This window comes from Phasianus colchicus, chromosome 30 (assembly GCF_987193195.1).
Source record: "Phasianus colchicus chromosome 30, bPhaCol1.hap1.1, whole genome shotgun sequence".
NCBI lineage: Eukaryota > Metazoa > Chordata > Aves > Galliformes > Phasianidae > Phasianus > Phasianus colchicus.
In genome coordinates this window covers 588,623-654,937 of record NC_143465.1, presented here as the reverse complement: position 1 = coordinate 654,937, position 66,315 = coordinate 588,623, and the positions used below count along the sequence as shown (strand labels likewise).

General features: G+C 49.2%; 2 protein-coding genes across 3 annotated transcripts; both read left to right on the top strand.

Moving 5' to 3' along the window:
* The first annotated feature begins 9,712 nt into the window (after nucleotides 1-9,712).
* VPS45 (vacuolar protein sorting 45 homolog) lies at nucleotides 9,713-36,509 on the top strand. Its single transcript, XM_031608726.2, has 15 exons — nucleotides 9,713-9,904; nucleotides 9,978-10,112; nucleotides 10,188-10,248; nucleotides 12,149-12,228; nucleotides 12,675-12,743; nucleotides 13,038-13,175; nucleotides 13,566-13,676; nucleotides 14,954-15,088; nucleotides 15,442-15,555; nucleotides 16,582-16,749; nucleotides 20,267-20,425; nucleotides 21,130-21,237; nucleotides 22,009-22,130; nucleotides 28,594-28,725; nucleotides 35,931-36,509. Exons 1-15 carry the CDS (start codon nucleotides 9,812-9,814, stop codon nucleotides 36,016-36,018), a joined length of 1,713 nt encoding a protein of 570 aa, XP_031464586.1. The 5' UTR covers nucleotides 9,713-9,811; the 3' UTR covers nucleotides 36,019-36,509.
* A 4,401-nt stretch (nucleotides 36,510-40,910) lies between these two features.
* PLEKHO1 (pleckstrin homology domain containing O1) lies at nucleotides 40,911-56,462 on the top strand. 2 transcript variants are annotated; one of them, XM_031608729.2, is made up of 7 exons: nucleotides 40,912-41,368; nucleotides 42,041-42,187; nucleotides 48,000-48,140; nucleotides 49,083-49,187; nucleotides 50,206-50,307; nucleotides 50,893-51,644; nucleotides 54,008-56,462. In XM_031608729.2, the coding sequence occupies exons 1-6, from the start codon at nucleotides 41,342-41,344 to the stop codon at nucleotides 51,640-51,642; spliced, it is 1,272 nt and encodes a 423-aa protein (XP_031464589.1). In that variant the 5' UTR covers nucleotides 40,912-41,341; the 3' UTR covers nucleotides 51,643-51,644; nucleotides 54,008-56,462. The 2 variants fall into 2 exon arrangements, with proteins under 2 accessions (XP_031464590.1, XP_031464589.1); XM_031608730.2 differs by lacking the exon at nucleotides 54,008-56,462 and having other exon boundaries at nucleotides 40,911-41,368; nucleotides 42,050-42,187; nucleotides 50,893-54,001.
* Nucleotides 56,463-66,315: the final 9,853 nt, after the last annotated feature.

Below are 66,315 nucleotides of genomic sequence, written 5' to 3'. Positions count from 1 at the left end.
AACCCTATAAGAGCCCCATGTCCCAGCCCTGTGCCCACATATAGACCCCTATAGGTCCCATAGCTCCCTGAAACCCCTATAGCCCCCCTATCATAGAATGGCTTGTGCTGAAAGGGACCTTAAAACCCATCCAGTTCCAGCCCTCATGCCACGAGCTAGTTTCCACCCCCTAGATCCAGGTGCCTAGGGCCGCATCCACTCTGGCACTGAACACCTCCAGAGCATTCACAGCTCATCTGGGCAGACTGTTTCAGTTCCTCACCACCTTGAGTAAATTTCTTCCTAACATCTAACTTGAATCTCCTTTTTAGTTTAAGGCTGTTATTCCTTGTCCTGTCACCATCAGACCATGTAGAAAGTCACTCTCCCTCTTATAAGCTCCTGTTAAGTACTGGAAGGCCACTGTGAAGTCTCCTCATCCACCTCCAGCCTGAACAAGCCCAGTTCCCACAGCCTGCTCCTCATCAGAGAGGTGCTTCAGCTCTCTGATCATCTTCTTGGCTCTTCTTTGGAACTGTTCCTAAATCATAGAATCATAGAATGCCTTGGGTTGGAAGAAACCTCAAAGATTATCCAGTTGCGAGCCCTCATAGATCAGCCCATGTTAATTCTCATCAGGAGGTCGTAAGCTTGCTCTTTGTTTACACTGGGAAGGATTTTTTTTCTTTCTTGGAAAGGTTTGTTCAAAGAGCTGCTAGCTCTGTTCTGTTCTGTTGTCCCTTAGGACTGTTTCCCAGGGAATATCATTCAGTAATTCTTTTAAAAGATAAATGTTTGCTCTTCTGAAGTTCTGGGTTCTGTCTTGGCTTTTTTGCAGGTCTGTGAGTTCACAAATTCATCCAGGCCATTGGTGCTACAGCCCAGACTGTCTCCAGTTCTATAATCCTCAACGAACTCCTCTACATTGGTGAGCACCAGGTGCAGTAATGCTTCACCTCCAATACCTGGGCCAGGAGGGTATCCTCAGCACGCTCCAGGAGTCTCTTCAATTGGCTGCAGCCCGTGTTGCTTTCCTAGCATATATCTGGGTGCCTGAAATCTCCCATCAGCACGAGAGCGTGCAAGCTTATAGCCTCATCCACAGGCTCCCCTTGATCAAGTGGCCTGTAGTAGACCCCCACCACCAGACGTCCTTTATTGGGCTTCTCAACCTGATCATGGCTATATTTCAGAGGCAGCTCTTTGCAATCTATCTACTCCTTAACTTAGAGGGCAATTCCCCACGCTTCCTGCTCTGCCTATATCTTCTGAACATCTTGTAGTCCTTATCATCATGCTTCAGTCATGTGAATCTTCCCAGCATGTTTCTGTGACTGCATACCACCACTAGGATATGGAGACACATGTGGTCATATCACCACTAGGATATGGAGACACATGTGGTCATATCACCACTAGGATATGGAGACAAACAGAAGATGTGAGTAAGGCTGGAGCTGGAACATACTGGTTTGATTGAGGTGCCTTGGAAGAATCTCAGAATCATTCAGGGTGGAAAAAACCTCTAAGATCATCTAGTTCAACTCTCTAACGCTGAGGATAATACAACAGCTGGTTGCTGTTAGGACTCCTGCTACCATAATTAAAGATGTAAGCATGAATGCTGCCACTCCTTTCCATTTACCAAACCAAGACTCCAACCATCCAGCAAGTGAAGTGTCTATTCCTGAAGTCTGCTGCCCTGGTTATGGAGCCATCTGGGCCGGTATTGTTGGGAACAGTGATTGCCCAGCATCACACATGCTAATTGTGGGGAATGTAATGTTGTTTTTAGTTGTGACAGTAAAAGGTCCAAAGAGGCACCACGGAGTTCCGACACAAAACAAATTTCTGCTTGCAGAAAGGAAGACCTGCATTTCTGAGTAATGTAAAGAGATGTACTGGTACAAACAGTTCAGTGGTTTGAATGATAGCCAGAGGGGAAGGTTAACTATGAGAGGTTATGCCAGCATACTACAATGGGTAAAAACTAAGCAGAAATGGGAGGAGGATGTGGATAGACTGTGAGGAGCTTCCTCTGAGAAACAGTCATGATCAAGTTGAGAGCCTGTGGGTTAGAATTAGGGATGGGTCTAACAAAGGCCAGCTGGTGATAGGAGTATACTATAGGCCACCTGATCAAGGGGAGACTGTTGACGAGGCTTTCCTGCTTCAGAAGCGGGAGGCTTCGTGCTCGCAGGCTCTTGTCCTGACGGGGGACTTCAACCACCCGGATATCTCCTGGATGGACCACACGGCGAGTTGCAAGAGGTCCAGGAGGCTCCTAGAATGTGTTGATGATAACTTTCTGGTCCAGGTGTTGGACAGACTGACCAGAGGTGAAGCGCTGCTGGACCTGCTGCTCACCAATGTGGAGGAAATAATGAATGGTGTTAAGGCTGGAGGCAGCCTGGGTTGCAGTGACCACGCTCAGGTTGAGTTTGTGATCTCGAGAACTGTGGGCCTGGTGAAGAGTGGCATCAGGACCCTGAACTTTGGGAGAGCAAACTTTAAGCTGTTCAATGGACTGTTGGCCGAGATCCCCTGGGATGCTTTCTTTAAAAACAAAAATGCTGAGGAGAGCTGGTTACTCTTCAAGGACGCCTTCCTGAGAGCGCAAGAACTCTCTGTCCCACTGAATAAGAAAGCGGGCAGAGGAGGGAAGATGCCGGCGTGGCTCAGCAAGGACCTGCTGAGGGAGCTGAGGGCGAAGAAAGGTGTGTACAAACTCTGGAAACAAGGGCATGCCACCTGGGAAGAATACAGGGATGCCGTCCGGACTTGCAGATGTGGGATCAGGAAAGCCAAGGCGCAGGTGGAACTGAACTTGGCGAGGGACGTGAAAAACAACAGGAAGACTTTCTATAGGTACATTGGCCAGAAGAGACAGGCCAAAGCAAGTTTACCTCCTTTGGTAAATGTAAAAGGAGAACTGGCTTTAACGGATGGAGAGAAGGCTGAGGTACTGAATGAGTTCTTTGCCTCGGTCTTCACTGGCGGCCAGGACTCCAGTACTCCTCCCGTCCCTGAGCCCTGCATCCCTACACCTCTGGGTGGGGACTGGGGTGGTAAATCCCCCCCGCTGTGAGGACAGAGCAGGTCCGAGACCGCCTGATGAGACCGAATGTGTACAAGTCTATGGGGCTGGATGGCGTGCATCCCAGGGTTCTGAAGGAGCTGGCTGAGGTGGTTGCCGAGCCGCTCTCCATCATATTTGAGAAGTCGTGGCTGTCTGGTGTGGTCCCGGATGACTGGAGGAAGGGTCACGTCACTCCCATTTACAAGAAAGGGAGCAAGGAGGACCCCGGGAACTACAGGCCAGTGAGTCTCACCTCTGTGCCTGGGAAGATCATGGAACAGATCATCCTGGATGACATGCTTGATCACATGAGGAAAGGGCGTGTGATCCGTGACAGCCAGCACGGCTTCACCAGAGGAAGGTCATGCTTGACCAAACTGGTGGCCTTTTATGATGGAGTGACGGCATCGGTGGACAAGGGAAAGGCGACCGATGTCATTTACCTGGACTTGAGCAAGGCCTTTGACATGGTCCCCCACCACATCCTTATCTCCAAACTGGAGGGATGTGGATTTGATGGAAGGACCACTCGATGGATAAGAAACTGGTTGAAAGGCCGCAGACAGAGGGTGGTCATCAATGGCTCCATGTCCAGGTGGAGGCTGGTAACGAGCGGTGTCCCCCAGGGATCTGTCTTGGGACCGGTGCTCTTTAACATCTTTATCAATGACATCGATGACGGAATCGAGTGCACCCTCAGCAAGTTTGCTGACGACACCAAGCTGAGTGGTGTGGTTGACACGGTGGAAGGAAGGGATGCCATTCAGAGGGACCTCGAGAGGCTGGAAAGGTGGGACTGGGTGAACCTGATGAGGTTCAACACGGCAACGTGCAGAGTTTTGCACTTGGGCTGGAGGAATCCCAGGCATCCCTACAGACTGGAAGGAGCGGTCCTTGAGAGCAGCCCTGTGGAGAAGGACCTGGGGGTCTTGGTAGACGAAAAACTTAACATGAGCCAGCAGTGTGCCCTTGTGGCTCGGAAGGCAAATGGGATCCTGGGCTCCATCAAAAGAGGGGTGGCCAGCAGGGACAGGGAGGTGATTGTTCCCCTCTACTCTGCTCTTGTGAGGCCCCATCTGGAGTACTGTGTCCAAGTGTGGAGCCCCCAGTACAAAAAAGACAGGGAGCTGTTGGAGAGGGGCCAGAGGAGCCCCAGAGATGAGCAGGGGACTGGAGCACCTCCCCTATGAAGACAGGCTGAGGGAGCTGGGCTTGTTCAGCCTGGAGAAAAGAAGGCTGTGGGGTGACCTCATTGCAGCCTGCAGTACCTAAAGGGAGCCTACAGACAGGAGGGGAATCAACTCTTTGAAAGGGTGAGTGACAGTAGGACAAGGGGAAATGGTTTTAAGTTGAGGGAGGGAAGATTTAGGTTGGATGTCAGGGGGAAATTCTTTACAGAGAGAGTGGTGAGGTGCTGGAACAGCTGCCCAGAGGGGTTGTGGATGCCCCATCCCTGGAGGTGTTCAAGGCCAGGTTGGATGGGGCCCTGGGCAGCCTGGTCTGGCATTAGGTGGATTGGTCGGTGGCCCTGCATGTGGCAGGGGGGTTGGAGATTCATGATCCTTGAGGTCCCTTCCAAGCCTGGCAATTCTGTGATTCTGTGAAAACATCTCACCCGAGCTCCACACCAGGCTCTCCACAGCACCAATCCAAGCCCAGATGAAACATCTGCCATCTTTTCAGGCTCGCAGACCCCTGCAAGCTTCCTAGTGCGGGTGCAGGCTGACTGGGGGTCAGAAACCCAGCAAGACACCCGTCCTCCTCCCTGCCATTTGCCCGCCCCAAAGCGGTGTGCACCTGTGCAACTTCAGCCCCGCAGCCCCGCGGAGGAGCTCGTGCTGCCTGTGCCCACTGACTGCACGTGGCAGCTGCCCCTGGGGCTCCTGCAAATGCTCCTGCGTGCAGATCAGGTCTGAGACGCTTAACACACGGCCCAGATCCTGTTCTCTCCCTTACACACATGCATACACGCATATTTCTGGCAGTCCTCTCTCATGCCCTTCTTCTGTTGTTGCTTTGAATCATTTCAAAGATCATCCATCTGTCAGATCACTCACGCAGGCAATTAAAGCAGTAAATAATGAAGGGGAGGGAGCAGGGCTGGAGGAAGCGGAGCTGGCGTTGCTCAGGGGCACTTGTTGCACCTACAGCCTTTACACCGCGCTCCCCATCCATCACGAGGACCCCACACACCTTGAATTCATCCCTAAAACAGTTTAGCATCCAGAGCTCCGCAGTGTCCTTAAGTAGACAGCAGTTCACCGCACAGGAGCTAAGCACAGATTCCGTCCTTCTTTACACAGGAATTCGCGAACAATTAACATAGCTTTCCTGGGTTTGGCGAATTTTTCTTTTCTTCCTTTATTTCCCCCTCTTCCAAACACTGAATTCTTCACCCGAAAGCTGAAGGAAAACGAACGGAGCGCCCGACGCGGAGCTGCGGCCCCCTTCAGTCTCTGCTGCCCCCGCGTGGCCAAAGCGCGGAACTGCAGCGGGAGCGTTCTGTCTCCGCTCTGCGCCGCCCGTCTCTATGGTTAAAGGTCCTCCAGGCACTAACACGCATGCGTTCAGAATCCAGACGTGTGCGGGCTCTTCGCTCTAACCGCTCTGCGCAGCCAGTCCTCCAAGCTCTATTGTGCTTAGTCCTCCAGAGAGTGACTCCCAAACGCTCGGAGGCATAAAAAGGGCAGAAATTTCTACTGACCACCCAGGGGCGGACGAGCAGTGCACTCGTGGCCCGTCCTTTCCCTCTCGCCTTTCCCTTGCTTTCCCCATGCGTTCTCCTTTCCTTGCCCCGTTATTCCCATTGCGTTCCTCTGCGTTGCTCAGGCGTTGCACTTCATTCAAATCCAAAAAGCAGTCGTTACAGTAACTACAACCTTAAGCCTAAAAGTAACGTTAATCGTAATCCTACTGACCCTAAAATAATTGTGATAGCCCTGACCCTAAAAATCCATTAAAAACCATCACGGTATTGCATTGTATTCAACAGGTAGCAGCAAACTCCACCTCAAGACCCCCCACCCCAATAAAACGCCCTCTAATAATCTCCTCCCTCCTAATAACCCCCTCGACCCCCCCAAAAACCCACCTTATTAAAATTTCCACCCCAACAACTCCTCCACTCCAACCACCCCCTTCCCAGTAAACACCCTCACCCTAATAACACCCACCAAGAAACCCCCCATCCCAATAAACCCCTTCACTCCAATAAAGCCCCCAGCCTAATAAAACTTCCTCTAATAACCCCCTCTGTCCCAATAACTGCCTCACCCCTAACCCCTCCCACCCTAATTAAACCTGCACCCCAATAACCCCCCACCCCAAAAAAACACCCACCCCAACAACCCCCACCCTAATTAAACCCCCACTGATAAACCCCTCCATCACACTAACCTCCCTAAAAACCCTCCCTAATTAAAGCCCCATCCCAACAAGCCCCCCGTCATGGTTTTATGAGTTTTGTTACAGGTATTCCACATCATAACATTGTGTAGAGCATGGGGAGTTAAAGAGTTAATGCTCCAGCACCAAGGGCTGCAATTTTCTGGGTACCCGGTTCTCAGAAGAGAAGAAGAACTGCACACCCCAGGGGACTTTGCATTCAGAGGAAAAGATAAAACTCCTTGCAAGTTACACGACTCTCATTTCACTGCTGGCAGTGTGTGGTTGGGTTCCCCAGCCATCTCACCTTCAGTTTTAGAGTAAGGCCTTTAGTTCTGGAGCCTCTCTCTCCCTTTCAATTTGTTTTATTAGCCTCTATTCCAATTATATATTATACTATATGGTTTTATCTCGCATTCTAAAATCATATTTAATCAATTTTATTTCCTCCTCAGATCACTGCTGCCGTTCTGTTTCCCACCTCCTCTCACCCTACACTTTCCCATTTTTTCCCATCCCCCTTTGCCATGGTGTGGGTCTGTGAGCCCCTGCCCCATTGCTCACAGAACTGGGCCAAACTGCCAGTGAACAACTGACACACCAGGCATCCCATTTCTTTTCTTTTTTTTTCCTAGGGCTGGTGGGACTGTGGGCCTGCTGTCCCACTGTCAAAGGACTTGGACGGGTCTAGAGATAACTCCATCAGACATTCCAGGCCAGCTGGCCACACTGCTTCTGAGAGGAGCCTATGAGGAAAGGTTGAGGGAACTGGGCTTGTTTAGCTTGGAGAAGAGAAGGCTGTGGGGAAACCTCATTGTGGCCTTCCAGTGCTTGAAGGGAGCGGATAAACAGGAGGGGAACGGCTGTTTGTGAGGGTGGATGGTGATGGGACAAGGGGGAATGGTGTTAAACTGAGACAGGGGAGGTTTAGGTTGGATATTAGGAGGAAGTTTTTGAGCCAGAGGGTGGTGAGGCACTGGAACAGGTTGCCCAAGGAGGCTGTGGATGCCCCATCCCTGCAGGCATCCAAGGCCAGGCTGGATGTGGCTCTGGGCAGCCTGGGCTGCTGGTTGGTGACCTGCACACAGCAGGGGGTTGGAACTGATGGTCATTGTGGTCCTTTGCAACCCAGGCCATTCTATCATCAGAAGGAGCAAGTTGATGAGATCCTCTGCAAACAGTTGGAAGTAGAGTCATGATAACAGGCACTGGTTCTTCTGGGAGACTTCAAATACCCTGGTATTTGTTGGGTAAGCAATGCTGCCAGGTGCACATGGTCCAGGAAATTCCTGCAGTGTGTTAAAGACAACTTTCTGATGCAGGTGGTGGAGGAGCCAGTGAGGAGAGGTGTGCTGCTGGACCTTGTTCTTACCAACAAGGGAGGGCAGACTGGGGATGTGAAGGTTGGGGGCAGCCTGGAATGCAGCTATCATGAGATAGTGAAATTCAGGATCCTGAATGGAAAGAGCAAGGTAATAAGTAGGATCACAACCTACTTTGAGAGAGTCAACTTTAACCTCCTCGAGGAATACCTAGAGGTACCCCATGGGCGAAAGCATAGCAAGGTAAGGAGGCCCATGAGAGCTGGTTGATATTTAAGAACCACTTTTTCCAAGCTCAAGATAGACGCATCCCTAAGAGAAAGAAATCAGGCAAAAATGGCAGGAGACCTGTGAGGAAGAGCAAGGAGCTCATGGAAAAACTTAAAGAGAAGAAGAAAGTCTATGAAATGTGAAAAAAGAGTCTGGCCACCTGGAAAGTAAACAGGAATGTTCTCAGGGCCTGTGGGGACACAACAGGGAAGGCTAAGGCCCACTTGGAATTAAATTTGGTGGGAGAAGTCAAGGATAAAAGGTAAGGCTTCTGGAAGTATGTCGCCAGTAAAAGGAATACGAGCAAAAATGTGGTTCTGCTGCTTAAAATGAGGTTTCGATAAAAACTTTTGAAAAAGCTTTCAACACTGTTTTCCATAACTTCCTTGTAGGTAAGCTTAGGAAGTGTGGGATAAATGAGTGAGGTAAATTGAGAACTGGAGGGTAGATAGAGCTCAGAGTGGTGAAGAGTCTAGTTGGAGGTCTGTAGCAAGTGGTGCTCCTCAGGGGTCCAGACTTGTTAAGTATCTTCATTAATGATCTGGATGAAGGGACAGTGTTCACTCTCAGCAAGTTTGCTGATGATACAAAGATGGGAGGAGTGACTGACATGCCAGAAGGCTGTGCTGCCATTTGGTGAGAGCTGCACAGAGCAGACAGGCAGAGAGGAATGTTAGGAGGTTCAACAAGGGCAAATGTAGGATCCTGCACCTGGGGAGGAATACCCGCATGCATCAGCACAGGTTAGGGGCTGGGCTGCTGGAAAAGATGTCTGTTGAGAAGGACCTGGGTGTCCTGGGAGCCAACAAGTTGCCCATGAGTCAGCAGTGTGCCTTTGTGGCTGAGAAGACTACAGGTATCCAGGAGTACATTACAAGAGGAGAGCCAGCAGGTCCAGGGAGGGTCTCTGCCCCTCTGCTCTGCCCTGGGGAGGCCACATCTGGAATATTGTGTCCAGTTCTGGGCTTCTCGGTTCAAAAAAGACAGGGATCATCTCCTGTATGAGGAAAGGCTGAGCACCTCAGGACTGTTCAGCCTGCGGAAGAGAAGGCTGAGAGGGGATCTGATCACTGTTTATAAATATCTAAAGCATAGGTATCAAGTGGATGGGAACAGACTTCAGTCCTGTGCTCACCATGCAGCCCTCGGGAGGGAGGGCAGATTTCAGTTGGGTGTCAGGGGGAAGTTCTTTGCTGTGAGAGCGGTGAGGTGCTGGAACAGCTGCCCAGAGAGGCTGTGGATGCCCCGTCCATCCCTGGAGGTGTTCAGGGCCAGGTTGGATGGGGCCCTCGGCAGCCTGGGCTGCTGTGAAATGTGGAGGTTGGTGGCCCTGCCTGTGGCGGGGGGTTGGAGCTTTGTGATCCTTGAGCACCTTCCGACCCTGGCCATTCCGTGATTCTGTGATCTCCAGAGGTCCCTCCGACCTCTACACTGCTGTGATTCTGTGATGATTACAAAGCAACGCCATCAACCCGTATCACACTGATACGCCTCGTTCATGAAAACCTCCGTGGGAGCTGCGCGTCGCACCGCCTACACGAGCGACGGCTGATGACAACGAAGAAGCGCCCTTTGCTGCCCGGAAAGCAGAGGAGCGCTCTGCGCGGCATGCCGGGAGCTGTAGTTCGGCGCCGCGCGGCGCGCAGGAGCGGAAGTGCGGCGCCGCGCGGCATGCCGGGAGCTGTAGTCCGTCCCCGCGCCGCTCCCGCCATCCCCTGCCGCCGGAGGGCTGCGCGGCCTGGCGTGGAGCGGAGCGCGGCCGAGGCGCACGGCGGAGATGAACGCGGTGCTCGCCGTCAAGCAGTACGTGTCGAAAATGATCGAGGACAGTGGGCCGGGCATGAAGGTGCTCCTGATGGACCGGGAGACGGTGAGCGGCGGGGCCGGGCCGGGCGGGGCGCGGGGCCGGTGTTCGGCGCGCGGTGACGCGGCGCTCCCCGCAGCCCGGCGCGGTCAGCATGGTGTACACGCAGTCCGAGATCCTGCAGAAGGAGGTTTACCTCTTCGAGCGCATCGACTCCCCCGGCAGGGAGCCCATGAAGCACCTGAAGGCTGTCTGCTTCCTGCGGCCCACCAAGGTGAGAGCCCCTCCCCGCGGCGAGGCGGTGGGGCCGAGCGCCTCTGATCGCCGCTCTGTCGCTGTGTTCCTTCAGGAGAACGTGGACTGCCTCATCCAGGAGCTGCGGAGGCCGAAGTACAGCATCTATTACATCTGTGAGTACGTGCTGTTTACAGCTCCGACGTTCAGTGAGGCGCCGGTGGGAGGCACTGACCACCCCCGCGGGCAGAGTGCCGCTGAGATGCTGAAAATGCCCGAATGGGAGGTTTTACGTCGGTTCGGTCACAAGATCTAAGTTTATCCTTTAATGTGTTTATGGGTGGTGCAGACGGTGGGACCGAGAGCACCCTCAGCAGTGGCTGATGGCACTGAGTAGAGCGGTGCAGTCAGCGCAGCAGAAGGAAGGGAAGGCATCCAGAGGGATCTGGCAGGCTGAGGAGTGGGCCCAGATGAACTCAGTGAGGTCCAACAGGGCTGAAAGCACACTGTTGGGTCGGGGCAATCCCAGATATGAGTGCAGACTGGGAGAAGAACTCCTTAAGAGCTGTCCTGCAGAGAAGGATTTGGGAGTCCTGATGGATGAGAAGCTGGAGATGAGCCAGCAGTGAACGCTCACAGCTCACAGCCTAGCAGGCCAACTGCATCCTGGGCTGCACCAGCAAAAGGGTGGCAGTGGGGCAGGGAGGGGATTTTCCCCCTCTGCTCTGCCCTCGTCTGGAGTAGTGCGTCCACGGCTGGGCCCCTACACAAGAAAAACAGCTGTTGGAGAGGGTCCAGAGGAGGCTGTGAAGATTGTCAAAGGGCTGGAGCACCTTTCCTGCAAAGAAAGGCTGAAGGAGCTGGGGGTGTCAGCCTGGAGGAGAGAAGGCTCCAGGGAGACCTGAGAGCAGCCTTCCAGTGCTTAAATGGTGATTATAAGCAGGAGGGAAATTAACTTTTTCCTTGAATAGATAGTGATTGGATAAAGGGGAGCACTTTTAAATGAGAGGGGAAATTTAGACTAGACATTGGGGAATATTTCACTGAGGGTGTGATGAAGCTGTGACACTGCTGCCCAAAGAAAGTGTGGGTGCCCCATCCCTGGAGGTGCCTAAAGCTGTGCTGGATGGGGCCCTGGGCAGCTGGATGGGGGGGGGAGGGTGGGGCGGGCATCCAGCCCATGGCAGAGGGATTTGAACTCTGTGATCTCTGAGATCCCTTCCAACTGAAGCCATTCTATGAAATTGTTTTAGAAAAGGTTACATGTATGTAAAATAAAACAGTTGAACTGAAACAACTGATAAGAATCTTTATACAGCAATGCCATAACCCATATTACTCTCATATGGCTTATTCCTGAAAACTTCAGGGATTTTAAAGCTTTGCGGTGCTTCATAAACATGAAAGAAGCTGGCTTTAGAGTGCCTTTATTACAGTGGAAACAGAGAGAGATGAGACACTGGCCTAAATCTTGAAGGTAAATCATTTAGAGACAATGTTAAGTTGTTGGACTAAGCCCACAGCATCTTGTAACGCCTGGTGGATCAGGCAGGTGTTCCTCACGCGTTCTGTTCGTGCTGTAGAATATTCTCTAGGTTTGGAAATGAAGCAGAATAACTACAGCGGCCTTGCTGTTGAGATGTAGCCGTCGTGCGCGGCAGGTTCTGGGCAATGATCCGAAGTGGCCTCTAGGTGCCCCTGTCGCTCTGCAGTGCTGGAGGAGCAGCTCCGGGTTGCAGGGATGGGTGGCGGTGACCTACTGACACAGCGATGCTGAGAAGCTCCAGCTTGTGTTAAGCTGGCCACAGTGTTAAACTATTTAATAGTGCTTATCTTTTTAGCTTTGTAAATCTACTAATTACAGCCATGTATGGTGTTGCCTAATTGAGCAGATGCTGAGCAGGGAGAGGTAAGAGAGACTACCTGCATAGTAATTATGGGTATGAAAGCAAATGATCTCTGTTGCAATTCACTCCTGCTCCAGGGGAGAATCAGGTTGTACTGTGCTGTGTGGTGTTCTTGTGTTCTGTGTCACCCACAGAGCCCAACTGCTCTTTCTCTGTTGTTTTCTTTCAGATTTCAGTAATGTGATCAGTAAGAGTGATATCAAGGCATTAGCTGAGGCTGATGAACAGGAAGTTGTGGCAGAAATTCAGGTGAATTTTGAATCTTTTAAGTAGATTTCTTAATCCAAGGGTATCAGGAGGTGAATATACAAGCTAGCAAACATGCATGTGGCAGTAGGAGGACTCTGGAGGTCTTGAACAGTGTGCAGCAGCACTGCAGAAAACTCATGTTCCATTTCTCTATGCCCTCCAGTTGCTGGAGCTACTGCTGGTACTGCTGGCATCATTTCACAAGACTGCTACATGTTGTCTGTGGCATCAACAAAGAGCTATGTACATGAAAAGTACAACAGGAACTGGCAGTGGAGTTGTCAGCAGAAGTGTAAGATTATGAGTATGTAGGCATGGAGGAAGGAGGAATGATCAGAGTCAGTGAGTGCAGCGTTTAGGATTTTAATGTTGCCAATACACATGCTCTTGTAGGTTGAATAGGGGTTGGCAGGGCATTAACTGTATTTGCTTTCACCTGTTGGCAGGAGTTCTATGGAGATTACATTGCAGTGAATCCACATGTTTTTTCTCTCAACCTCTTGGGCTGCTGCCAGGTATGAAAAAAGCTAACTCTCCTCCAGGGCTCCGGGGCCTTGTTTTATGGTTAACAGAGAGCCCAGTAGCCACAGCAAAGTGGGTGCAGTGGCAGTAGTTGCCCAGCAGGCAGAGTGCTGTGTCCAGCCAAAAAGGGATAGCTGGTTGTTAGCAGGAATTGGCAATCTGGATTGTGGCCTTTGGTGTACCTGCTCCTTTAGTCAAAATATAGGCTGTGTGGAGGGAAATGCAGCTTCATGGGACAAAGGGTTTGGGGATGGCACGTCCATCTCTCACGCAACCTTTCCTTCTAGGGTCGCAACTGGGATCCAGCCCAGCTGTCCAGAACAACTCAAGGGCTGACTGCTCTGCTTTTGTCCCTGAAGAAATGCCCCATGATTCGATACCAACTCTCTTCTGAGCTAGCGAAGAGACTTGCTGAATGTGTGAAGGTGCGGTGAGCAGTGTTAAGTGAGTTTGGCAACTTTGTTTAATTTTTGTTTAATGTTTTTTCATAATGTTCTTGAGCCAGTTCTTGTAAATTCTTCCTTTTATATGTTATGTGGCTTTTGGCATGTCACATTCCCTTGTTTCTGCCTCCTCCAACCTATGAAAGAAGTGAAGGCCCTTATTTCTCACAAGTCCCATTAACTGCAGTGCATTACTGATGCCTTTTGAAAGCAGGTGTTGTTTTCTCAATAACAGTGTTGACTGTTATTGATAGCAGTGCAACTTGTTTTTCTCAAGCTTTTCACTTTTTATTCATCTGTTAGAAAAGTTAGAGGGAACTTTTCCCAGGTATACCTATTACCAAGTGGTTTTTTTCTTTGTTTTCTCAACAGCAAGTAATCACTAAAGAGTATGAGCTGTTTGACTTTCGTCGCACTGAGGTTCCTCCTTTGCTCCTTATTCTGGACCGCTCAGACGATGCGATCACCCCACTTCTGAACCAGGTGAATCACCTCAGCTGTCCAGGGAGATAGTGGCGTGAGTTCTGGAAGTGCACAGGACCTCGTGGCAGTAGCTCACAACCTGGCAGGGTGTGGTTTGTATTTAAGGGTAAAAAGTATTGCCCCCGTTCTTCTGAAATTTTTCTTAAAAGATTTCAAAAAAAGATAAATCTCGTGGCTCAATTTTCAGACTGTTGAGCATGGATTGTACATGGCTTCAGAGGCAGAGGTGGCCAAAAATCAGATCAAGTACACTTTCATAAGACACACTTTGCATTTAGAGTCCTGGTGCCTCAGCAGTGTTATTTTGAATGGTGTATTTGTGCAGGCCGCTTGGTAGTACGTGAACATTTTTGCAGAGTGACCTTGTTCTGGTGTGTTTCTCTTTCTTTGTTATTGATGGGTGGCAGTATTTTTCTGTGATTTGTTTCTTTGCTCATTGTAGCTGTGCTGCAGAACCTGGCATCGGTCTGTTTCTCTCCTTTCTGTGGGATATGCTCAGATCTCAAGTCACTCTGAGCTACCCCAGCTGCAGGCAGCGCTTCAGGAAAGTGATGGTGTGGGAGCTGGTGGCAACCCTTGTGCGCTGGAGCAATCTGATAGTCAGCAACCAAGCTCACATGTGGTTTGTAGAGTTAAGGACAACACTCAGCACAGGGCACCAAAAGTGTTATCTGCTGTGTGGAGATTTTCTATCCAGAAGAGAGAGTCAAATGAATGTAATTACAGTGTCAGGCACGTCAGCATTCTGATCAGCTTTCAGTTTTCTCTCTAAATTAAAATTAGTCTTCCCAGGATAAATATAGTAACTCACTGATGTACAGGAACATACTCTCCAATTGCTGTGTAAGAAGCACAGGAGTGTGTAGGAAATTATAGTTTGTAACTGTGGAACCTCTGCAGCCAAAAATAAATGTTCATTCACAGGAGGAGAAGGGGGAGCTAATGGTGGCAAATGGAGCTGCTAGAACAGGAATATTAATCCCAGTTGTTGTGCTTTTAGAGTCATTTCCTTTGAATATACCTGCAGTAAGCACTCTCAGATGGGGGTGGTTTTCCTATATGTTGGCATCAGCGCCTCTCATAGTGAGATGCCTTTGTGATAGTAACAGAATTTATTTCTGATTGTAATGTTCTGACAAAAGTTTAAGGAGCAGACACTCTGAATGCTGGAGGAATGGAAAATGACCTTGCTTGGGTTCAGCCTGAAATCTTTTTCAGTGCAGTGTGATACCGTGCTGAAGTCAATACTTGCCTTTCTCTCTCCCTGTCTGTGTCAGTGGACGTATCAGGCTATGGTTCATGAATTACTGGGGATCAACAACAACCGCGTTGACCTCTCGCGTGTGCCAGGCATCAGTAAGGATCTCCGAGAGGTGGTCCTGTCTGCTGAGAACGACGAGTTCTACGCCAATGTAGGTGGCTGTGTCTTATGATGGGGATCTCCCTGAGTAGCTGAATGCCGGAGTCAGGTTCCATTCTTGGAACCTTTCAGTGACTTTGAATGTTAAGATGAGGAAAGGTTATGTAGGGTGAAAGTCACTGTGTCACACAGATGTTGTCTGATGTGTAATAGCACAGATTTTTTATAGTTTTAAATAAAATCTGGACCAATCACAAAGCTGTTTGGTCAAGTTTGAGTGTCAGATAGATGAGGTAATCTGCAGTGGTATTGAAGTGTTTTGGGTTCAGAGCGTCTCCATATTTTAGCTTATCAGGACTCGTGTTCAAACGGTTCTCTCTCAGATGCCCTCCTTGTTCCATGCAGAACATGTACCTGAACTTTGCAGAGATTGGCAGTAACATCAAGAATCTTATGGAGGATTTCCAGAAGAGGAAACCTAAGGAGCAGCAGAAGCTGGAATCCATAGCAGATATGAAGGTACAGACAGGACTTGTTAAAGCCCATCTGTGGCAGAGTAGTGCAGGTCACTGCTGACTGCATGCTGACAGTCTGCATTCAGTTCAGACCTCTGCAATGAGTGATCTGTGGGGGCAGGAACCACTGTCCTGTGTTCAGCACGGTATTTTTTTTACTGGGAGCCAGACCCTGTGGTAGGCCATTCTGTACCGCTGCAGCACAGCCTTCAAGCCTGCTTGCTCTGACTGCACCCTGAGCTGCGGTTTAGAGCCTGCTGGAATCCAGAATCCCCACCATTGAATTGATAAGCTCTAGTTCAGGTACTTGGCTTAACCCAGTGCGGCTGCGTAAACTTCCTATCTGAGCTGGGTCACTTGGCAGCTGCCCACAGCAGGGTCTGTTAATTTAGTCACTGCTGAAGATGTAAAGAAACCTGGCAATGTCTCTGGAGTTACTTTGTGTGTTCTTTTATTTTGAGTGTAAACAAAAAATACAACCAAAAATCTCCTTGTAACTGGAGAAATCTTTCAGTCTTTTTCTGGATTTGAGATGCCTGACTGTATAATCAATGAAAATTATATAAAGGAATATTATATAATTTAATAATATTAAGATGTTATAATAATGAAATAAGCAAGAGAGTTAGGCACAGCGAGACAAAGAGAATAAACAGGAGGCTTACCCGTGTCGTGGGCTCACTCAGGAAACTCCAGTGGAGTGGATCTTCCCAAGAGAGAGAGATCCTTCCCCACTGGTAGTCAGCTCTTAAATGGGTGCAGGAGAGGTGCAGCCAGGCTCCACCCCTTCCTGCAGCACAGGTGAATTGCTTTCACCTGTGCTGCCAGGGCTGACTCATGGCTCGCCTCAGGTGACTAATCAGAGGTTCAGGCCATGACTCAGCAGTTCCCATACACTGACCATCCGTGCACCTGCAGTGGTCTTGCTTATTAGTGCATATGCGCAACCCAGTGATAAATCGTATAAACAACTCTTGTTGTCTACTGCTTTTATTCTGAAGAATGTGTCACTCTGGTTTCCCCCTCGCAGGCATTTGTGGAAAACTACCCGCAGTTCAAGAAGATGTCAGGCACAGTGTCAAAGCACGTGACGGTGGTAGGAGAGCTCTCTCGACTGGTCGGTGAGCGCAACCTGCTGGAGGTGTCTGAGGTGGAGCAGGAGCTGGCCTGTCACAATGACCATTCCAATGCCCTCCAGGTACCTCGGGCTCAGAACTTAGCTGTGGTCCTTTGAATTTAGATGTTTTGCTGCTGACAGTCTCCTGCTGATGGAAGTTTGATACAGAAAGTCAGTGGGAGTTTTGCGTGCAGATGTCCTACAGGGTAGGGACATAAGATGTTAGGATTACTCTTCTCCTACCTGTTCAGTTCAGATGGGGATGAATCATAGTTAATTACTGGCTTGAGAAGCATCTTTGCAAATTCTGTCTACATTTCACAGTACAACATTCCTTCATTGTATGTAGTTGGTTGGAACCTGGCAAGCTGCCTGCTTAGGCACCAGTAAAACAAAACTTGGACCCCTATGCAGAAGCTTCTTGTATTTGTTGGGAAGGAGAAGAAATGGAATCCATAACTGAACCAGACCAGTCCTTGAGGTGATGATTTTTACTTCTTTTCTAAAAAACAGTGTAAAACAGTGAAAAGCCTTTTAGATAAAAGATTTCTTTGGCAAAGAGAAAAAGCCTACAAGAGACTTCTGTTATAGCTGAGCGTAGACTGAAGTTTTGACCCTGTGCTGGGTTGTTGGATTCCATGACCTGACCTAATATCTGACAGTATGTCAATAATGATGAATTGTGGCTGCTAACTATTCAGAGAAAATAGCAGTATTGTTAAGAGTGACTGTATTATAGCAGAGTTCAACCACTGACTCAGAATTAGAAAACGAATCATTTATTTTTTTATAGCTGGGATAGAAGTTACACCATATAACGGACTTATTTACACTTTGATTAGAAAATAAAAAGAATTCTGAACAGATTTGAAAGACATGTTTTCTTTACCTCTGTTACTCTGTTCTCCAAGTGATAACATCAGCTCTTCGAGCACTGTCGTCTATTACCAGATCCTGAGCTGATGTAAATCAGTATAGACTTGTTGAAATCATCACAGCTATATAGATCTATCAGCATATAGATATGATTTGATAGCTTATATTTGGTAGAATTTTGATGACCAAGTATTAAAGTGGGATTGTAACCATAAAATGTATTTGCTGAGCACAACCTCTCATGCTCTCTCGCTGTGTCATGGTTTCTAGGTCAGGCTTGTGCAGGTTAACAGTCAAACGTTTGACTTCTAATCTGTCAGCACGTCATGTCTGTACTGTGATCAGCACGTCATGTCTGTACTGTGATCTTTGTTTCTGATGTTACAAGCAGATACTCTGCTGAAGACAGCACAGAGTGTAAGTGCTGAAACTTGGGTGCTTGGCATTGGGGTCCATTTGGAAAAAATGTTTGTCTTTATTGTAGTAGGTTACGTCAGATTCACTGGAGAAAGGGATGACATGAACTTCTGGAGATGGAGCAGTTGTATGTTACAGCTTTATGGTTAGAGGAATACGTGGCAGTGCTGGAAACTGGATTGAGATGGAGGGAGGTCAGCCCCCACTGAGTGCCATGCTGTGGTGGTAAGGTTGTTAGCTAGATTCACCTTGATGCTAATTCAGGTCTCAGTCTGCACTGAGTAGTGTTTTGCAGTTTGTACGACACATAGGCTGCCTGCATTTGTTTGTAGCCACATGCCTAAAGGGCTCTATTGTGTTTCTATCAACTGAGAGTGACTGAAAACCATATAGCAGCTAGAAAATAAATGCAAAAATGGAACTGGTATCTTTCTATATGAGAGATCAGTATCTCTTTAGTTGCAGTGCCCCAGGCTGTTCCCTGCTGCAGTCTCTCAATGGCAGCGAAGGGGCAAGGCCACAGACACAATGAAGAATAAGCAATGCACAAAATAAAGGCAGAATTGTTCTCCCACTGATGTAACTTCAGCAATTGTTAATTTCTCTGGTGGCCTGGGGCCCCTGAGAACAGTACGTTTTGGTTATTCTTTTCCCGGTCTCTTATTAATCCTGACATTGTACATGAGCCTTGAGAGATGAATGGGAGGTTTTGAATCCCATCTCCTTAAATGGACAATAGCTTTTCTGTTTTACAAGCTTCCCGCTTATATAGGCATTGCCACTGTGCTGCCAGCACAGGATCCAGAATGTGGCAAGCGGGCATCGCCGTGGGACTCTGTCCTTACCCTGGCAGGTGAATTCCTGACCTCAACAAGAGTTTCTTCGTTAACTTCAGTGAACAGCTCGCAGCCAGGATTTTACCCCATATTTTTGTAACTGGTCTGCATCAGTGGAATGGATAGCAACAAACATAGCTGAATCAGCTCAGTCAATAACAACTGTTACAGTATTGTTTCACAGCTGTTCACTGAATATTTCCATGCTGCCTCTCTGTTCTGGGAGGCTGGGAGAATGTTGCCAAGATGTGCTGGGATTTTTGGAGTGTTTGAAGGTCATGTTCTCTTGTAGCATGGAAAAAATCCTCCTAGCTGTTCTGTCCCTGTCTTGGAATTGCCGTTTCAACCACTGTACAACTGGAAGCTCTGCTGCTCTCTTACCCTTGAGCCAATACAGGCTGATGTTTTGCTTTAAGCACAGGGAGGATTGCAGACTTTGTTGTGCCCTGAAGTGTCGGTCCAGTCCTTAACCAGATGCAGTCAGTAGTGATGCCTCTTCCTTGAGATCCATCTCCAGGCTTGGCATTAAGGAGCTTATTGCTCCCACTGCTCACCAACTTGGCTCTGGTGTTTTCTTCTCTGTTAACTTCAGTATCTCAACTGTATGGCTCTGTGCAGTGACTGAGAAGTTGCAGAGAGGAAATAAGTACTTTTGTCGTAATGACAAGGAGTAGCACTTACATGGCAAATTGTCAGCTGACATGAAAGAATAATATCCTGCCTGGAGGGTACATGGCATGCATCAGGGGTTCTGAGTCTCTTCTGGAAATGGTTTCTGCTTTAGCAGGTAGCCTCTGGGACGTGCAGTCCTTGTGTTTACAATGCTGCCATGTTCTGTTCAGCAGAAAAAGTAATAATCTGCATGTTAGAAGTAAATAACTACGGATTTCTGTATTTACTTCTCCAGTAATCTTTCTTTGCCTTTCCATGCTTTAATTCTTTCTTTGCTTCAAAGTGCTTTGTTTGCTTCCCCCCAGCCCCACACTTCCCTCATCCAGAGATTGTCTGAGACTTCGATGCTTCATTCCCACACCTTCCACAAGAAAACAAACTGTAGCTCTGCTAGCACTTTTTCCTTGATGGTTCATATTACGATGGAACCTGTGGCCAGCTTTTGCTGCATTCAGGTTGGAAAAGGAAAGGGCAAAGATTAAAGGTTTCTACAAGTGTCTGCGGATGTCCCATTTGGGAGGAATGCATTGAGCTGGGCTCACTGTGAGGCACGTTATGGAGAGTTACAGAGAATTACAGAGGATTCCCAGCTTCATGAAAACAACTTGCAGTCCATTATACTCCAGTAAATCTAAACACAGAGCACATAAGAAGCTCAGGTCTGTTTCTTATGGCAGTTTAATTCCCTTGCGTTCCTCCTGTTTGCAATTTTGTTACGAAGCAATGGGCTTGATGTTAGTCTGATTTAATGTGCTCTGAAGGCCTCTCCATTAATCCCACTTTGTATCTTGTTGCAGAATGTGCGGCGCCTCCTGCAGAACCCCAAGGTGACAGAGCTCGACGCTGCCCGGCTGGTGATGCTCTATGCCCTGCACTACGAGCGGCACAGCAGCAACAGCCTGCCGGGGCTGATGGCAGATCTCAAGAATAGGGGTGTTTCTGAGAGATATCGAAAGGTAATGCAGTATTTCTCTTTCTGCTGGGTGAATGAGTGGGGCAGAAGGGCACACAGGTGTCAAATTGTTCTTAGTTGGGGGAGGATGCCTGTTACTTGCCTTAACATAGTGTAATACTTTTTTTCTGTTGAATTGCACCACGCTTCTCAATAAGAGCACGGAGTTTGGCTGAGGCCTGTAGATGTTAAAGGCATAGCTAATTACTTAATTTCCATTTCCAAAATCAGTGATATTACGAAGGATTCTACAAAGCAGAGATGGTGTGCTTGGCAGGAGTCTAGACCTGGTGTATGGCATGCAGACGGCCTGATGCACTTTGCCTTTCTCCTTCTTCCACCTTCTGTTGAATAGGCAATAGCTGCAGCAAGGGACTTAACCAAAACAGTAAGGGGGGCTTGGCTGGGAGGGAGAGGGTGGCAGAGCTTGACAAATGTAGTGAGCAGCTGGAGAGGAGGTGGAGAGGCAGAATAATGTCACTGTATAGAAGATCTGCTATCACTGCAGAGGACTGTGGGAATGAAAGCATTTCTCCTTATGCAGGCAGTGCCATGGCTTCTTCTATTCAGAGAATACTTCTCTTCCTTGTTTCCTCTCTCTGACTTCTGGGTCATTGTTCCAGTACCTCCACTGAACCCGATAGGACAACCGCGTGGAATTTTGTTTCCCAGGTTAAGAGCACTCTGGTTTTGCCTCTCTCTGTACAGCTAGTGTCTGCTGTTGTGGAATATGGAGGGAAACGGGTCCGGGGCAGTGACCTGTTCAGTCCCAAGGATGCTGTAGCCATCACAAAACAGTTCCTCAAAGGACTGAAGGTATGGATCTGCCATAGATGAAATAATGACAGCTTTAGTCAAAGTTACAGTGATGGGGCAGGCTTCTTATGCCATGCGTTCTGGCTTTCAGAGGTGTTCATGTTCTAGAGCTGGGTCTGTCTCCTTGACAGGGGCCTACATGCTCAATGGCCAGAAGGGTGTGTGTGTGGGGGGGCAATGATTTGAGGAAAAAACCTTAGTGAAATACAAATTAATTGGGATTGAAGCTAATAAATCAAATGAATGAAAGAGTTTTTGATACTGAGTCTCTGATGCTGCATCAACCACGAGGGAGCTGGAAAGAGACAGAGATCTTCTGACCTCTCCATTCTTTTGTCTTTTCCCTCCTGCTGGAAGACAAAAAAAAACAAAATAAAGTCTTCTGGTGCTGAGTCTTTTCCTGGCCCATGGAAGCTGTAGTTCATTCTTCTCTTCAGAACACGGAGCTGCCACGTGAACTCTTCAACTCCCACGATGGCATGGTGCTATGGATGTGGAGTACTGATGCAAAGAACAATAAAACCATGACACAGAGGTTTAAGAGTTTTTTAGAGGTTTAATAGTAAGTGCACTGAGCGTTTGAGGTGCAATTCTCATTTTAGGCAATGGAAGTTGGTTGCTGAAAAGCCCTCTGAATCTTGACTCAGTGGTTAATAGTTGCTATATCCATCAGATGTTGGGGCTCTTTGAGTGTGGCTTTGCTGATCAGCTTTCTTTCAGCATGCTGCTTTGCTGTATTTATTCATAACGGGAGCTTCTTGTGCACTGTAGGGTGTTGAGAATGTGTATACACAACACCAGCCTCTCCTTCAAGAAACACTGGATCAACTCATCAAAGGAAAACTGAAGGACAGCCAGTACCCCTACTTGGGTCCCAACACCCTCCGTGACAGGTATGTGGGGTCTAGCTGGGCAGCACCTGGGACTGAAAAATGTCTGCTCCTTCCCGTGCTCCCACTTGCTTTATTGTTTGCCCATAGGTGAAAAAAATTCAGGCTTGCCAAATAAATGTTTTGATCAAGTAGGTATTTCTTGAGCTCTCAGGTAGGTGCGAGGCTATTAAAGCTGGAATACAGTCTTCTTTTCTCTATGTTCAGTGCTGACCAAAACATGACATTCCCACTGTAAGTAAGAGCTTAGGTAAGGATAAAGCCATTGCACCAGGCTGCCAGAATGTTCACATGATGGATTTCAACATGCCCCCTAACTTCAGTCCATGCCATCTGGCGTTTATATGTAGAGAACCAAAAATAGTTCAACTGCTAACTCTCCCTTCTGAGCCAGTTACTATTTCTGATTAGAATGGGATATTGCTGATTTTGGCCAATAACTGTAATTGAAAAGAACTCTGGCTGTCTGGTTCTAGCTGACTTTGCTAGATCTAGGCTAACCTGTTGTCATTGAAGTCACTGAAGATGAATATGGGCCTCAGAGTGAGGGCACTGAGTCGGTAGAGAGAGGGCTACAAGTTCTTTAATAGCTTTCTGTACAAATGACCGATTTGTTTGGTATCTCAGTTTCCTTTCTGTAAGTTACATTAAGTTCTGCGGCATGCTGGTTGGCATTTCTTGTTCCTCCTAGTAGTAGTGTCCTTTGAGGGGAAGATCTTGATGTTACTTTGGTTCCTTTGGGTGATCTGTGGTGAGACCATCACAGCTATTCTCTAAGTCTTCTCAAATGTTTGCTGAATGCCCCAGAGTTTTACTTGCAGCATTACGACAGTCGTCATGCCCTTCACACGCTGCAGATGAGTGGCTTTTTATCAGCAACTGCCACATTTGTAGCGAGGCAGAAAATAAATTCAAGGTAGTAATTCTCAACAAATGAAGTGGCTACTGCAGGGAAGTCTGAGTTAAATTAAATGTGCAGGTTTGTTTGGAGCTGGAGGAAGTGGGCTTGGGGACGAAGGGGCAGCAGTGTCAGGTAGGGAGGGGCAGGAGCTATTGTTTGTGTCTGGCTCTTCGAGATAAAGCACACACTGGTCTTCCCACTTAGCCCTGCTTTGGGGCATTTACATCCACCTGATGAAAGCAAAAATGTGTTTTGTAACAGGGAGGGATCCGAATTCTATGCCAAGCTGATGGCAGGGGATATAAATCACTTCACTTATGAATTGAAGAAGAAGAATTGTAATCATACAAAAATCAGTTTGTTTTTGTATGTCCTTGGTAGACTAAAACCTACCTGTCTCACTCCAAATTTTCCTTTAAAAAATAAAATGGTGAATTGTGGACAGGGTGGATGGGTGGTTTTAATGAGTGTGAGATATCAGGGCCCTTCCCTAGCAACAGATATGGCAGCAAGAATGCCATCCTCCATCTCCTTGAAAGAGATGGATTTCAGCCCAACAAAAAGAGATGGAGTGATGGGATCTGAAACCGAGTGGGCAGAAAGCAGAGACTGCATCCAGGTGGCCCTGACCATGGTTGCTTCTGAACTAACTAGAAGCAAACGGTCTTCTGACCTTTGTTTTCTCATTCTGAGTACCCATTTACATTCTGCTGAGTTGTGTTTTTCACTTAGGTTCCTCTTTAAATGTTTAAGAGCATGTGGTTATTGGGGCTGTTCCCATATGGGGAAATCTTGTTCAGCTTAAGACATGGGGACTCTAGGACTCAGAGGTTCTGTAGCTTTGACAAAACATCAGTGCCAAAATATTTTTGTGCCTGGTCTTTATTTGCTTTTCAGAATGGAGGTGCAGCACTGTGCTGTCTGTTGGGTATGAATATTAAATGTCATGAAAAGGAGTTCTTATCTAAAGACAGATTCTAGCTATCAATTTTGGAAGAAAAAGGACTGCTGTGTTGCCGTAGTGCCAAATGAGTTGAGTGAGGAATTTACATTAAATAGTTTTGCAGAACTTTTCACTAAATTGCAGCCCAAGGCAAACTGGGCTATCCTGTCTTCTCACTGTGCTTCCAGAGGATGGTGTTACTGTGACTGGCAGCAGTTCAGCAGCAGGTCAGGGCAAAAAGCTTTGTATTTTTTGATCAAAGGGAGGCAGTTGCTTCAACAGCAGAGAATTTAAAAGGATTATTTTTAACTGCTTCTTTCTGTATTAAACATCACACTGTTGCGAGGAAGGAGAAGCTCATGGTCCAAATTCATCTGTGGAAATTGGCAGTGGTGAAGGAGAGGGAATCTGCAAAACACTGAGCAGGGTTCCTAGGAGAGAGCAATAAGCAATTCTGCTTTATTTTGCTTCTCTTTTCTTTCCTGCTGTGTTAAATGTTGTCCTTTTCTAGCAAGCCATAAGTCTGCAGTCTCCTCTGCCTTACTGCTGGAAAGTACCAACAAGAAAAGCTCCTACAGCTCCTTCCCATTGCAGCAATCTGTGTGAACCCAGCTGCGTTGAGCACTGCAGAAGATGCCTCCAAAGGCTTGTGACACATTCAGAGCACTGGCTGGGCTCTGCAAAGTGTGCCTTTTGGGTGGAATTTTTGCTTTGTGTATGCTTTGGAATTGCCTGGGAATTCCTCTTAATAGGACATTTGTCCTGGCAGACCAAGTGGGCCTCATGGTGCTTACACATGAGAGCTCACTGACACCATGCAGTGATACCACCCAGGATATGCTGTGACTTACAGCCTGAGCGTGATCTTTCACCTGTAATTTTGTTGAAGGGGGAGTTGCTCTTGGCTGCTTGAGGAGAGGAAGAATTTGGAAGCAGTTCACCATTATAAATGTGACACATATCTGAAGGGATGGGTGAAGTATCTCCTTAGGCAGCAAATATAAAATCTCCTTTTTTGGAAACATCAGCTTGCAGCGTGTATTGTGGCACCATTTGCCTGTGCCCTGTTTCATCTGAGCTCACACAACACCACCCTAAAGATGATGGAAAATAGTGCCATTGCTAAATCATACGTATTATCTTGGGTTTAGTATGATTGGTGTTTTGTGGCTTTTTTTTTTTCAAGCCAAAACTCTGACAGTGTCCTTGTTTGTTCAAGGCAGTTGCTTTATCCTCCTCTGTGAAATGCTCAAGCATTTAGCTGTTAAATTGGCAGTTAACCCAAGGAAATACATAGCCACATCCACAAATTGGAGCTGAGGAGCACAACAGCTGGAGGTAGTGTTCCTGTAGATTGCTTTCCCACTAATCCTGTAACAGTCTCGGGGTTTCTTCCTGTTCCAAAATTGCTTATTGTTTGCCCATGATAGAAGCAATAATTCTCTGGGCACTCCATGAGAACACCGAGATCCTTTTGTTTTCCACGTGGCTTATATATGTGTGTGTTCATATGCATATATGTATATGTTTTTTTTTTTCCTTACTATTGATGTGTGTATATATAAATGTGTATATATAAAACCCACCCTGAACTTCCATCTGTAGGGTTTCTTAGTTCAGCCTCCTTTAGCAGTTTGATATGTAATCCTCATCAGTGCTGCATGAAGTATGGCTGTTCTGGCAGTATTAGTCCGCTCCTGCTTTCGTTTAAGGTAGTGGAGGAGTGCTAGGGCTCTAGGAATGCAGACAGGAATGGTCTCATTATTTGCTGCTGCTTCCCCTGTGTGTACTTAGTTCCTCTTTAACTTGATGTGATTTGAAGTGGACTTCATCATTTTCAAACCTATTTTAACACATTTGTAAATACCTTCATAAGATACTTCTGTTCTTGACCCTGAGGTTGAAAGACTATCAAATCGTCCCTCCTGTGCATCTGGGCTTTGCATAAATGAGAAACACGGTTTCCCTTCCTCAGCCAAGCTTTGTCTCTGTGAAGTGATTGGGCTGCTAATGCACAGCCACCTCATTTGTGGAGATCCAACACCAATTCATGTAATCCTATGTCCTAGAGGGGAACTGTGACCTCGGGACTTGGGACTGTTCCCTGTGATGAGAATGAGCAGGAGAGGTGTCTTGGTGACAGTGATAGATGATGGCAGATTCATGGACTGGTCCATGTTAAAATGATGGGTTGGTGTTTAGGATGTGTTGGTGGTTGGACTTGATGATCTTAGTGGTCTTTTCCAGCCTTAATGATTCTGTGATTCTATAAGTGGACACGTGGGGATGGGTTGGTGTTGAACTTGATGATCTCAGTGGTCTTTTCCAACCTTTACAATTCTGTGATATTTCAGAGGAGCACATGAGAACTGGCCGCACAGCTTCTGCACTGAAATATTTAGGTCTCTTAAAGTTCCAACCCATAATGCATAAATGATGGTATTGGAGGTTGATGCTGTGGACTTCAGGCTGCTAATAAGCTGCCTGCTTTGTTTCCCTGTTGCTCCTGTGATCCAGTTAGTAAAGTTATCTTTACCTGGAAGGTCCATTCTGACCTTCAGGCTTCCTCACCTGAAAGGGATTCTCCCTAAGAACTGTGGCATGGCCTACTTGCCACATCTCTTACACATTTTGTGATAAAAATGGGTTTGTAAGGATTTTCAATATGATTTTTTTTTTTCCAGACAGTCTACAGCTGCTTATCAGATCACTTCATTGCTATGCTTTGCCTTTCCTTTGATTTCCATTCCCAAGAGACTTGAGCACATTTGCATCTAGTTTTCAAAGCAGCCTGCCTGAACGCAAGCAAAAAGACAAGGTACAGCACTGCTCTGTCCTCTGGGGCTCAGTGGCTCGTGCTGTCACTACAGGGCAGAACCCTCAGTCTGCCTGAGCAAGATGTCTGAACCTGCACAACTTGGGTGTGCGGTTGCTATATATAACCTGCTTATCTTAAGGTTGCAGTGCAGATTTCACAGCCTGTTCCTGCACAGAAGACACAGAGTAGTTCTGCGGGCAGACAAGCACACTGAATCCCAGTCTCTGTAAGGGAAGCTGATGCAGCACAGACTGAAATCACGTCCCGTGCTCCTGGCTGCATGGGCTAAGCCATGCACAAGGACACTTGCCGCTGTGTCCAGAGAGTGCAGGCATAAAGCATCTGATAGAACATGTTGTAATCATGCTGACTTCTCTGCAGAGGATTCCATTCTAACTCTTGTACTTTCCAAGGAGGCTCTGCAGTAAGTTGCTCACAGGTTTCAGGCACTGAAGCTGCAGTTTTCCCTCTTCACCCCACAATGGCAGTCTGCCTGCACCTCCTAAAGTATCCTAAAGACTTTGTTTTGGCTGTTGAGGGCATGTTATGCTGACCTAACCTAAGCTTCCAGAAAATACCCATGCCTTGGAAGATTATTGGTAACAATGGTCGCTTTGAGGAGGGATTTTTCTTACCTTTCTGCATCCTTTCCAGGGACAGGGAGGCAGTAGTGTGCACCCGATGGCTAACACACTTGTTTGGAGCCAGCATCCCATTCTGATGGCAGAAGCAGTTTTGCTCTTTGAAGGGTTCTCTTGTCAGTGACAGCTCTTCTGAAGTGTGTGCTGCTGCTTCTCTGGGCAGTAACAGGTGTCTAGGGCTTTCCAGGATGGATTCTCAGGAAGGAGTAACCAAAGACAGCATTGAGGTGCATGCCAGGGTCATCCCTGTCTTATGCTTCATTTGCTTTGTCACTGATCCAGAGCTTGCACAGACAGAGCAGATGAATGCCTGCTGCTTTCACCATTGCAGCAAGTGTTCTAATAGAGGTACCTGCTTGGAAAGCAGAGACTAGTTTTGAGACTGCAACAGAAAGTTAATTGCATTGAGACTTGCCTGCTCTCCAGAGTGAAACACTGATTCCAGCAGGGGATGGTGTGCCGCTGATGGGATGCAGTCCAGACCTTTCACTATAGATTCTGCAGAAATCATTCTTTTAGCTTCTGGGCGGTAGCAAAAGCTGATTTATGGGTGGTAAGCACATTGAGAATGGAAAGGAATTGGGGAGAATGGTGCAGGGAAAGTCCAGCCTTCCCCTGAAAGCAGAACATGCAGGATGTGTGCCTGGTCTTGCATTTTGCTAGGTGCAGACACTTCCCATCTCCCTTCCTCCTTTTTCCTCTGTAAAATCCTGTATTTTGGGGCTACTTAGGGAATGTAGGGAGGTAAAACCAAGCATAAATCCTCTGTTCTGTAATCAGCCAGCAAAACTGCAGCTGATCCGTGCCCTTCCAACCAAGCCCGAGAGCTCTGAAGCTCCACTGCTGTCCTCACTTGACTCCAAATTGATCTGAATTTAACAGCCACAGCGGCGTCTCCATCATGCATTAAACATGGGTGATGTGTCATGGTGGAGCTCTGCAGGGATACAGCGTGTGGGTGTGCTGAGGAGGCTGTCAGGACCGTGAGCACAGTGTGTAAATGTTTAGGAGAGACAGCGTTCTAAAGGCGACTTCATGGGCTGCATGTTGTCAGTCTTCAGCCCAGTGCATCACAGAAATGAAATGTGGTCTGGGAGAGAAACCAGCAGGATTGCTGCCTCCGTGCCCATTTATGCAGTTTTGTATTTGTGTCTCTATTGCAGGCCCCAAGATATTATTGTTTTCATCATTGGAGGGGCGACTTACGAGGAGGCACTGACTGTGTACAACCTGAATCGCACCAACCCAGGCATCAGGGTCGTCCTCGGCGGGACCACCATCCACAACACCAGGAGGTAACAGCCTCATTGCCAGGGATTCTGCGTGCATTAAACTGCTGACATGAATGTGAGTTGGTGATGCCTGAGGGATCTTCACTGCTCAATAGAATGCAGAAATGTGTCAAAGTGGTCTGAGCCCAGCACTGCTCATTATGGCTGAGAGACGTATTATCAAGCTGAAGGTTTAATGTTTGCTTTGCTGAATTCAAGGGCAAGGAAGTAGATTTGTGTAGGTTTTCCTGCTTATAATTCACCATACACTGCACTATGAATGAAAAGCCAGTGCAGCACACAAGGATTCAGAGCTGACTGTGGTCTCATTGCTTCTGTTGAAATCTGAGCAATTGCATTTGATAGCAGAGAAGTTAATGTACGTGTGATTGGAATGGAGTTCTATGATTACACTGCTTGCAGGCTCTCTGCCGCCCACGAGCCTGCAGAGCATTGGCTGTGCCTTTTGCATTTCTCCCTGGAGAACTTTCCTTATTGGTTTGTTTTATGCTCTGAGCTGCCTTTCCTGGGAGGCCAGACAGTTGTGTGGGCTCAGTCCTGCAGGACTGAGTGGGGCCAGGGAGCACTGAGCACACTGACCTTCACTGATTTCCTGGGCACTGTCTGAGTTTAGCAGCTGGCTGAAAATGTAGACCATGTTGAGGATTGTTTTCAATCAGCACAGCTTGCTGGCTCAGCTGAGCAGAGGCATTTGTTGCACATCTTACAGAAAAAGTCCAAGAAACCAGCTGAAGAAACTGGGACTACCACAGACCCCTGCCAGAATTTAGGATTCCAAACTTGGCCAGTTTTGGATTTCTGTATCTTGTTTGCCTCACTTTGGTGACATCTTTGCCTTCCCATCTCACTGGATGCCTAACTGAGCAGATAATTTACTTTGAAATAGCTTCTGCTCCCTGACTGATGTACCTGGTCTCTTGCTTCTACTGAACATCTGTGCAGAAAGAATGGCTTCTGTTATAGAATTACCCCCAGTAATATCCTATCATCTTATTCCAAGACAATTATTTTCATTCTTGTAGGAGGCAATCTACTGTAGGAGTCTTGTCTGTGTGAGCTGTATCAGGGCCACTGGTGAGTGGTCAGTCACTGGAACAGCCTCCAAAGGACAGTGCTCTCAGAAGGAGGGAATGTGACAGGTGACATGTCTGTGCCATGTGTTGCAGCAGGAAGTGTGGTGAAATCCAAGTCCTGGGAGAGCCCCTGGGTTGTCCAGCAGCTGCTTGGAGCTGAAAGGGAGCACCAGGCTGAGAGGGAAGGGCAGCTCCAGCGTGACCAAGTAGAAGCACAAACAGAATGGTGCTGCACTGGAAGGAGTTGTGCTTCTCAGCATTCAGGGTGGCATTTTCAGAGCTGACTAACCACTCTGGGTGCCTCAGCAGTGCTCTGCAGCTCAGGAAGCACACGCTGTTATTGCCACAGGCTTTGTATGTCAGAAATACAGCTGCCAGGCGCTTCCTTGATCTCAATTACTGACAGGTGGACAAGGTGTGGTGCATAGGCTAAAATGGTTTTGGTTTTAGGCCATGTCTGTGCACTGTTGCTGCGTTAGAGTGCAGTGTGATATTTTTAACATCCCTGCACTTTTGCCCTTCCTTTTCACGCCTTCAGGCTCCAAAGCTGCCTACGCAAAGCAATAACAACTCTTACGCAAGGCGTTCCAGTGGTTCCCATCATCACTTTGCTAAGAAAAAAAATGCCCAAACCCACTGAATTCCCACTCCAAAATTTGGCCCTTTCATTGGTTTAATATCAGCTGATGAGAAAGCTCCTGAGCTGGTGATAGCCCAGAAGCAAATTACTGTCATGAACTGGGTTACAGAGGCAAGTCTGTATTAGCCCACATATCAACCAGTGCCTGCCCAAATTACCAGGCTTCCTCGACCTTCTGCTTTCCAGAGTGGCTTTTGAACTAAATCCTGTGCTAGCCAGACCTGGAAATAGTAAGAAAAAGAGATCAGACTAGCTGCTTTTTACTTAGAAAACAAAAGAATTGTCGACTTGTAAGGATGCAGAAGAACTGGTTCATGTTCAGCCTGACATCCAGTGCAACCTCTCAACCTCTCAGTCTACCATTGCATTCCGAGGCTGATTTTGACATCTGCCAACAGTCCTACATCAAACCTTAACCAGCGTCTGTGCTGAGAACCTGGATAGCGCCGTCATCACACCACACTAAAAACACAAAACCAGAGCGAGGATAGGAAGATGGCACAGCTTTTCACTCCAGATTGGAGGCCGGGACCTGCCCTGCAAGGGTATCAGTGCAGCACATTCAGCAGAAACTGTCAATGGGGGAGGGAGAATGGAGGAAACCTCCTGGCAGCGTTTGGTCTAGAAGGAAAATGAGCAGGACAGGCGAGAAGCGATGGTTTTAGTTTTAGGTTCCCACCCCTGCTCTGCTGCTGGCCTGTTAGGTGACAGTAGGCAACTTTCTGCTTTGTCTGTTTGCATCAGAAGGTCTCTGAGCTTTGTGAAATTTAAGATTTGCAACTGCACTCCTTAGATTTGTGCAGTAAGGAGTAACATTAGCTAGCTGGGGCTTCTACTGTGACTGAGTTTTGGCGCAGCCTCTGAATTATTTACGGAAAAACGAGGATACTGTATCAGAATTTGCATTTCAAAGAATGAAGTGAAAAAATAAAGAAATAATTTAGAAAGGCTGTGGCTTTGTAGGGGGTTAATGGTACGGGGTCCTGTCTGGGAACACTGAGACGAGGGCTCTCAGGAGTCCTGCTCTGAAAATAGCCCTGTCCCAAGTGAGTTGCTTTTCCCTTGTGGCTTGAATAAGATTTCCTGAATGACGAAAGGCCACACTGGTAATAGCAACAGAGCTTCCCAGACAAAAAACTTAGTGCTTTTCAGGGATGGCTGACGCTCTGCAGGAGGAGGAGCAGCATACAGAACAGAGTGAGCCAGCTCCCACCAGGTACCTGAGAAAAGGAGGAAGGTTTCCTGACTGCAGCGATCGTAGCAAAGTGTATGAGGATTCTGGCTATATCAGCAAATACACCAGTATGTGAGCAAACCTACATTTGATGGTGTTCTAACTCCTCCAGTAATCCACCAGCCTTCCTTTAATGAACTGCTGCTTATTTCTGCTGGATTAGGGCTGATATGTCACAATAAACAGGGAGATTTTGATATTAATGCGAGGAGCAGCCCGTGTAAGCACACTAATCCCATGCTTTCATTGTTCTTACAGCCCAACTTAGATTGTGATCAACAGCTGTGTTTATGGAGTGGGGGATGGCTTAGGGGGCATCGATCCGCTTCTTCTCAAGGCACAAACAAGCCCTCAGAGCTGGTTGTGCCATTACAGCTCTATGCTGGTGAAAAGCTTATTTGTGGAAGAGACCATCTGTGTTGTCCAATGGGATGCTCGAAAGTGTGGGTGAAACTGCTCCTTTACTCACTGTGTTTGCAAAGGTCTCAGATCGGGCATAGGAAGGACCTTTTTTAAGTTTTCTTTATGCTACATAGTGATGTCAAGGAGAATCTGTCTGTGTTGATCTTCATGGATTTATATCCATATATACGCAAAATAAGAGCAGGTATTTAATAGCAATGCCCATATTCTGAAGTGAGGCATGTAGTCAGGGTTCCTTGTAAATAAATCAGGTTAGAGACTCTTGTTGGAGATTATTCCTTGATTTAACAAAGTAACAGACAGCCCCTTACCATTCGGTGTATGGAAGTACACCGACACACACTGGAAATGTTCTGAGATCCAGCAGGGCTGAAAAAAATCGGTTGTTTGTCAGGATTTTCAGTGTTTTTGTAATCAAACTGTGTCGGCTTCCCATTACTTCAGAAATTTTTGTCGCTCTACTAAAAGCACTTCTGTTACGATGTGATTTTGAGAAGGGTAAGGAAGGGCTTTCCTGTACGATGAGCCCAGGCAGTGCACCCTGCAGAGATGTGCCCCACGGAGGAGATCCCAGACCTGTGCTGTGTGCACCACGTGCATCTCTTCTGCTCGGCTCTCAGCCCGTGGCTCTTCTGCTGCAGAACCACCTGCTGCACAAAGACGTGAGGGCAGAGCTCCTCTCTGTTCTCCCAGCAATGTGATGAGCTGTAATGAGAGGCTGAGGATTGTTAATTGTGGGTTCTTTTGAGAAGTATGTGTGTAATATGTTTTTAAATTACAGTTATGGTGAATGTGAGAGTTCGTTCTTGACTTGATTCCTGGCCATAGCAGTTACTGAGGAAACCGGATAGATTTGGGCAGATCTGTGCTGGAGTTGAATCTGTGGGTGCCCAGGGGCTTTCTCCTGGGAGGATTTCAGTACACTGTTGTGTTTGTAGAGGGGCTGGGTGCTCATACCAAAGAACTCTGGAGCCTGCGGCTTTGCTGTGGCTTTAGGGCTAGGAGTGACAGCAAAGTGTGTAATTATGTGGCTGTGGAGCCCAGTGTGTCTGGTTGAGAGCTGGAGAGCTGCTGCCACTTCCCAAAGAAAAAGCAAACTGATTCCTTGCTGTTGGCAAACAGCTCCAGCACCGGTCCCATGGGCACACAGCCCTGCCTCTCCTGCACAGCCACCTGGATTGCAAGGAAATTTCACTAGAGAAGGGGTTAAAAGAGATCAATAATGCCTAAAAAGGGATGAATGAGACCCAGAGACCATCTGGTGTGTGGGGCTGACTCATCCAGAGCACAGGTTAAGCAGAAACCTGCTGTGACTAATCCGAGGGGATGCCAGCCTGACCCACTTACCCACTTCCAGCAATAGCTCAGCTGTCTCTTGGTGCCGAATTCGGGCGGCCCAGCCCGTGTTGTGATGCTGGTGCCCGTAGGGGGAGCGCCGCACCGGCCCTTAGGATCCTTGATCTGGAGGGAACGAGGTGTGGGAGCAGGTGGAGGCATCCCTGATCCTCTCCGTGCTTTTCTATTCTTTCTTTGATGTTTATAATGGGGAGACCATAGTGCAGGAGTCCACTTTAAAAGGAAAAGCAAGTCATCCTCTGCTGAGAACTCAGTCCGTGTGGCTCTAATGCCCAAAAATAAAGCTGGAGGAGGGACGGCTTTGGCTGTAATTGCCGTGCTGGTGGACCACAGCAAAATGCACCTCCTGTACATCAGGCTGCTGCCCTCAGGAATGCGTATTTCTGAGCAGTGCAGGGTTGAGATCTGCAGATTGGTGCAGGCATTTGCATGTGTTTTTTTTTTTTTTTAATTTTTAGTAACTCTCAGGATTCACAGCCTTCACAGGTAGCCCTACCTCACCTTACCCCACTTCTGGTGAACAGAGATTTTGTAGTATTTGTGGTGTTTCCTGATTTTTATTTTAGTTTTTTTTTACTTTTTAAGCATTAACGTTAGGTTAACTTGATCAGCATATTGAAGGCATGAGTCAACCTGGGAGCCGGTGGAAGTGCACAGCGCTGCCAGAGTAACCATCCTCCTGGTAACAGCCTCAGCAGAGCTCACGTGGCAGCACTGCTGTGGTGTAGCACAGTGCCCAGCAGCCTCCCACGCTGCACAGAGTGGTGGTGCAGATAGCCACAGTCCTGTCTAGCATTAAATGAGGAGGTTGATGGCCCTGCATGTGGCAGGGGGGTTGGAGATTCATGATCCTTGGGGCCCCTTTCAACCCTGGCCATTCTGTGATTCTGCCTGGTGCTCAGGGCGTGCTCTGCTTGGCTTTGCAGGCGGGAGTGCTGTGCGAAAGCGTGGAAAAGCCTATAACTGAACAAAAACAATGCAAGAAGCTTTAAAGAATCACTCTTTCAAATCCTTTTTTTTTTATTATTCCTCTTGAATTAGTCTCAAACCTTAACTCACTTCTAGACCTATTTAGAAAAGGGTGCTCCCCTCGCTCGCCATCCTTTCCTGGATTAAGCTGCACTGTGATTTGTACAAGGGTGGAGGCTGCTGGATTGCAGTGTGCTGCAGCTGACCTTAGGTGAGCTCCAGCACGTAGCACAGAGCAGGTACCTGCTGCTCAGCCCGCCCTGCACACCCATCCACCCCGATAAGGAGCGGCTGTGTGCTCATGACAGGTATAGGAAACTAAACCACCATGGCATGTTTCAGGGATAAAATTGGCCTTTGAAGACTGCTTGGTGACAGAATGGGTGAAATTAATTTTGCAGACCTATCAAGGTAGAAATCTCTCTCACTGCATAACCAAGGAGCCACAGTCCTGCCTGCAGCAGGAGTTCGGTGCTGGCAAACGGGGCTGCCTGTGCAGCGGTCTCATCTGTACAAGGGCTTTAAGGTGCTCTGCAGGCAAGAATGGGATTTTTCACATTGTCACACAGCCTAACTCAGCTCTTATAAGACATAATGGGGAATTTTGCTGTGGTTTAAATGGAAATAGGTTTGGACTAAGAGCGATCTTGTATCAGATTTCAGTGTCTTGATCCCCAAAACAGGGCACAGCACAGACACACCTGGCCAAGTTCCTGCCTGCTCCAAGCTTTCCCCCTCCAGTTGGCCAGCCCTAGTCCCTGATCCACAGCACAAGGGTTTGCTGAGAATCACAAATGTGGCCCTGAAGGAGTTGTCCTTTTGTTTTCCTATGGAACCATTGCTCTGGTACATGGCTGAGCCTATTGCTTGGCTTTAGATCCTTGGGTCCCCAACCTTCCTTAGGAAAATCGGAGAGAGAAGGCAAAAGGATGAAGCTTACTTTGTCTTTAAGCATTTTACTTAGTCCTTGAGCTCTGGCTGGGTTAATGCCTGGCGCCCAGAGATTTCCATGAGGCTCATTAGTTGGATTGAACCATAAAACATGGTTCAAACAGGCTGAAATCAGAGTGAGGATCCCAGGCAGGCGAGAGCCCTGCAATGGGCTGAGGGAGGCTGAGCACAACCCAGGGCTGCTTTCAGAATGCCCTGCTGCAAAATGCCAAAGATGCTGCAGCAGGAGGTTTCCACCCTGCCTCTTCCTGCTCTCTTATCCTCACAGGAAGGCTGAGAGCAAGCAGAAAACCAAGCCTGCGCTCTGACCTTCCTGGGTTTGTTGCCAAGAATCAAATGGCGCTGCCAGCAAACCCAGGTGCTGAGCTGGGCTGGGAGAGCGAGGAGCCCATTTGGGAGCCATACGGGATGGGGCATTTAGGGAGGAATGGAGCTTCTCAGTGAAAGTGATCCTTGCTGGGTGCCCAGGTTTTGTTGCCCAGGGAGCACTTGTTGGTGTGGTTCAGAGGTTACGTGGTTGCTTTCTGTTGGCTGGGAGACTAACCTGAGCTTTGCTTGGCAGCTTCCTCGAGGAGGTTACAGCTTCAGGTTTCCGCGGCCGAAGCACCGAGAGCTCCCATGTTGCACCGAGGCCAAGCAGCAGGCGGTGAAGCTCGGGGCAATTCCTGCCTCCCCCATCCTCTGTGCTGGCGTTGGTGCCTGCGTGGAGGAACGTGCCCCAGACTGCAGCAGTCACGCCGTCTCCACTCTGACATGGGACACTCAGAACATCCCTCTGCAAACACTGCGTGTCTGCCGCAATGCTGCCCCGAAGCTCTGCTCTGCCGATGTGTCCAGACACACGTGAGTCCCCTAAGGAACATCTAGTGACATGGCCCAGACCTTCATGTGCATCTCTGGAAGGTGAAGCTGATGGGCACTGTTCTGCTCAGTTGTCTGTATATTTTGAATCCTATTAAATAACCCATTTTGGCTGAACCTCTTTTCTATCAAAGAGTGCCACTCCATGCTTCATCTTCTCCATTAACTTCCCTTTACTGTAAGAAAACTGCACCACTCGGTGCCCCTTTCCTCACTCCCATGTTCTGAAAAAGTGTTGTAATTTCTATTTAACAATAAAAATTGCTCTTGCAGTAATTAAACGTATTGGGTTTGAAAAGAAATAAGAACACTGCAGTGATGGAGCAGAGCTGGGCTAGGAGGTGGCCAGTTGGCATTCTCCTGAGCATGGAGCTGGACCAGGGACAGACAGACAGACAGTGCTGCAGTCCCCGCAATGCCTCCTGCCAGGAGCATCCAGGAGAGATGTGCGGACTCTCCGTCCCTTCAAGAGGAATTTTTTTTTTCAAAATTACATTTAATTTAGGTACAGGAACTGTGAAAAGGTTGAGTTGAAACAGATATCAGCAGACCGGATACGTGGCTTCTGGGAACGTCTGCTGCCAATGAGCGTGGCTCTCCTTATCTCCTGCCTTCCCGTAATTAAGTAAGACTGAACCTCCCGTTCCCTGAGAGCTCTGCAGGGCTGCTGGATGGGAAGTGCTTGAATTCAGACTCATTTCTCTGGCTTAATTCCCTGAAGCAAGGTCACAGCAAAGCTGGGCGCCTGTCCATCCAAAAATCTTCCCGCAGTGCTGAAGGATTGATGCTTCATGCGCCACGGAGCTGCTCCAGGGCTCCTGCATGAAAACAATGGGGTCAAGGCACAGGGCAGGGTTCCCACACACATCATTAGGGAGCGTTTCCTTCCTAACTCAGGACCGTCAGCATTGTGGTCAGAGGGGTTGGGTCCTGGAGGGGTTTCCAGTCCATCACCTTCATCCTGGCACTTAGGAAGCTGACACATTTTGCTGCTTTTAGGACAAATGCCCTGCAATGCCACAGTCCTTGGGCAGTGGGGTTGCTGCGGTTCTGGAGGCAGGAGGCAGGGGTACCGACCCAGTGAGATGTCCGGGCTTCGTTTAACCAGATCAGGCAGCTCGGTTTCTTACCAGCACGCTGTAAGTTGTACTCCTGGCACTAGCTCCCCTGTAGTGGATTAAGAGACTCCTACAGCTTGCATCAGCCTTTACCAGATGAAACCTGGGGCTTGCTTTTGCAGCCTCCCTCGCACAACTTTGTGCTTACATGCCAGTGCAAGCACAAAAGGTTTGGTCCAGGCTCAGCACAAAGTCCTTGGGGCCCATGGATTGGTATTTTTCCCCTTTCTCCCCATGTCATGAGCTCTGGGTCTTGGCACAATGTGGGCTCACCACATGTTGCAAGCACCTGAGAAGGGTTTGTTCACAAGCTGCTTCACAGCCCTGAACCCACCTGGGCTGCAGCAGCCAAGCCAGAGAATTTCTTCACCTCAGATGTGATGCCTGCTGAAGCTGAGATGTGCATTAGAAATTTCTTTTTAACTAAACACACTAGTGCTCAAATTCAATGTGCTGCAGTTTTTAGCCTCTGGATTCCTGCTCTTGGCTCTTTTAGGGCTTCCTGCTGTGCCAGTGGTTGCACAGGGTGTAACCAAGGGTAGATGGAGGAATTAATTTGCCTTCTGGCAACTGCATAGTTCTCTGGCAGCTCCCAGGGACTGTCTCAGGAAGGAAAGGCTGTAACTTGGATCTGGGGCATCTTGAACCGAAACCAGGAGCCCCCAGTCCTGTGGTCAACCTGAGCCCTTAAACCCCAAATGTGTCCTGAGGAGAGGCGAGGAGCCACAGCCCTATAGGGACAATTCAGCCCCTTCCAGACAATAGTGCTCTAATTATCTAGAGACAAGGAAAAACACATGCCCTAATTAAACTCGATTAATCTCCTAAGCAGCAGTTTCACACTTGATATCCAGAGGCAAAATGATCCAGGGGACGAGAGGAGTGTTAAATACATAAATAAGCCAAGAGTGTTTGTTGTGCTGCTTTTGCAGTAGGAAGATATTTTGGTATTTGTTATTGAATCAACACATCATAGGGGAGCAGAGTAGCAGCATCAGGGCTGAGTGGAGCAAATGGGACATATGAGAACAGCAGGAAGGACACAAGCACAAATTGAGACCTTGACCCCACACAGGGGTTGCACTACAGAACCAATCATCTTCATTTTATAATGCTGCCATTGAGCACTTCTGCTGCTGCCGTGCCTCCTGCACCCAAGGGCTGCTCCCATCCCGGGGCCACACGTTGCATTTTCCCGTGGGGTTGTCTGTGAGGCACGCCTGAGCTGCCTCGTACAAACGCACCACTGCTGACAGGGCAAACTGGGAAAGCAAACTGTCCCAGCACACAGACTGCACAGAGGCTCAAGTTCATTAGCAGCTAATAAAGAACTCCGTTCTTCCACTAGCCATTGTATGTGAGACGCACTGATTTCACTGGGGGCTGTGTGCTGTGTCCCTGGGCGTGAGGCCATGCTGACCAGGAGCACAACTCCCAGGACAGTGGGGCTGGCTGTGGGCAGGACAGGAATGGGGAAGGGGACGAGGACGTGCCAGGGGGCTGTCGCCATGCAGGAGATCTCTGTTCATGTGCCACCCTGCAGACACAGCACAGCCACCCATCCCTGCCCATTTCACGCGGGGATGCAGGAGCTGGACTCCCTCCTATCTCCCTTCCGTGCGAGCTGTTGATGTTTTCAGCTCTGAATCACTGTTCACATCCCATCCCAACATGAGTCACTGCTGTGGGCTGGAACAGCCAGCTGCACCCCTGGACTTTTCCAAAGCAGCCTGAGGATTTTTCCAAAGCAGTCTGAGGATTTTTGGAGCATCCTTAGCACTTCTGGGAGCACCTTGAGGATTTTGGCTTAAGCTCAGTCCCTCCTCCTTGCATTGAGTGTGATGTCAAATGCTTTTTTTTTTTTTTTTTCAAAGCCCCTTTTACACCGTCAGGATGCACTGGAGGGATGCTCATTAGGATCCACCCCAGCGGACCTGAATTAAAGGAGGTTAATTGTTATTGAGCTGTAGATTGGTTCAAAAATACATATATACACATACATGGGACCTTTCCCTTGGAGATCTCCAGCCCCATGTGGACATGGGCTCAGCACGTGGGTGAGACCCTGTGACCCTCACCTGGCACTGCTCATGCCCCAGGGCCTGATCCCTGCTCTGCAGTGCTTTGCTGCCCACCTTCAGACACACAGCACTCAGTGACAAATGTACTGAAAAAGGGAAGTGATAATGGAGCATATACCACTTCCTAACTCCTCGCCAAAACTGCTGAAAACTCGTCATCCAGAAAAGGGAACTGAGGCACTTTGAAAACAACATCCAGCCTGGGGCCGAGCCCTGCAGATGAAGGGCTGCCCGGGTTCCTGAATGGCAGCCAGCCCCAAGGCCATCCCCACTCCGAGCTCCTCTGAGAGCAGATCTGCGCCATCTGGCTGCTTGTTGCTGTCTGCCACGGCATCCCATTGAGAACTGCCAGTGACACGAAGCTGGGAGGGATGGCTGCCGCCCCGGAAGGTTGTGCTGCCATCCCACAAGACCTGGGCGGGCCAAGAATTGGGTGGAGAGGGACCTGATGAGGTTCACCAAGAGCAAGTGTAGGTCAAACACCTGGGGACGAACAACCTGTACACCAGGACAGGTTGGGGGCTTAGCTGCCTGAATGAGCTCTACAGGAAAGGGCCTGGTAGTCCTGAATGACCAGCAGTTGACCAGTGAATGACCAACAGATGACCACAAAACAGCAGTGTGCCCTTATGGCCAGGAAGGCCAATGGGACACTGGGGTGCAACTGCCCAGAGCGTGGCCAGCAGACAAGGGAGGTTCTCCTCCCCTCTGGTCTGTCCCGAGGAGACCACAACTGGAGCACTGGGTGCAGTGCTGGGCTCCCCAGTTCAGAGCAGACTGGGAACTGCTTGGAGAGTCCAGTGGAAGGCTGCAGAGATGGCGGGGGCTGGAGCACCTCCTGATGGGGACAGTCTGAGGGCCCTGAGGCTGGAGAGAAGGGACCTGAGAGGGGACCTGATCGATGCAGACCAAAATCTGAAGGGTGGGGGTGAGGAGCACAGGGCTGGACTTTGGTGGTGCCAAGAACAAAGTGCACTGGGTGCAGACTGGAGCCCAGGGAATTTCACCTGAACATGAGAAAGAACTTCAGTGCTGCTCAGTGGTGGAAAGTCTCCTTCTCTGGAGAGATACAAACCCACCTGGATGCCTGGATGCAGCATCATCCGTGCATTCATCTCTGTGGGTGTGTGCCAGACAGACAATTGAGGCAGAGGGCTGTCACCATGAGCACCAACGGATCGACTGACCAGCTGTGATCAATCCATTTATCTTATCTACCTCTTCCTAACAGGGATGTTTCTCTCTTACTGTTTTTTTTTTTTTTTTCCCTTGTTCTTTTTTACACATCTCTCTAAACCCATTGGTATTCCCACACTGAGAGTTCTGGACCTGCTCAAATATGGTGGAGGAGAACAAACAGGCAGAAAAGGCTTTTTCTGCCATGCATTCCCTCAGTTCAGGGAAGGCCTCAATCTTTCTTTCTTTTCTGCTCAGTGCTGGCCACAGACCCTTTGCCCCACCTTTCCTTCTTCTCCCCCCATTTCCAAATCCATCGCGAATCTTCCTGAGCCATTGGGCCGCTTCCCCCAGTTGCGGAAGGAGCTGGGACGCGGCACCCCGCTGCCCCACATCCAGACACAGACGGTGAGTCAGAAACAAAGAAGAAAAACCCTCGTGGGCTGCGATTCGCCCTTTCTGGTGAACTCCAGACGTCATACGCACACGGCTATAGATGGAGCTCGGGAGCCCAGGCCAGCCCAGTGCGAGCCCACGAGAGCTCCGCGATGGTGGCGGCGGCGGGGGACGCAGTGGCTGCGTGGCCAAGGACGCGTCACCGGGGCCGGCTGTAACGGGAGAGCGCCCGTGAGCCGCAAAGGGCGAGGGCAGAGCGGAGGGGCCCCGTTCTCTCCCAGGGAGGAGCCCCTCGGAGCCCTCCCAGCCCTTCTCCCTCCAGCTCAGCACCGCGAGGAACGATGAAAAAGAATAATTCGGCCAAACGGGTGAGTGGGATCGCTTCCGCTCAGGGGCACGGCGGGCCGAGGGGCTCCGGGTGCTGTTGGGAGGGGGCTCTGCTGCTTCCCAGTTGCGCCTGCGAGCAAGAAAAAACCCAACCGGATCGCAGCAAAACACAGGCCGGCACCCACCGCCCGCAGCCTCCCCGTGCCCTGGATCCAACAGCAGATGCGATGCGCAGAGATTTCCTTCCTGATCGCAAGGAAAGGACCGAACCGAGCGGCACCGTCCCTCCGCTGCCGCCTCGGCTCTGTGCCGTGTGCTGTGCCCACAGATCCCGTCTGCGCCCGTGGGGTTAATTAACCTTAAGAATCAGCCCTGCCGTGGATGACGCCCTTGGGGTTAATTGCCGATGAAAGGCTCGCAAATGCCGTTTTCACTGCTGCAGAAAAAAAAAAAATCCGTTAGGTGAAATCCTCCCCTGCTCCTCTTTGCATGTTGTGCAAAGCGAATGGCAGCCCGGCAGCCGTTCTTATATAACGCACGGGCTCCATTCCTGCCCCGAGTTCCCGTTTTGCCCCACGGCTGCAGAAGAATGGAGCGCGGCTCGGCCAGCAGAGGGGCGAGGGAAGGGGAGCGAAGAAGAGGGGGAGAACGGGAGTGGGGAAGCGCGAATAACACCGTTTTCCCCCATTTTCTTCCCTTTCCCTTTGTGTTAGGGGCAACAGGATGGAAACCAGCAATCTGTGCAGCCCGAGAAGGTTGGCTGGGTGCGGAAATTCTGCGGGAAAGGCATTTTTAGGGAAATCTGGAAAAACCGTTATGTGGTATTGAAGGGAGATCAGCTTTACATCTCGGAGAAGGAGGTAGGCTCGGTGTCGTTTTCCTCTCCCTTCCCCTTTTCTTTCCTTTGCATATGAAACGCGCGTTGAGCCCCGACCCCCCCGCCCCGCATTGGGGGTGGGGAGGCCAGGGATCGGCTCGCCAGCCAGGGTTTGCCAACCCCCCTGTGCTCCCATGGCTTCTGTCCCCGTCCCCAGTAAAACAGGGAAATCCAGGCTCAGGCAGCTCAACCTATGATGAACCTGTAGGGAAGGGACCTTGGCCAAGTCCAAGTGATGGTGGAGCTGCTCTGTTCCACTTGGAACTGGTTGAAGGGCCCGAGAGATCTGGGCAACATATACTGGCTGTAGGGGCAGATGTAGGGGCTGTGGGACGTGGAACAGCGTCAGCAGAGTGTGTTGTGGTGGTTGGAGAAGGCATGAAGGGCAGGACCAGAGCAGGGACACTGCAGCAGTCACTGCCCCATCCCGGGGAGCTGCCCTGTTCTTGGGGCAGCTGGGCCTGCAGGAGGCATGAATACAGGAATTGGCGGCAGTGGCCACATGCTCCCCAAAAATCTGGGGGTCCTGAGTCCCAAAGGGCCACCTGAGCAGCCATGGGGTGCCAATGCCTAACACTTGGAGGTGTTCTGGGGAGTGCGTGTCTATTTCTTTATGGGGAAAAACCTGATGTGTGTGCAGCTGAAGCAGCCCCGTGGCTCTGCGCTGTGCATACGTGTGTGAAAGGCCATAAATAACATGCAGCAGCGACTGCCTATGTCTTTATATGGAAGAATCTGTGGCGGTGTAGAGATGTGGTTGCAGAGGTAACATCTGACTGTGTGCATATGCACCGAAGTGACTCCTTATGCTTGTGGGAAGGGAGAACCGGCCCGTGCCACTGCTTTCCCAGCTGCTCTGGGCACCTGGCTGAATGGGAGAACGTGTGTATGTGCACAACAGAGGACGTGTGTGTGTATGTGTGTGTGTGTGCACGGATGGAGGGCACATCTGTGTGAATTTGTGCGTGGACAGAGGGCACACGAATGTGTCTGCTTGGACATGTATATGGGTATGTATGTGCACACAGTTCTGCTGCTTGTGCATGAACACATTTGCATGGATACATCCGGTGTGTGTGCACGGACAGGGCACACATCTGCTGTGTGTGCATGGGCAGTGCGCATATATGTCTTCATGGACATGTCTGGTGTGTGCATGGGTGAGTCAGGTGTATACATGGACAGTTGTGGTCTGTGTGCATGGACGTTTGTTGTGCATGCATAGACAGAGAGCACACATCTGGGGTGTGCTCATGGACACGTCTGGTGTGTGCGTGGACAAAGGGCACATGTATGTGTCTGCATGGACTTGCACAGTGTGTGCATGTGTGTGTCAGGTGTGTAGATGGGCAGTTCTGGTGTGTGTGTGTGCAGACATGCCTGGTGTGAGTGGGCAGATAGAGGGCACATGTATATGTGTGCAGAGACGTGTATGGCTATGGCAGGTGTGTGCATGAACAATTCTGATGTATCTACATGGGTGGGTGTGCTGTGTGCTTGGACTAAGGGCACACGTATGTGTCTGCATGCACACGTGTGGGATATGCGTGGGTATGTCAGGAGTGTACACGGGTAATTCTTTGCGCGTGCAGACACGTGTGGTACATGTGCATGGATGGAGGGCACGTGTGTGCGTGTGTGTGTGTGGATGGAGGGACACGCATATATGTCTGCAGACAGACAGCACATGTATGTGGGTGCATGGGCAGAGGGCACACGTGTGCATGGACATATCTGCTTTGACTGCCCATTGCTCTGCTTTTCCAAGACTTTTTGCTCAAAGGCAGCCTGACTTCTAACAGTGAAGCAGCACAGTGAGCCCCACACGTCAGCAGGTCCCCCTGCATAGGTCCGTGTGTCCCACTTCGCACCCCTCGGTATTGCAGTGCATTGGGATTGGCCCAGCAGAACAGGACAGAGGACAGAGAAGAACCTTTTGGTTCTTGACATGCCACACTGTGCCCAGTGGAGAACACAGAACTGCTGCTGGGCTGGGTGGGTGAGCGGTGCTCTGCTCTGCTCTCAACCTGTGGGTCACAGCCCGTGGGTTGTGAAGGGCTTTGCACCGTGCAAAGCTTGAGGAGATGTGAGCAGAAATCTCTGACAGAAGTGGTGGAATCCACCGGTGTCTGCAGCGTGAGCACAGAGGTGGCTCACTTCTCTACTCCAGCAAAAGATCGAAGCACTCCATGATAAATTGGTTTTGCTCCATCAAAGCCCTTGGAGTGCGGTGGATGTGGTTGATGGAGTTCCCACATTTAACCTTGGTGCTCCCCATCAGCTCCTCTTGGGCTCAGGGCATGCGCGGAGTGGGGAAAGCAAGCTGTCAGCATCAGGTTCTCCATAGGAGCTCGAAAGGGACAGGGACAGGTCCCACAGGCAGGCTGAGTCCTATGGGCTGGGTCACAGTGCAAATCTTGCTGCACCTGCATGGTACCTGCTGGGCATCCCCCAGCTTTTCCGTCTGGGAACTGTGCTTGGCTCCAGTTTGTTCATTTCAGTTGGGAGAAGATGGACTTCACGATTCTGTCTTCTTGGCAGAATGCAAGTCTGGAAGGAGAGGAAATACTTTTTGTTGTCTGATGGTCCTGGAGATTGCAGGCAGGGCTTAGGGCTGTGCTCTCACACAGGGCATCAGTGCAACCCGCCTCAGCACCCTTCCCTTCCCTTCCCTTCCCTTCCCTTCCCTTCCCTTCCCTTCCCTTCCCTTCCCTTCCCTTCCCTTCCCTTCCCTTCCCTTCCCTTCCCTTCCCTTCCCTTCCCTTCCCTTCCCTTCCCTTCCCTTCCCTTCCCTTCCCTTCCCTTCCCTTCCCTTCCCTTCCCTTCCCTTCCCTTCCCTTCCCTTCCCTTCCCTTCCCTTCCCTTCCCTTCCCTTCCCTTCCCTTCCCTTCCCTTCCCTTCCCTTCCCTTCCCCATCCAGACACCAGACTGGGGCTGTGGGGCCGTTGTCTCTGTCTCTGTATGGAGGTCTGTGCCCCTGCTGCAGGCCAAACTCCGTGAACTGCAAAAACCCCCTTCGTTATTCAGCATTTGGTCACCAGCCAAAGCAAGCACTCGGAGCAGCAAACTGCTCTCTGTCGAGCAAAACCTCCTCGGTGTCATTCTTGCATTCTTTCCCTTCTGCTCTCCTCCATGCTGGCTCCTTCCCCCCTGCACATTTCTGCTGGTGGTTGTGATGCTCCCAAGCCCAGCGCCGGTGTTGCTTCCTGCCAGGAAGCCCAGTGCTGTCCAGACAGCACGAAAAGCACTGTGAAAATGACATTTTAATGAGGAAATGCTTCTCAGGGCTTCCTTAAGCCTTGGCTTGTTTGCTACCAACAGCGTCAGCTCAATTAGCACAAGAGCACTTGAAAAGCAGTCTGTTCTGCTTCTTGTGCAGTGCTGCACCAGTGAGCAATGCTTGGTGGGCCTGGAGGAGCTGTGCATGTGTGTGTGTGTGTGTGTGTGCATGTGTGTATTTGTGTGGTGTGGCTGTGTATGCTCGTGTGTGCACGTGTGTGCATGTACATACATGTGCGTGTTTGTGAGCCTGTGTGTGTCCATCTGAGCACGTGTGCATGTGTGCACATGGCCTTATGTTGTTCTGTGGGAGGCTGGAGTTGGATAGTAGGAAGCATTTCTTTGCTGAAGGGCTGCGAAGCACTGGGAGTGCTGCCCAGGAGAGAAGCGGAGCTGCCATCTCCGGGGGGTTACTGGGAGATGCGCGGATGTGGTGCTTATGGCCGTGGCTCAGGGCTGGCTGTGCTGGGATAGTGGTTGCTCTTGGTGGTCTTAGAGTTCTTTTCCACCCAGAATGATTCAATGAATCTACAAATGTGTGTGTGCACGGCAACACCTGGGGCTCCCATGCGTGGTCCGTATGCGCAGTGCATCCTGCAAAGCTCCTCCTGCGGGGAGGCTGCATGGCACGACATGCAGCAAGCAGCAGCGCTTAACCATCTGCTTGTACACAGCTCCCTGATCTTAGCTACTCTGCATGGAAATGTCTGTCCCCTGCTGTGCAGTAGAGCTGCTGAGGAAGTGAAACTTTGGTCCGAGCTGGAGGGGAGCAGGCTGCCTGCTGCTGGCTGCAGCACTGCTGTGCTCTGCTGCTCGGTTTGGTCTCTGGTTGCACCTGGAACCACGCAGTTGCCTCTTGGGTGCCTGGTGGACACCCCACACTCGGTGCTTTGTGATTTCCTGCAGCCTTCTGCGTGGATTCTGAGCACAACTCAGTGGGGCGTTGCTCTAACAAATCCTCCAAACAAGCCCAAAGGGAAGGCAAACCTGAGGTCCTCTCCTCAGCTTTCAGAGCTGGAGAAATGTTAATTGCCCATGGTATCACCCAGGGGTTACGTTAACTAATTCAAGCCACACTCAGGGGATGAAGGGTAGATGTCACATCTGTGTATAGAGTCACAGAATCATCTGTTGGAAGGGAAGCTTTAAAGGTCATCTTTTCCAACTCCCCTGCAATGAATGTGTGCCCCAGCCCCAAGACAGCAGTGAGGGGCTGAGCCTGCCCCTAATGGCAGCCCAACACCATCCCTGTAGTGCACGTGGATGTGGTTTGTGCCCAGTTCTCTGAGGTCTTAGTGTCTCTATGGACACATGGGCAGTTTGATGGAGGGATGTTCTGCACCTCATGCAGGGCTGGGGAAGCTGGAGGTGCTCATCCTGCAGAATGCCTGCTCCCAGGGACGAGGCTTTGGGCTCTCTGCGATCACGGCGTGGGCTCAGTGTGTGAGATAGGAGGGCTGGGGAGTCCCATTGACCTACATCAGAGAACATCTGGAGCGAGGACTGCTCACAGCTGGGCTCAGGGGATTGGCTCCTCCCTCCCTGCAGACAGGCAGGGCTGAATTCAGCCCAGATTCTTGGAAAGAGGTGGATTGCAGGATGGCACTGCAGCAAGAGGAAAGCTGATTAGAGATACCCGGGGAGGATACACAGATATAGATGGTGTGCTGTTCATAAAAGCCTGTACAGAGATTTCTCCTTTGAGCAACAATCAGAGTTTGCTTCTGGGCTTTGGGGCTGCACCCAGTGCTTAGGGACAGCATGGGGACCGATGGAACTGCAGCCCCTGAGCACAGCCATATGGCTCATTTCAGTTGGTACCAGCATTTTTACCAGCCTCATTGTTTACACTGACTTTTCATCATGGAACATTCCTTCCCTGTCCCCCAAAACAAGGGGTGAAATGTATAGCAAAAGTGATGGAGTCCCTCCAAGGAATCACCCAGCCCCCAGAAGCAGCTGTCAGGCTCTGGCAATACCACGGGGCTGAAAATAGGAAGCGCTAATCTCTGTCCCTCCAATGTTTGGAGTGCTGTCCCAGCAAAGCAGTGGGTGCTGGTGGGTGGGACTGCCTCGTGCAGGAGCAGCTGGAGGTCCCCCCTCCTGTCCTCGCCGCTCGCACCAATCCTGCTCTGTGGGGGGGTGCACAGGCACGGGCACAGCCCGACCTCCCCTTTGGAGGTGGCAGAGGTGGTTTGGTGACTTGCTGGGAGTCCCAAAGGATCTCTGGAGAACAGCAGGAACCAACCTTGGGGACCACAGTTTTCATTGTCCTTCTAAACACAACTCCTTCATGCTCAGAAAGGTAAAGCCATCACCTGGGAAAGCTCTGTTTCTCCCCCCAAAACCCAAGCAAAGCACCACCAAATAGTGCTACCTCTGTGCTCGTGCCCTAGATGGATGATTCTTGTGTCTCAGCACTTGCTCTGGGTGTGCACTGTGCCCCCAGGCACCCGCACCATTTGCACCTGCACCAGCTGACACCCACACAGTTCTCATTTCTTGTTATTTTGCAGGTAAAAGATGAAAAAAACATGCAGGAAACGTTCGACCTGAGCGATTATGAGAAGTGCGAAGAGCTCAGGAAGTCCAAAAGCAGAAGCAAAAAGAACCACAGCAAATTTACCCTAGCTCACTCCAGGCAGCCTGGAAACATGGTAGGCAAGCATACAGAAAGCCAGCAGCCCCACTCTGCTGCAGCTTCTGAGGGTGGCACCGGGCAGTGCAGGCGGTGCAGGAGTGCAGAGCTCCTGGTCAACACACCCCCGTCCTCACCTGGGAGCTGCTAGCAGCAGTGAGAGCTGCAGGGAGGAGCGAGATCCCTGCTGCTACAGGGATGCTGTGCCCAGCGACTGTGGCTGCGCACGCGGCTCCAGGTCCAAGCACTGACTTTGGGAAAGCAGAGATCAGGACATCTGCCACGAGACAGGACAGAGCTGTTGCACCCGACAGCTGCTGTTCTGCTGACTGCACTCCTCTATTCCCCAGGGGCTGAGGAAGGCAGGGATGCTGATGCTGCATGCCTGGATTTGAGCAAAGAGCTGCAGGGAATTTTTTCCAAGAGCACTGGAAAGCAAAATGGTGCCCAAATGGGGCACAGCTGTCAGGATGCAGGAGCCCCAGTGGTCTCAGCTCCTCGCAGGCAGAGGCAGCCTCCATCTCACTCCATCTCTGGCACGAATGCGCCCACGCACAGCCATGCACTGCTCTGGGTTTGCAGCCCTCGTGCTGGCTATTCCAGTGGGCTTCTCCACCTCACACTTTACTATAGATTGTATAACAGCGTGCCATGCAGAAGGAAAGGAGAAGGGGAAAATGGAAAGTAGCCACACTGTCCTCCAATACCTTCAGCAGTGGAGACAATCAAACCAAAGGGTTGGAAGCCAGAACTCATTTTTGCTGAGCTTATAAAACTAGGGCTGTGGATCCCCTATAGAAGCCATATTTTCAAAATTGCTCAGCCCTCAGCATGCACCTCAAATTGGAGGTGGCAGCAGATAGGTGGCACAGAGCAGCAGGAGCATGGGGTGGCCGAATCACCCTGGGTGAGGGGCAGCATCCGCACAGTGTGAGCACTGACCTCAGTTCCCTCCTTTTAGGCACCAAATCTCATCTTCCTGGCCGTGAGTCCAGAAGAGAAAGAGTCCTGGATTAATGCCCTCAACTCCGCCATCACTCGTGCTAAGAACCGCATCTTAGATGAGGTGAGCAGGGCACTGGGCCTGGCCTTTAATCCTGCATGAAGCTTTCTGATGGCTGCAGCCTCAAAGCCTTTTAGGGTGGGCTCTTTGGACCTCTGGGCCAATTTGAACCCCCAGACCTGAATGATTGAGAACCGCTGGTATATCCAGTGCTGCCTTGCAGGGATGTGGCACCGTGCTGGAACCAGAGCGAGCCTCCTGGTTTAACATACCCAAATCTCCAGCTTCCCATGCCTTTGGGGGGTTTCCTTCCGTCCTTGGGGCTCAGCATGTTGTGTACTCAGGTTTGCAAAGGAGCTTTAAGCTGTGGAACTGAATTAAGGAATTAGCTGAAAACCAAAATAGCCCTGTGCTATCTTCAGCCTAATGGCATGGCACCATCTGTCACCCCAGCCCAGCCCATCCTCATCCCTCCCAGCCCTCCTCTCTGCTGCCAGAGCTGCAGTTTGGAAGTCTTGCAGCATTTCACTCCTGTCTTGCATTCATGCTTCACATCAACTACTTTTGATCTCACATCCATCTCCTGCACTCAGCTTGTTGCAATACAGGCAGCACAGTGCTCTTGGTTCTTGTGGACAGCAACACAAATTTCTGCAGATGAAAAATGGAGGGCATGGCACAGGGAGAGCTTTACAGCAGAAAGTAGCACATCAGAACAATGGGATGGATGGCTTGGAGGAGAAGTAGGAGCAGAAAAAGTTTACAAATAGATCCAACAGATAATAATCAGGAATGACTCCAGCAGATCTAAAGGGATGGAGCAAGGAGCTCTGACATGGGTTGAGACCCCACGCCCAGTGCAGGTCTCCTGGCAAGGGATCACACTGCATGCATCCTGTGGATCCCAAACGCCTGGGCTGAAATACTGGAAAACTGCAAACTAAATCTGAGTGTGGGATGTGGTCTTTGCAAGCCAGGATTCTAGCCAGGCCCATTGGTAGGTGGAGAAGCTCTGCGTATGGCCAGCTCACAGGGAAAGGGAATCCTGGGTCAATAAATCATGCTTTTGTCACCCCTTCAGGTCACTGTCGAAGAGGACAGCTACCTCGCCCACCCAACGCGGGACAGAGCAAAAATCCAGCACTCCAGACGTCCTCCGACACGGGGACACCTGATGGCTGTGGTATGTGTGACAAACACCAGGCACCTGTTTGGGTAAAATTTCTTCGTCTGCTTCATGTGTCAGGAGATCAGGATGACCCAGTGCTTGAGCTCTGGCGACGTCCTGCGAACTAGGACTCTCCTGGGCCATCAGATCTAGACCTTTGTTCTTGTATTGTGCAAAGTGACAGATTGAAGCAAGCTTTCCTGATGCTGAAAATGAAATGCTCCTTCAGTGTCCTGATGCTGAATGGCCTGAGAGCTGGAAACTTGGCACAACTCATAGAACCACAGAATTGGTGGGGTGAAAGGGACATTAATGATCATAGAACCATGGAGTCACAACATGGTTGTGTTGGAAGGGATATTAAAGATCTTAGAACCATGGACTCACAACATGATTGCCTTGGAATGGGCCTTAGAGACTGTAGAACCACAGAATCTCAGCACCATTGGGTTGGAAGGGACCAGACAGCCCCTCAGCTGCCTCAAAGCCAGCCTGTCCACAGCTCAGCTGGCTTTCTTTTATTCCTAGCCCAGATTTCCAGCCAGGTGATGCACGTCTCAGGCGTGAGCCTGCTCCTAACGCAGCTCTTTGCCTCCCCAGGCATCTACCTCAACCTCTGACGGCATGCTGACTCTTGACCTGATCCAGGAGGAGGACGCCTCGCCAGAGGAGCACGGCACCTGCGAGGAGAGCTTCCGCGTGGACCTGGACAAGTCGGTGGCACAGCTGGCGGCCGGCCGGCGCCGCTCGGAGTCAGAGAACGTCAGAGCAGCGGAGAAGGGCCGGACCGGCAGCCTGCCGCCGCGTGAGGTCACCTCGTGGGACAGACCCGCACGGCGCAAGGACTCCTTGGACAAAGGGACCGTGTACACCCCGCAGGTCCCCAAGAAGCTGTCGCACTCGGAAAAGAATAAATGTGCCTCCATGGAAGAGATCCTGTCGCGGCGGGACTCGGCACAGCGCGCGGTGCTCAGGAGGGGCCTGGAGGCTCAGTGCGCCGCGGCGGAGCCGGAGCAGCTGTCCCGGCTGCAAGAACTGGTTGCACTGAAACTGGAAAAAACTCAGGAACTGCTGACGGAGGTGAAGGGCTACGGGGAAGGCAAGAGGAAGGGGAAGGACTGCACCGCCGGCACCACCACCTCCTCCTCCTCCTCCTCCTCCCGGTCGGACTGTGAGCGGATCCTGCAGGAATCGGAGCGGCTGCTGGGTGAGGCCTCCTCCACCTGGAGCCAGGCCCGCCGTGTGCTGCAGGAGGTCCGCGAGCTGCGGGATCTGTACCGACAGATTGAGCTGCAGCAGGCGGACTGCAACCCCAAACAGAGCTCACAGTACAGGAAGAGCATGATGTGAAGGCAAGCCTGGGGACAGGGGGGCGGGAGGGCTGTGCTTGGGCTTTTCTATTGTTATAATTACATACAGTGTTCGAATGAGTGAAAAGGTGCCTGTTACCCGGATTTGCTTCTCAGAGCTTGAAACCTTCCTTCCCTCCATTGCCCTGCGCGTCCCACTAAACCCACTGCAGTTCACGCCTCCGTTTCACACGCCCCTCTGCACGGCAGCCCCAGAAAGCACCATGCCCTCCCATGCCCTGCATGCCCCGAGCAGCCATGCACCACGCTGGGGACAGCACGAGCCCTGGCTTTGCTGCTCTAGATCTGAGCTGTCCCCTGCGTCCTTTGCCAGGAGTCCTGTCTCACTCTTGGGAATAAACGACTAAAAATACAAACAGGTTTCCATCCCAGCAATGCTTGCAAGTCCCCATGATCCAGGAATTGCCTTGGAGGTGCTTGGGAGTTTGGACTGACCTCAGGTTTCTGCAGTGGCTCTTGGAGAGTGTTTCCAGCAGGGGGGCAGCAGGGATTCAACCCCAGCTCCAGCCTGCACTGCCAAACCCAACCTGGCAGCTCCACGTCTTCCGTTCTGTGCAAATAGAGGATGAAAACCTTGAACCTATCTGTCAGTGGGGTCGTTTTTGGGCTTTTTTTCTCACTTAAATTTCTTTTTTATTATTATTATTTTTTGCCCCTTTGGGGAAATGGAAAAATCAGGGTTGCCTATAGGCAGCAGCTGGGTGTTGAGACGGCTCACAGGCTTTCAAGTACACCAATGTGGTAGCATCCAATTGTTACTTTCTTTTTTTTTCCTAAGAAACGTAATTCCCTTGCCTACGTTGCAAATAATCCATGACAGTATTAAAACCAACAGAGTTGTTTCCTGGTCGCAGGTGGTGGTTGGTGTCTGTTTTCTTCGAACGGTGGCCGGTGGCCGTCCTGTTGGCTGCACTGCTACCCAGCGCTGTGCTGCAAGGAATGCAGTTCTGTTTGCTTTCAGTTAGCCCTCCCCCGACTTTCCTGCTGGAATTAACCATAAAAGTGCTGCTATTGGCACCAGGTTGCTGTAGACCTCATTAAGTGCAAACTTCCAGCCTGCCCCTTTCACCACTCCTGGCTCTGGTTTGCGTCTCATTGCCCACTTTGAGGGCAGTGCTGAAGGGGCAGCGCTGATCCATTCAGGCTCTGTTGCAGAGCTGCTACATTGCAGGGGAACACATTTCAACTGCCCAGCACTTCTTTTATTTTCTTTTTCATTACCTTTTCTGTCTGCCTGCGTGCACCAGAGGAAAAAACATAATCCCTAGAAGAGATTAAGAGAGAATGCATGTGAGCCACTCTGATAAAACCTTTCCCAGACAGCTCTTTGATCAAGGGAACAAGAAAAATATGCAAATTCCAGGTGTGACACTCAGCATTAAAATTAGCCGTGTTTTCAAAACAGTCTGAAAGCTGGGGTCTGATCTGTGCTCTGCTGGGAGGTGACTGGCCCCCAGGTGCTGGGCACCAGGCTGATGGCACTGTGTGAGCATGGAGATACACCTGGCTCTGAGTGCGCGGGGTCAGTGGAGGCTCCCAAATGGTTTTAAATGGCGAGAATAAAAACAGGCTGCTGAACAGGGTCAGAGCAGGGATTGGGCATCGGGCAGTCATCTAGAGCAGGTTTTTTTTTAAGTAACCGAAGTCTCCTTTATTTCTGTGCTCCCTCAACCAGATTTTGGGACTGAATCCCTGGGGTCTGCGCACAGCACTGCCATCCCGCAGGCCCTGCTCTGAGACAAGGCATTAGGCAGCAGGGCAGGAACGTGGGGGGTTCTGACCCTTTGGAGCAACTTGTGCAAGTCCTTTTTCTTATTTCAAGGAATTTCAGAGGAAGAGAGGCTGAGAGAAGATACACAGATTTACCTGCCAGAATGCAATCCCAGCTGAACAAGCATGGTACATTGTGCTAGCATGGACACTCCTTGATTTAGGGTGATTGATTTTCCATGTGTGCAGCATAAAGTCCCATCTTCATATTGGTCTCTTCCCTCCCTTTCATCAGTGTTGAGCAGGGTCTTAGAAAGGTTCCAAAGCTGACTGGGAACTGTCTTTCATGATATGTTCCTGATAGTGAGCATCATTTCTGCAGGGCAGAACATACTGGGAGGGGAAAACTGTGCTCTTTACAAAAATATCTATAAAGTTTTCCATAAATTAGCAACCCCTGGCTGTATACACTGTGCAAACAGAAAGGATAGAAAGATAACTAGATGATACAAATGAAAGGTTCCTTCCAACCAGTGCCATTCCGATTCTGTGATCTCCCACCTCTTCTCCCAAATGGGCTGTTATTCTGCCCTCTTTTTATGTTTTTATTTTAAAAGTTATTTCAAATTTTGCAGAGTTCCCCCCATCCATCCGACTTCTGGGATTAGAGATAAAAAGCCAATTATGAGCAAGAATGGCAGGTGTATGGAAAAACGTGATGCCAGTCGTCAGGTGCCACTGCACAAGCTCAGCAAATGTGGCCAGGGGCTCCCAGAGTGAGTGGAAGTCAGCCCTGCCCCATTCTCTGCTCTGCCATGGAAAAGGCAGAGGAGCTGGACACAGTAATTCGGGACCTCACTTTCTTACTGAGTCACACTGGAAAAGACTGGGTAGAAATTCTGTTGGTTTTTTTCTTTTTTGAAAAAGAGAAAAAAAAAAAAAAAACACAAACAAAAAACTGTAATACACCTCTGCAAAGGATTCCAGCGGAGCTTTGGAGTTGGAATGGACAGGAGGACACTCGGCACGGTGTCTTTGAGCCCAAAGCAGCAGATCTTCAGGAAGGTGAAGCCCTGCACACCGGGAGCCTCTTCATCACCTCCAGGACACAAAGCCTGATATCTTCAAACCCCCAGCAGCGCTTCTGCTTTTTTCATGAATGGCATCAGGCAGCAATTTTTTAGGAAGACCATATTTTACCCTATGAATGAGATCACAAGACAGCAGATGAGTGGCAGAGTCTACCTGGAAGCCAAGAGCTTTTGTGTTTTGCTTTCATCCCTTTGGTGGCCACATCTGCCCACAATGCTGTGTTGCACATTTGGAGGAATCGGGGAAAATTTGCAAGGAAAGGAGGCAGGAAAATCCTCAGTTCTCTGTTGAGCAGCGCTGGGATCTCAAAGGAACTTCCGAAAAAAGCAAGAAAACCACCTGTCCGCTCCTCCTCATGCTGCTGCTGTGTCTACCACCATTCTTTTTGCAGCTCAGCAGCTGCCAGACTCCAGAGCTATTTAAGACTTTTTCAAATCCCCTTCCTCAAATCTGCATTTCCTTCTTTATGCACAGCTGCATTGTAATGAGAAAGCTGCCTTTGGTCCAGCTGTGGAATGTTTGTAAACCAGCTTGCACCTACTTACTGTCTTTTGCAATACGAAACAGCTTTCCTTGATTCTGCCGTAGGGAAATATTTCCCAGCTCCCCTCTTCAATCTCTCTTGTCCCTCCAAAAATAAAATACAAAAAGGCAGAAAGCCCCCTTAGAGAAATCTTCCTCCCAGCTTGTATTTCTGGGGATTTCCCCTTGCCTTCACATCCAGGTCCTGATCTCAGAAGATTTCCCCTTCCCAACCTGGCTGCCCTTCACTGCCCACCCACAAGCACGGCGTTCCCTTGGCTGGGGCGTAGCACCCAGGGCCCTGCCCTGAGTGAACAGAGGTTTCAGAGGGCTGGGAGCCGTTTGCACCCAACCATGAGAACCTGCAGTGAACCGAAGGTGCAGGGAGGAACAAAGCAGGGATTTGGCGAAGCTGCATCTCACTGCAGCTCACCCCACAACCAACTCCCAGCCTTCTGGCAAAGCAAAGGATCTCAGGGACTCAAGAGTTTTAGTTATTTGCTAGAAGGTTGGTTTGGTGTGAGAGCAGTGCAGACATCTGAAGGATGCCGTGACACCTGCTGAAGAGCCTGGTGGGCTGCAGCAAGGCTACCCAAGATCAACCTTCATGTCTACCTTGCTGCATGAGAAGAGAGCATTCTCCTCTTCACTTTTCTGCATCCAGTACTCAAAGGGATCAAATGCTGTGTAAACTAGGACAACAAATGGAAATCTGGCCCTTGCCATAACGAATTTTCATGCCTAATGAATCATATGGTTCTTCCTCTATAGTCAGAGCAAAACACATTTCCAAAAAATCCCAAAAGGGGATTTAAGAGTTGGGTCCTATCTTCCCCAAGAACGTATCTAGGAAACATATCTAGGAAAGAAAATGCCTTTGTGGTGGGGTGATCGGGGCAGGATTCATTCTGCCTGCTATTCGTCATTTCCTGCCCCAAACTGGGACCTTCATAGACATAAACTATTTCAGATGCTTAGCAGGGAATGGACGAATCACCTTCTGGAGGTACTGATTTCTTTCCTTCATTGTATGCAAGCCCAGACAGAGAAAGCTGAAGGAATCGATTCCCACCTGTAAGCAAATGCCATGTCATGTCTCTGACTCCAGGGAAAGCCTTGGTTTCCACATCTGTTGTACAAAGGGGCTTTGAAGGTGCTATTTTTTGCTGCAACTGCTCAATGGAATATTTACAAACGAGATACCGATTTTGTTGTTGCTTGATCTATTATTTTCTTCTTTGAATTGTATTTCAGTTTCTCCTTTCTTCTTCTTGAAAAGGGGATTCGGGAGGGGGGAGCGGAATGGGTTGTTGTTTCAGAAAAAAACTGCACTGATTTTTATGTGAAAGGAACCTTCCATATGTACAGCCTCTGGGACGTTGTTCCAGTCTGCTGCAGCTCTGTTTACTTTGATTGATTTTAAGGCTGTGATGAGAGGAATTTTTTAAATTAAAGGAAAATTTAAAAAAAAAAAAAGTCTTTCTTAATGGGTCTTACATAACTAGAATAAAGTGATATTTCCAGGACTAATATCAAGCACTTTTTCATGCTGATGAATGGCATGTATTAAATAGAGGAAGATGGCATGGAGCTGCTGCAGTGGTCCAGAGGAGGCCGTGGTGATGCTCCAGGAGCACGCAGCTCATTGCACACACTGCTGCAGAACCACCAGGTGCACCTTTTGTGAGCTCAAGGCACGGATGTTGTGCAGCTCTTTGCATTACATAGCTCCCTCCTACATGTCCTTTAAATATCCAGTAACACTCTGCAGTATGAAAAGGCAATGTTTTGTTGCTTTTACTGCTTGCAGATCCCAGTATCTGCTCTCACACAGAGCACAAGTTTCATGTCCCAGAGGCATCCAGAGCTACCCAGAACCATTCATGTGCCCAGGGGCTCAGACAATCTGTGCAGCAGACTTAAGGCAGATGGACTTGATGAAGTCCCTTCCCCTTCCCCTTCCCCTTCCCCTTCCCCTTCCCCTTCCCCTTCCCCTTCCCCTTCCCCTTCCCCTTCCCCTTCCCCTTCCCCTTCCCCTTCCCCTTCCCCTTCCCCTTCCCTTCCAGTATTTGGGGCTTGAATCCAAACTTCACGCCTTAGCACAGTTCTGAGAAAGGACACCACCAGTGCTGATAAAATCACTCTAGTGCTAGCTGTTGATAACAAAAGCCAACACTTGTCCCTTGTGACATCCTCAACACACCTGCAGGAAGCAAGCGCTCAGGCTGTTTTTACTGTAACAGGTGACCCGTGCTGTGCTGGCAAAAAGAAGTTGGAAAAATAAATTTTTAATACACCAAAATGCATTACATCCTTCCTCGATTTCCACTCTCTAGGCTTGCTCTTAAAGCCCAAGAAAAGTCCTATTTCTTGGTTTGCACTTCAACAATGTTACCTGCGTGTACCAGCTCTCAGTTTGGCTTAAAAAAATCACTCCTAAAAATGAGGTGGAGAACAAAAACCTTCAACAGCTGTAGGAGTTGGCCTATAGGATTCTACCCCCACCGACGGATTTGCAAACCTTCCTCCCAAATGATAAACCTCAGTCTTGTTTTATTAACCCTGCTGCGGATCTACAAATTCTGTTAGAGATTTACAAATCACACCCATCCGCACTAAACGAAAAGACTTGATTTATAAATCCACATGTTCTGCTCAGGAAGCAAGGCCAGATCATGACAAATCACCCGCATTCCCAACCCAATTCTGTAGTTTTTCCCTCAGACTGCACAGCCCGCTGCCACAGCGCGGGGCCTGATGAAAAGGGAGCTCTTCACTGAGAATTTTTCTCCCCACAGTCCAGATACCACACAAATATTTGCTAGACAGACAGATCTGTGTGCGGAGAACATCTCCTCTCCGCTCCCAGAGCCCCATTGTGGCTTTTCCCACTCCAGAGCCTCGTGAACCTCACCATCAGATCAGCCCTGATGTGGCTGTGGTGCAGGAGCAGCAGCCGCAGCCTGGATTTCTGCCGCACACGCAGCCTGCAGCACAGAGCCAACCGCAGAACGGATGGATCTGACCAGGCTTTGCCCCTCACCCGTCTGCTGTATGAAGGCTGCCTGGCGCCTTGTGATGAGAAAACCCTAAAAAGGGCGCAGAAACTCAAACGTTGTTCCAAGATAGCAGTGGTGTCTGAAAAGCTGGCCGAGATCTCCTTGTGTTCCCTGTGTTGAGACATCCTGGGAAGACCTGCAGAAAGAGCTGTCATTTGTCTGCCTTGGTCTCATACAGAAGGCAGAGGTGTAAGAAAAACCATTGCCCCCTGTCCCTGCTGCAAGGGAAGGTGCCCAGCCCATGAGCTGAGGAGCCTCCAGCAGAGACGTGAGAGCCAGCACGAGCAGTTCTGTCCTCTGAGAGCTTGCCTTATGGGGAGCCCCAGCCATAAGGCAGGAGATCGAAGATTTAAGAAAAACACACACACAAAATGAGCACAACCCAGCAGCCCAATCCATCACCCCAACCCTAAAATACAACACAACGCAACAACGCAACAATGCAACAACACAATGCAACAATGCAACAACGCAACAATGCAACAACGCAACAACGCAGCAACGCAGCAACGCAACAACACAACACAATCCAACCCAACCCAATCCAACCCAGCTCAACTCCTCAAACTGGGTGCTGTAAGCACTCTCCCCCAGGAATCATAGACTCACACAATCATAGAATCACAAGGTTGGAAAGGACCTGTAAGATCATCCAGTCCAGCCGTCCTCCCATCACCACTGCTACCACCAGCACTAACCCACATCTCGCAGCTCCTCATCCAGGCGCCTCTCGAACACAGCAGGGACGGCGACTCCACACCTCCCTGTGCAGCCATTCCAGCATCTGACTGCTCTGAGAGAAAAAGTTCTTCTTAAGTCTAACCTAAACCTCCTCTGGTACAACTTGCAGCCAAACCCTCCTCACCACAGCCTCCCCTCAGGAAGTTGCAGGGTGCAATGAGGTCTCCCCTGAGCCTCCTCCTCTCCAGGCTGAACAATCCCAGCTCCCTCAGCCGCTCCTCATAAGCTCTGTGCTCCAGACCCCTCACCAACTTCGTTGCCCTTCTCTGGACACGCTCCAGGGCCTCAATGTCTTTCCTGCAGTGAGGGGCCCAAAACTGAACACAGCACTCGAGGTGCGGCCTCACCAGAGCTGAGTACAGGGGATGATCACCTCCCTGCTCTGCTGGCCACGCCACTTCAATGCAGGCCAGGATGCCGCTGGCCCTCTTGGCCACCTGGGCACACTGCTGGCTCGCGTTCAGCCCAGCATCACCCAACACCCCCAGGTCCCTTTCCTCTTCACACTCATCCAGCCACTCGTCCCCAGGCCCGTAGCACTGCATGGGGTTGTTGTGGCCGAAGTGCAGGACCCGGCACTCGGCCGTGTTGAACCTCATCCCATTCACCTCAGCCCAGCGATCCAGCTTATCTACATCCCTCTGAAGGGCCTCCCTACCCTCAGGCAGATCCACACCACCTCCCCGCTTGGTGTCACCTGCAAACGTACTGAGGGTGCACTCAATGCCCTCATCTAGGTCATCAATAAAGATATTAAACAAGATGGGCCCCAGTACCAACCCCTGGGGGACACTGCAAGGCATGCACTCTTCTCACAACACACTCTCCTCCCTTGCCACGTCCCTTACCCCATTCTTGCCATGCCTCCCCCCCATGCAATCCCTGATGCACTCCAGCTGCCAGCCTACAGGGAGCCAAGCCAAGCCAAGCCAAGCCGAGCCAAAGGCCATTATCCATGGATCCTTCAATGTTAGAATGCTGACACACTGACAAAACACCTATTTCCAGTATTTTTTTTTTCAACAGAAAACCACCAGAGGGTTTCTAGGAGGTACTGGAGAAGGAAGCTGCAGAAGTTATTTTTTCTCTAAAGAGGCAAATGCCAGAATAGATGAAACCAGAAGACTTCTTTCTGGAGGCCTGCAGGAGGTGGAAAGCTGTGATGGTACGATACAGTTGAATCAGACGTTCAGAATACTGGGAATGAAATCAGTGAGATTTGGACACTGCATTTTGTTATCGGAGCGGAGCAGTGCACTTCCACTGAACTCAGTACAGTGCTCTGATTTTCACTAAATGTCTTGAAAATCTTAGGCTGCTTGGTAAAGTGCAGTGTATTGAGAAGACAGTTTTGATTTCTGCAAATCTTCTTTGAGCAACATTGCTTTATAGGAAAACTGATGTGAACAATAAGGAAAAGTCTTTGCACCATTCATGTCCTTCTGCTTTGTTATTGATGGGTCTCTTACTAAAGGAAAGCCCCGTGCTTCCACATATAGACAGCTCTTCCTTGGAGTGCTGGAGAATTGAAATCTTCTCCCAGGTCTCAGGAGAGATGGGAAAAAATAGAAAATAGTTTGACCTACATTCACAAGAAAAATTATTGAGTTTGCACATTCCAACCCATTTTTCCAAGTAAAGCAAGAGCAGATTAACTTCCATAAAAAGGACTATAGTAATAATAATAATAATAATAATAATAATAATAATAATAATAATAATAATAATAATAATAATAATAAAAGAATACAAGGGAAAAAAATCACTTTATCTTTTGGACTTGTGTGAGCACTGCTGGGAACACAACAACTGTTAGTTTGTCACTAACAAACACAGGCAGAGAAGGGCTCGCTGAGGACTGCTCTCCTGTGAGCACGTAGAGCCAGCGGTGAAGCAGCTGTGAGCTGAGTTGTAGGATTACACCTAAAACCAATCAGCCTCAGAGCCACTTCTTGTCCCTGGAGTTAACAGGGACAGGAAAGCTGCATGGCATGGCTGTTGTAAACAGGTTTTCCTGCCAGTTGCTATCTGTTACAAATGAAGTGGAAGCTGTGCATCATCACCGCGTAATTCTGGCAAACTGCTCTTTTTTTTTCCCTGCATAACAATGAACACAATTATCGTCTCAACCTTGTAAAAGACTCAGACCATGATAAGGATTTCTTTTCTCTAAATTTGGCTTCAAAAATACATTATTTTTTCCTTAAAACTGACAGCCAGAAGTTTCTGCTTTGCCTTTTTTTCCTGCTATTTTCTGCCATCCGTGAGATTAATCTATTAATTGCTCTCAGCCCCCTCCATTTCCTCATTCCTGTTCCTCAGGTATTGCTTCTTTGTTCTCATCGCTGCCTGTGCCACTGTGTCTGTGACAGATGGACGTTTTTGAGCAAGGAATTACAGTTCTTTGTAGCTCGCTGTGGTCTCACCCACCTCAATTTGTGCCTTCCCACATGAGATCACTTTTGCCTTCCAGTTTCCTTCACCTTTGGGAAGGCAATCCTGGAGATGCTGAGATATGCTATGACCCCACGTCCCCACGAATCCTTCAGAGCAGACACTCGACCCTTTCTCTTCTCAGCTTCTTTTTTTTTTTTTCCTTATTTCCTAGGATTCTGTGACAGTCCTGGTTTTATTCACCTCCTTCCTAAAATCAGAAAACGAAGTGGTTCCACTCTTCTCACTGACCAGCAAATGCACCTGTATGCATTCCTGAGTGATTCAGGAATGGGAGGCACTGAAATGCTCAATGCAAACCGCAGAAAGAGGTGGATTGGTGAGCTGGGAAGCCTCCTCCTGCCTTCACACGTTTGTTTTCAGGAACTGGAGCACGCGGAGCAATTTTGCAGTGAGCACAGAGCACGGAGCAATCAGTGCTGAAGAAATGCTGCTGGTCCACTGGGGTGAAAGCAAACTCCAGGAGAGCTGGTTTTTTAATTTTTGAAACAGCTTTCCAGAATCGCCTTTGTCAGAAAATGGAGGCAATCCGTGGGTTTTATATTTTATTTTCCTAATTTTTATTTCTTTTCCTCTTTACAAATTCCATGAATGTTTGGGAAAAGTCAGAGAAGCTGGAGTTCAAAGTGCCGGAGACCAGATCACCGTGGCACCAGGGAGTTCTGCATATAAATGGATATTGCTCTTTCCAAAAACAGCCACGTAGTTCTGGAAATCCTTCCCCACGGGCTGATAGAAAGAATCATTGCAGAGCTGTGTGGTTTGAATCAAGGAGTTCATACACTCGTGATGGGCAGACAGAGGGCATTGTTCAGAGCTGTAAGAACTGGTGGCTCTGCAGTGTGGTGCTGAACAATATGCAAAGGACTGGCATTAATTGGAACCACTCAGCAGAGATGTGGACATAATTATTTAAAGGACTAACTTGCAACAGATGGACTTAGTCATAGCGAATACACAGCATAGCTATCTAAAGACCAAAACCGCAAATGCCCTAGAAGAGAGTTAGCATTCTGAAGGGTGCCTTTGGCTGTTGGCTGGCAGGATGTTTCTTTTGATCTAAGAAGAACCTAAAGAGTGTTATCTTCAACATTTCTTCTCTAAAATCTATTCCCTCTGTGCACTCCAAGATCAGCAGCCTAAGAGAATGAACAACAGGTCTGGATTTAGGTTGTATGTGAGAAAAAAATTTATTCTTCAAAAGAGTGGTGATGCTTTGGAGCAGACTGACAGGGAGGTGGTGGAGTGGAGCAGACTGTCCCTGCAGCTGTTCTAGAACAGTCACCCTTGGAGACAAGGTTAATGGGCATGGATGAGGGGTTGGTGGTTGGACAAGATGATTACAGTGGCCTTTCCAACCTTAAGGATTCTGTGATTTATTGGGAGAAAACCAGTTTGATGGCAATGATGGGTGCTGTGAGCAACAGCCATGGGACAGAGAGCTGCCTTGAGAGCCCTCGTGGGGTGATACAGATACAGTGGGAGCTCATCATTTTAGCCAGGACTTAACCAAGGCTATCAAAATAAGATTTCTTTTTAAAACGATTTTTCTTTGCTTTGCATTAACCAAGGATAATCCTGGGGACGCCCCATGGGCCGAGTCTCATCACTGTTTGTGCTGCAGCACAAGCGAGTCCCCTGATTTCTGCAGAACAACCTCCCACTTCTGCTTCTCCTTCCAGCCCACGGGCTGCTATATTTAATCTTGGAGCTGTCTACCTTTTTTGCAGCCCAATCTGGGAGTCATGCTTCCCAGAAATCATGAGGTGGCATTCAAAATCATGAAGGTTCTTGTAAAAGCATGGTTTGAATGCCTGTTCTCAGTCACTTGCTTACTGAGCCTCTATGGGTCACAGGGTCAATTTGTAAGGTTTTATCTGCTGGAAGGAAAGCAAAGTGGTGAAGTTCTGCAAACAAGAAGCCTATCTTTATCTTATAGGCTCATAAAAATAACATTTGGCCTCTGTATGTCAAATGCATCATTACAAAAATCAGTTTATCTATCTCCTTATTCAAGAAAGGTAAGCAAAGTTGCCCTCTGCCGTCTGCTTTCTCCCCACTTTCAATGAAGAGTTAACCTACCAGGTAGTCAACACGAGCAAAATCACAGAGAAATGTGACTTTATTGGAGAAATAGTGGTTTGCAGTCGCAGCCTCCTCATCTTATGTAATAGGAAGGCTGATTTTTTGAGAAGTTTGTCTTTTAACAGATCTGTCATCAGATGCAGGTTGTTTATTAATGCCTGCACAGACTGCAGCCACCTCTGTCTCCCCTTGGTTCCTGCTGTCCTGGTTGCTTCCACTGGCGCCCACTGACCTCTGTGCCCACTGACCTGCCCCTCTTGTTTTGTTGCTCTCTGTAACTCTGGACTTTTTGCACTTTTCTTCTGGAAGTCTTATTTTCTTATTATCCTTTTAGACAAAGACAGCCTTCTCTCCTGTTTGTGGGTAGTTCTATGACGTTTGTCATCCGGAATCTGCTTCACAGAAATAAAGAACCCAATAGAGCAGATTCAGGTGCCATCCATTTGTCTGGGCCTCAGATTGCAGTACTGCTGGAAAAATAGGAAAGAATAGGAAATGTGGACAACTCAGTATAACGTCAGTACAATCTCAGTATAGTAAGATGTTGCCTTTATCTAGGATTCTCGTATGACTTTTTTCATTGGTAGGTCAGACTGATGGTTGGGGGATGATCTTGAAGGTCTCTTCCAGCCTAAACAATTCTGTGATTAAACACTGACACTTCTGTGAGCAGAAAAGTAGAAATGGTTGCCTTTTATTATGTGAGAAACTGATCTGTAGCTCTGGGTGACATCTGTTAGCATCACCTGGTAAAGCTGGGGATCTTCACTCTTCACTGCAGTCCTGAAGGGGTCTTGAATCAGTAAAACAACCACATGCCCTCACACTTGGGAAGTGGAACCAAGCAGATTGGAGTGCCATGGGCTGGAGTCTCCCACACTTCAGCAAACCAGAGCATCTGCTGCACGTAGCAGAGCTGGTAATGCCTTCTTAAACAAAATGTGAGTGATAGCTCAAATGGATGCATTCAAAGACCTGAAAAAATGCACTCATCATCTCTCAGTGGTTTTCCTCTGACAATCCATTCACCCTTGTAGTGACCCCAAATTTTTGCTGGTGTAGCTTTCCTCACTTTCAGCCAGCTTGTGACCTTGTTTATTCCTCTTCCTTTAGTTTTGGAAATGTCAGTGTCTATATTTTAAGATGCCTTAAGACCAACTTCCCCTTTCACAGTTCTTTCTGTACAATTTTCCATCCTTACTTCTTAACAGTTTAGAAATATTTCCATAACAACAACAAAAAGCCTAAAAAGTACATTCTGTTTGGCTGTAAGAGCAATATTCATGAATTCACAGGGTAAAAAAAAAGCCACAAACAGAGAGTATTTAGTCATGGTAATACGAAACTCTCACCATACAGAAATTATATCTTTTTGGCTGAACCTTAATACATGTCTATAAGATCTCTGCTCATGGGTGTGTGTGGAGCAGGGTGGGATCGGGTTTTTGGCTGTGCACCTGCCTTGGGTATCCAAGTCTTAGGAGCAGTCAAACTCAAAATGGTGAGCTGTGCTCCTTGTCAGGTCAGGCAACATAGGAAGACCACAGGGTTGCTATTTGCCTTTGATGGAAGAAAATCTGTGTGGTCAAAACTCAGAGTTGAAACTGGGGGACAACAAAAAGGGTTTTTTTATGTACACCAACAATGAAAGTTGGACCAGAGATAACATTGGTTCATTGCTTGATGAGAATAGTCATCTTACAAACAAGGTCATTGACAAATCAGAAACATTTAATGCCTTTTCTTTCCCTTTGTCTTCAACGCCACTGATGGTCTCTGGCACCCCGACTGACTGCAGTAACGACCAACTCATAGCCAACCTGGAACTGTGTGGGATTTGCTGCTCCACCTGGATGCGTGGGAGCCCGTGGGGCTAGGTGGCATTCATCCCAGAGTACAGAGAGTTAGCTGATGTCATTGTGAGACCTCTTTCGATTATTTTACAATGGTCTTGGGAACGTGGAGGGGTCTCAGTTGACAGGAAGCTGGCAAATGTTGTTGCAATTTTCAAGGAGGGCAAGAAAGAAGACCCCAGTCATTACAAGCTGTAGGGGGATTCCAAGGTCACGGCCCAAACCAATATGTGAGCACGGAACTGCCCGGAGCAGGGGCTGAAGCCACCCCTTCTGTCTCAGCGATGCTTCTGGAGTGGTGTGCAGCCTGACTTTGTGCAGCCTGACTTTGTGCAGGTGCCACTTGTGCCCCTTGTGCCCCTTGTGCCCCTTCCCCCTGCCCTTCTGCACAAGTACAAATGGGAGAAGGCTGCATTCCTCAGCTCGCCTCTTCCTCAAACTGTTCCTGGGAGGGGTGAGTTCATTTCTCTTTGCTATCTTTTCCTCCAGCACCTATTTCTCAAATAAAGGCTCTGTCATCACCTTTGTTTGCTCTACACAGGCCTGTCTGTTTCAGTTCAGTGCCTGCTAAAATGATGGAGAAAATTATGGTGGGGTTACTGAAAAACACCTGCAGGACAATGCGTTTGTTGGTCACAGACAACACGGGTTCATAAGAGAAGGTCCTGTTTAACTAACCAAATTTCTTTTTATGTCAAGGTCACTCATCTTGTTGAACAAGGGAAGCCAGTTTGATGTTACCTTTTTGTTTTTCAGTAAAGCTTTTAATGCTGTTTCTCATAGTATCCTTCTGGTCAGTCAGTGTCCAGCACAGTGCTGGACAAAATCACAACGTGGTGGTGAGCAATTGGCTGCAGGGTCAGGCCCAAAGAGCTGAAAGGGGTGACATCAGGTTGGTGGCTGGCACTAGTGAGTTTCCCAGGGCTCCATCGTAGGGCCAGTTCTCTTTAACGTTTTCATAAACGATCTGGATGTAGGGCTAGAAGGTGTTTTGAGCAAGTTCGCTAAAGATGCTAAACTGGGAGGAGCTGCTGACCCCTTTGAGGGTGGATACTCCTTGCAGAGAGATCCAGACAACCTGGAGAGTCGGGCAATCACAGCCACATGAAGTTTAGAAAGAGAAACTGCAGGATTCTG

What these genes read in the sequence shown, in the direction of transcription:
- VPS45 (XM_031608726.2), top strand. Translation starts at nt 9,812, where the DNA reads ATGAACGCGGTGCTCGCCGTCAAGCAGTACGTGTCGAAAATGATCGAG. An exon ending in GCTTCCTGCGGCCCACCAAG is followed by an intron (nt 10,113 to 10,187) that starts GTGAGAGCCCCT and finishes GTGTTCCTTCAG; the next exon opens with GAGAACGTGGACTGCCTCAT. An exon ending in TTTCTGAGAGATATCGAAAG is followed by an intron (nt 20,426 to 21,129) that starts GTAATGCAGTAT and finishes CTCTCTGTACAG; the next exon opens with CTAGTGTCTGCTGTTGTGGA.
- PLEKHO1 (XM_031608729.2), top strand. Translation starts at nt 41,342, where the DNA reads ATGAAAAAGAATAATTCGGCCAAACGG. An exon ending in TTTACATCTCGGAGAAGGAG is followed by an intron (nt 42,188 to 47,999) that starts GTAGGCTCGGTG and finishes GTTATTTTGCAG; the next exon opens with GTAAAAGATGAAAAAAACAT. An exon ending in CCAGGCAGCCTGGAAACATG is followed by an intron (nt 48,141 to 49,082) that starts GTAGGCAAGCAT and finishes CCCTCCTTTTAG; the next exon opens with GCACCAAATCTCATCTTCCT.